This window comes from Coffea arabica, chromosome 5e, assembly GCF_036785885.1.
Source record: "Coffea arabica cultivar ET-39 chromosome 5e, Coffea Arabica ET-39 HiFi, whole genome shotgun sequence".
Taxonomy (NCBI): domain Eukaryota; kingdom Viridiplantae; phylum Streptophyta; class Magnoliopsida; order Gentianales; family Rubiaceae; genus Coffea; species Coffea arabica.
In genome coordinates this window covers 4,482,910-4,554,998 of record NC_092318.1, presented here as the reverse complement: position 1 = coordinate 4,554,998, position 72,089 = coordinate 4,482,910, and the positions used below count along the sequence as shown (strand labels likewise).

The 72,089-nt window shown below is 33.5% G+C and overlaps 3 protein-coding genes and 4 long non-coding RNA genes across 14 annotated transcripts in view; 4 read left to right on the top strand and 3 right to left on the bottom strand.

Moving 5' to 3' along the window:
• The window catches only part of LOC113722734 (RNA pseudouridine synthase 7-like), an 11,425-nt gene extending 5,615 nt beyond the window's left edge, over positions 1-5,810 (bottom strand). The window contains exons 1-9 of one of the 4 annotated variants that reach the window (XM_072048330.1): positions 5,620-5,809; positions 5,430-5,486; positions 4,853-4,946; positions 4,732-4,775; positions 4,555-4,632; positions 4,189-4,289; positions 3,920-4,007; positions 2,402-2,480; positions 2,150-2,232 (exon numbers count right to left, since the gene is read on the bottom strand). In XM_072048330.1, coding sequence (XP_071904431.1) covers positions 2,150-2,232; positions 2,402-2,480; positions 3,920-4,007; positions 4,189-4,289; positions 4,555-4,632; positions 4,732-4,775; positions 4,853-4,937 — 558 coding nt within the window. In that variant the 5' untranslated portion in view covers positions 4,938-4,946; positions 5,430-5,486; positions 5,620-5,809. Of the gene's footprint in view, positions 1-2,149; positions 2,240-2,401; positions 2,481-3,919; positions 4,008-4,188; positions 4,290-4,554; positions 4,633-4,731; positions 4,776-4,852; positions 4,947-5,429; positions 5,487-5,614 lie in introns of all 4 variants that reach the window. The other 3 variants (XM_072048329.1, XM_072048332.1, XM_072048331.1) reach the window with 3 other exon arrangements.
• A 3,162-nt stretch (positions 5,811-8,972) lies between these two features.
• LOC140006836 (zinc finger BED domain-containing protein RICESLEEPER 2-like) lies at positions 8,973-10,811 on the bottom strand. The gene is made up of 4 exons (XM_072049499.1): positions 10,138-10,811; positions 9,846-10,038; positions 9,409-9,727; positions 8,973-9,082 (listed from the first exon to the last, which is right to left on the bottom strand). Exons 1-4 carry the CDS (start codon positions 10,809-10,811, stop codon positions 8,973-8,975), a joined length of 1,296 nt encoding a protein of 431 aa, XP_071905600.1.
• A 10,607-nt stretch (positions 10,812-21,418) lies between these two features.
• LOC140006444 (uncharacterized) lies at positions 21,419-23,973 on the top strand. Its single transcript, XR_011814066.1, has 2 exons — positions 21,419-22,214; positions 23,519-23,973. It is a non-coding gene; the product is annotated as an uncharacterized lncRNA (long non-coding RNA).
• A 6,309-nt stretch (positions 23,974-30,282) lies between these two features.
• Positions 30,283-39,057, bottom strand: LOC140006192 (uncharacterized). The gene is made up of 4 exons (XR_011813827.1): positions 38,692-39,057; positions 36,102-36,164; positions 31,080-31,141; positions 30,283-30,449 (listed from the first exon to the last, which is right to left on the bottom strand). It is a non-coding gene; the product is annotated as an uncharacterized lncRNA (long non-coding RNA).
• A 13,931-nt stretch (positions 39,058-52,988) lies between these two features.
• Positions 52,989-57,074, top strand: LOC140006190 (uncharacterized). Its single transcript, XR_011813826.1, has 4 exons — positions 52,989-53,210; positions 56,369-56,529; positions 56,668-56,748; positions 56,898-57,074. It is a non-coding gene; the product is annotated as an uncharacterized lncRNA (long non-coding RNA).
• Positions 57,075-59,476: 2,402 nt separating this feature from the next.
• LOC140006443 (uncharacterized) lies at positions 59,477-63,283 on the top strand. The gene is made up of 5 exons (XR_011814065.1): positions 59,477-59,954; positions 60,808-60,896; positions 61,006-61,094; positions 61,206-61,517; positions 62,394-63,283. It is a non-coding gene; the product is annotated as an uncharacterized lncRNA (long non-coding RNA).
• A 3,771-nt stretch (positions 63,284-67,054) lies between these two features.
• LOC113722729 (transcriptional adapter ADA2-like) overlaps positions 67,055-72,089 on the top strand; it is an 11,535-nt gene continuing 6,500 nt past the window's right edge. Inside the window, exons 1-6 of one of the 5 annotated variants that reach the window (XM_072048328.1) lie at positions 67,055-67,438; positions 67,903-67,961; positions 69,061-69,236; positions 70,160-70,225; positions 70,324-70,449; positions 70,573-70,648. In XM_072048328.1, the coding sequence (XP_071904429.1) occupies positions 67,386-67,438; positions 67,903-67,961; positions 69,061-69,236; positions 70,160-70,225; positions 70,324-70,449; positions 70,573-70,648 (556 nt within the window). In that variant the 5' untranslated portion in view covers positions 67,055-67,385. Of the gene's footprint in view, positions 67,439-67,571; positions 67,615-67,902; positions 67,962-68,805; positions 68,969-69,060; positions 69,237-70,159; positions 70,226-70,323; positions 70,450-70,572; positions 70,649-72,089 lie in introns of those variants that run through there. The other 4 variants (XM_072048327.1, XM_072048324.1, XM_072048326.1 and 1 more) reach the window with 4 other exon arrangements.

The following is a 72,089-nucleotide window of genomic DNA, read 5'->3' as shown; positions in this document are numbered from 1 at the left end:
TTAGCATTTTACAGATGTTTTGATAATTCCCAGTTCTAGGAATAGCATTTTGGACTTTTAACCAGCTCCATTAGACCAAATTAACGGATGTTATTGTTAGGGGTTCTTTGTTATTTTGCCAAACTACAAGGTTTCTTTAGTAATATGTCCAAACCTCAAGGAAGGGAAATGTAATTAACCCATGATAAAATAAAGAAGCACTTTTCTAAGATAAAGAAGGCTTGGAAAATATTGAAATTTCTCCAATTCCAAACGGGCTAAATTTTTGTCCCTCATTTTCTTCCCAGTATCAGGAAGACAGGATAAGAATTTTGACTTAATTTAAAATTCTAAACAATGCCATTTTGCCCATCAAACAAACATCAAGATAGTCACAGAGAAAGATAAACAAACCAAAAAAAAAAAAATTGTAAAACACACTTCTAGTCCTTTATTCTCATTTTTCTCTCCAAACTCCAAAACCAAACAAAACAAAACAAAAAAAAAAGAGTTCTTTTCTCTTTCCTACGCAAACTACGCTCACAAGTAACGCCATAACTCTATGTGCTTCCAAGTGAAGATAAATAGACTCATGGCAAGAGCCCAAATTGAAATTTCTCACATGCATTTAAGCCTTTCCAATAAGATTACTAATACAACAAGAAAATGAGACTTTCCCAAAGAATTAAAGAGGAAGAAAGTCTTTTACTGGTGATTTATTGATATGTATCCTGTGCCAACATACAATAAATAATCATACTCCCAGAAGAAGGTTGAATTATATTATGTCTCAAGCCATAATTAACAAGCTCAAACAAAACATATTTCAAACCAATGAACACCCAAAGTGAGTACGAGACTGGCAATTTACAAAAGACATCTATGATGCAGAAGCAAACTCCAATAGAGAAGCACCTCAGAACTCTCCAAAGTGATCTTCAACAGCTTTCAATGTACTCTAGCATTATTTTGAACCAAAACATTATTACAACCAGTAAATTCGAGAAAAATGTATATCTTTCCATATTTTAATTATGTAGACACAGTGATTAACTTATAAGACACTTTGACTAGAAAAATATGAGTCCTGACTTGATAACATTGTGGAAATGCAATTAATGCAAAAACCAATTTACAGGAAATTTTGAAAACCGTACAGAAAAAAATTAATCATTCAAGATTGATTTGTGGTTTCTCAAAAAAGAATCAAGAGTACCACCAAAATTAATGCAACCTTCTATAACCAGTGTAAAGGAAAGTTAATCTCTCAAGAAGTTGGCAGCAGCAGTGCTATATAGAATAATAAAAAAAATACAAGAGATAATCATAAGGAAGAATCAACATGTTGCAAAGTTTATTCGGATATGGGAGGTCATGCTGTTGTAATAGATTCTATATGCAATTTCCTGCTATTACAAATTTCCCTCTCTCCTTATATCTGTTCATGCTTTTAGTACTAAAAGAAGACCATAAACCCTTACAATGAAAATGATAAACTCAACAAGCAAAATCATGATTTTTTTTTTCCATAGAATTTACATCATCACAGAAAAAGCATTTCATTTTTTTGATAGCACTTGGCAATGGAAAGCCATGAAATGGACTACCAAGCATAAGGCTGCACGCAAGATCCATGGTTGGAGTTCTTCACCAAAAGGGTAAGCTGAACTGGTTGATCAAGATATTTTTTGTGCTCAGATTTTGAATGTAGACTTGTAGCAGCAATGTTGACCATAGCCATATCAAACATGCTTTAACATAAATTGTCTTGTTTTAGACAGGCAGGTAGATCCATCCAAGAGTAGTGAAGCAATAAACAATCTATACATAAACATTTGTGGACAGTGCAACTATAAGAGACAACTCCTACTAAACAATTGCATGGAAAGTACAGATTCGGATGGAAAATTATAACACAACTAATAACTAATAGGAATTTTCTGTAAAACCAAAAGGGGCCTACCCTACCTTGGTTATCCACTTTCATGCTACCATTGAGTGGAAGTAGAACAAAAAAGCAAATTATGAATGCACCACTTACAGGCAAAACAGAGATGCTCAAATAATACATATTACGCACTGATTTTATACTTAACCGTAGCCTTACACTAAAAGGAAAAGTTTTCATATCACTAGAAAGTGAATCATACAATTAAACACTTCAACCCACCTGTTGCCTAAAAAGGTCAGCCCTAGAAGCACTTCTTGCCAAAATAAGGAGTCCGGAGACCAGGCGATCAAGACGATGAATTGCTGATATCTGAAGTTAAAGAAACACCGTGCAAACAAATCAGTGCCCTGCAAAGCTGCACCGGGATGCAAGGGACATGTTACTTATCACTTAGTTCATAATTGCTAAACCAAGAAAGCTTTGGAGAATCAGCAGCGGGTGCATAAAGCTCCCAAAGAAGAAGTTGGATACGAAATAATGGCGCCAAGCCATGCTCTGCCTGAAGGATTCCAACAACTGTGTTTTTACGATATTGCCCACATGGATGCACCTACATAATTATAGGTAGCTTAAAGGTTAGGTCTAGGCATCTAATGATGCTTCATTGCGCATGCACTTAGATAATACCACTGAATAAAGAATATCCATACAGCAGGTCTTCATGGGATTAATATTCTTCCAAATTCAAGAAATGTTTCCTTTCTCTCTTTTTTTTTCCGAATAATGCCGGATATCCTCCTTTAAGTCATTAAATTATAATTTTAAGAGAAAGCAAAGCCCATCTATAACAAATCATGGTATATATAGCAAATAGGCTGACAATCAAATGTATATGGGCTGATTTTTCCACATATATTAGCCACTGTAAGATATTTTCCTGCATTTATTTCCATGATCTCCCATTAAATGCTTAGGATGTATGTGCTTCCAAACAGCAAAAAGCAGATATCTTCCAGGTGATACTGGACAAACTTTAAACAAAAACAGGTGGCCACCATACTGTTAACTGTACTCATATGTGACCAGATCTTCTTTTGATAAGGGAAAACCAAATAAAGTAAATGCAGTTTGCATGACTTATGCAGCAGAGACCAGAATATAGAAACAAAGAGAAAGGAAACACACAGGTTTAGTGCAACTTAACTCTATTAAAAACCAACATCAGGTATGAACTCATCCTGGTGGGTGAACTTACAAAGTTGAGAACCAGTGCCAAGAAACAAACTAGATATAGTGCCAAAAGTTATAGTTTACCATCTGCAGCATTTATGTGGAAAAAGGTGTGGCACAACATACAGAGAATTGGACAAGGATATCAACAGACTTGTCTGCAAAGATAAAGAATCTTTAAAGCAGAAGCATATTTAAGCTCAGAGACAATCAAAGGATGTGGTTTAAAAAATTCATTTAATGACCAATTCACATCAAACTAATTGAGGACTGAACTGAGATAAACTATTAAGCATGTCACAGGTTGTTAAATGAGCATGTCACACGAATAGAAGATGAGGATACATCTAGGGTTGCAAACGAGTCAAGCCGCTCGCAAGTGCTCGTGAGCCGGCTCGGTCAAAGCTCGACTCGAGCTCGAACTCAAGCACAGAAAACTTAGCTCGTTAGCTCGCGAGCCACTCGATTATATAAATATATTTTTTATTTTATTTTAATAGTGAAATTACATATACATATCTCTAATATTTTATTATTTGTTAAAAAAAAGTTTCTATTTTATTTATTGTTTAAAAATAAAATAATCATTTTTTATTTTTTAAGCTCAAGTAGGCTCGAGCCCGAGCTCGGGCTCGAGTAAAATTGAGTCGAAACTCGACTCGACTCGATTAGACCAAAACTCAACTCGTTTGCAGCCCTAGTTCATACATCAAACTCTCACTCTGCCAACAAAGAAAGTGTGTGAGTGAATAGGTTCATAAAACAAGGGGACTAAATCAGTGGCAGAGAACCAACACATTCGACTCTTAAGTAACTTACAGGAACAGATGCAGGCTTAGAAACAGTTAAAACTTCTGCTTCCTTATGTAGAATCTCTATATCCCACGCCATCACAGGTGGTTCATGCCTACATCCTCCGTGACATAAATTGGTTAAGTTCCAAGAAAAAATTCAATATGCACAAACTCTTATAAACAACAAAAGAATATTTATGCATAATAAGCAAAAAGCCAAACCTTTTTAAAAGCATGACAGAACAGGCAGAAAATTAACCAACAAGCAAGGTGGCAAAGCTAGGCAAAACTTACCTGTGCAAGAAATGGCTTATTTTCTGCGATGGTTGAACCACATAAGAAATAGGCACCATCCGTCCATCAACTTGAATTCGCCCAGCTTTAACAGCAGATACCTATGTTTTTATCAGCCAAAAATCCAAAAAGAAAAAAAAAAGGCTGAATAACAATATGTTTGTAACAAGCACACCATTGTGTACAAAATTGACCATGTCTAACCTACAGTATCAATTCCATGCATTAATACATAAATTACTATGCACCATGTAAAAAACCATCATTCATGGAAATTAGAAACCAAATACTGATGGATACAAACTACATAAGACTTGCAAAAGATGATAGTTGGACAAAAAATAAAAGGACAAAAGGCAATCCTACATAGTAATCACGAGGTCGTCCTTTAAATTCTTCTGTGAACAGATCAACAATGGTCTTGTTTGCCCATCTATTTTTTACCTGCAAACCACACGAATGTTCTCTATAAGACAAAGTTTGTTTGAGGTAAAAAAAGGGGAGATTCTTTTGATATACAAGGTAGAAAGATATAACACTCACATGCGAGATGAACTCAAAATAGTAGGGTCTAACATATCGTATGCCTGCAGAGAAAAAAAATTGAAACCGCTGAACTTGGGAGACAAGTTGCTGAATTTGAATGTCAAATAGAAGCAATTACCATCACGAAGGATGTAGTCATGGCGGTCTGGCGGGTTTGCTGGAGTTTGCCACACAATCTCCATGTCATCCCTCGTCCTTTTCATGCTCTATTTCTAGAATCCATAGTATGTGAAACATTAGCAAAAGTGTTCTTCAGAATGCATAATTATAGGATAACATGTATCAGATACTGTGTTCATATCTAAACAAGATTTAGTATCTACCAGTAGACTTAAACAATTGCTTAGCTATAAAATTTTCTGGCAGAACCAATCAGTTTTCAAAACCTCTCAGAATATAGTAGTCCATAAAGAAAAATGCAAATGGAGCTAAATCACAGAATAGTATGTTATTATCCTTTCGAATAATAAAGCTTTCATCCATCAAAGGAAAATTGTTAAATTCTAGGAAAATCTTTTTGGGGACTAGTCAGCACCAAGAACTCGTGCAGCATTTTGGGTTACATCAAGAGCTCATAAACAGTTCACAAATGAATTTGGCAGCAAATGACAAAACTTGACCACAGAAACTAAATAGCGAGGGGTAGCAAAAAGAAGAACCCTATGTCGACACGGGTACGGGTGCGGAATCCATACCTGATATGGTGAACAATTTTTGGATACGTTGACTGTTGTAAGAAAGATGTGCAAGATCTGATGTTGATGGCAAAGGAGGAGACATGGAGAAGAAGTCCCATGAGATGTGAAGAGAGTGAAAGAGAAAAAAAGAAAGAAAGAAAGAAGAAGAAGGCTGCTAGAGAATTGAAAAGAAAAATACTCACCATACCTACTGTATTTTCGCTTAATAAGTACGGGCTGGCTGTTGATTCTCTTTCTATGGCAAGAGAGGAGGAGATTTTGTAACGATGGCATCTAAGAGGAGCAGGAAGAGTGGCCTTTTTTTTGTTAATAGGAGAAGAGGCGCTCTGTTTCGATTCTGTAGATGGGGTGGGCCGCACCTAATTTTTTTCGACGCGAGAGTGCTACGCTTTTACTCTATATCAGAGAGATCTAAAAAGGTCAAAGGAGAATTGGTGGGCTATCACCATCAATTCAAGTGGTGAAATTTCCAAGATAAGTTGGATATTCAAATACAAGTTTAGAGATTTGATTGCGTGACGAGGAGTATAGGATTTGATAATATGATATTTATTTTGCAATTAAATTCTGGTATTTTGACTTTATTATCTTTTTCAACAAATAACTTAATATCTTTACAATTTTGCACTTTTTTAATATAATTTCAACCCCTCGGCCTATGGTTCTTTTCAACCTAATTGCACATTTGATTCAACTTTTTATTAAAAATAAATACACTTTATACTTGTGTTACACGGACTCGTCATTTGTTCCCAACGCAAATAACAAGGGAGGATACAAAATTTTTGTAAAGTTATGTATTGGTGATCCTTTAGAGGTTACTAGCATATTCATTAGATAAAAAATATGGCTTTTTGCTTTTTTGTTTTAATACATATTGTAAGGTTACCAGAAGCCAGTCACTTATAGGTGACTATAACACTTCACCGTAATCTCTTCCACTTGTATAATAAATTACGTCTTCTAACTAATTCCAATTTCCAGGACCAGCCATTACTTTAATTGTGCTTAAACATAATGCCAGTTTCCAAGATGCACAATTAATTCAGTCTTAACAAGGCTTTGATTGTGCTCAGCCATGAAATAATATGATAATTAATATGTGCTTTTATTTTATTATTCGTTTGATATATTAAATCCAACAATTAGATGTTAACAAGATTTGAAAATATTTTTATATAAAAAATGTCTTTATTTAATGAAAACCAACCGCATTACCATGTATTTTCTCTTTGATCTCACTAACACTGTGAGGACCCGAAAATTTTCTTATTTTCTAGTCATTATTTTATTCCCTTACATACATTTTCTATATTTTTCTTTATTAGACTAAATTCCTAAATATTTTTATGAGTAAGTATAGTTTTTAAATCATTTTCCTAGTACAAGTTAGTTTATGTGACGTTAGTAGTACTTATGGGACATGGAACCCGCTAGTGCGTAAAGTGCGATACATTTGGATGATTATGTGAAGTTTTGCATAAAGGGATATTATTTATAAGGTGTTAAGGGACAATTAGAGATTAGTTAGATAGATTAACCTTTGACAGACAAAAGGATGAGATTAAGCATAGGAAATGACAAGTGTCATGAAATCAATGGACGTTAGACTTTGACCAACTTTCTTCCACCTTTACTAAATACAAATTTGACGAAAAATCATCCTCATTTTCTTGCATCTTGGCCGGCCATTGAGAGAGAAAAAAACCAAGAGAGAGACTTCACTTTGTTCTTCAATTTCTTGTCCAAATCTTGAGTTCCAACCGTTAAAATCTCAAATTACTCCATATAAGTTCCTTGCTAGGAAGGATTAAAGAGGTTGGTGGAGTGGTTTTGGAAGGAAAAGCACTAAGCTACCAATTTTCCTGGGGTTTTAGGGTATCTTGCCAAAAACTTCCTCTTTACTTCAATTAATTATTAATTAGTGGTTTAGAGTTGTGAGTTTTGTAGTTTTATGGAAAAATTTCATGGAGAAAGTGGTGACATGGGAAATTTCAGATTTTTGGTGAATTTTCTGCCTTTATTTGATGCTTAAGCATTTGCCATGGATTGATAGATTTGTTATGTGTAATATTGAGCTTATATGTGCTAGTTTCACTCACCTACGAAAAATTTCAACTTGTGTAGTTAAATTTCAGCTTAGGGTTTTGAATTTAGGGCTTTATTATGGTTGGTTTTAGAGCTCTTAATTGGCTAAGATTGAAGGGTATTGTGACCCTAATTAGGTGTGGCTTATAACTTATGTGTTGTATGTGCAATTGTGGTGGATTTGGGTTCAAGTTGGTGTTTGTTTGTAGGGTGGAAAAGTAAGGAAATCTAAGGGGAAGTGCTGTCCAATTTTTGAGTCTATGTGATTCCTTTGAGTTGGGTTGCTTTTGAGTGGAAATGAGAGACTTTGGGGTTGTCTAAACCTTTGGCACCAATTGTTGCTTAATTTCACTTCCAAGTTCTATTTGGCCTTGCATTAGTAGTTTATTGAATAGGTAAACGATTCGTAATCGAGTCTCAATTGTTTTCTTGGTTGTTCGTAGGACGTGCCGGCGACTCAAGGCGTACCTCGGGAGGAAACGTATAAAGTTAACTTTATTTGAACTGGTGAGTGTATCACTCACATAATTGTTGCTTCCTTGCTTCATGTGTACTTGAAATCTGTGATTTGAATGACTGTAATCTCTATTTGTTCTGGATGAGACGAGGGTGTACTTTATCACGCTCGTTCTCTATTGCTTATTTGACTGTTTACTGTATCACTTGGAATCTCTTGATTGTGCCTGAACTGGTGTCGTTTGGACGTGTATCCAACGACCTTTACTATTAAATTTGAGCTCAACCTCATTGGTAGTCAATTGAATCGAGCCAACAAGGGTTTGGTCGAGAAAAATTGACAAGCCATGGGGACTGTTTCTGGTAGGGGTGGCAATCAGATCTAAATCAGGTTGGACCCGACCCGTCAAAAAATCTATTGACCCGAACCCGACCCGTCAACCCGTGACGGGTCAGGTATGCTGACCTGAACCCGATAGTTTCAGGTTGGCGGGTCAAGCGGGTTGACCCGAAACGACCTGAAATTTACTTCTCATTTACTGATTAATCGGCTGTGATTTTTAATAGAATCAATTCTAAACTAAATTAAGACATCACAAGAGTAAAAATAATGTAATACATCATCTATCCAAATTTAACAGCTCCAACTTCACACAAATCAAACAAATTCAACTAAAACAATCAAAACAAAGGCTGCCAACCAAAATTACAAGTTTAGAGTCAATATAATACAATTCACATGATAAATCATGACAAAAGTAGTGTTTCAAGGCCAACCAATGTTCTGCCCTCATCATCAGCAACAAGCCAACAACAGCATTCATAATTTGCGTCCTCCAAGCAACATTCATAGCATGAGGGCAGAACACAAGTCAAATTTAATAGCTCCAACTTCACACAAGTCAAACAAATTCAACTAGAACAATCTAAACAAAAGGCTGCCAACCAAAGTTACAAGTTTAGAGTCAATATATTACAATTTCACATAATATTAAATCATGACAAAAGTGGTGTTCCAAGGTCAACCAATGTCCTGCCCTCATCTTCAGCAACAACAACATTCATAATTTGCGCCCTCCAAGCAACATTCATAGCAACCACTCCAGCTAGAAGAATCATGATCAACACCAAAGAGAAAGAAAGAATTACTTGGATATTAAACCACGTATTAAATCTTACAAAATATTTTTAATCAAATTTAAAAATTAACTTACCATGCATCAAGTATCATGGATTAGAGATTAACAACATTAGAATTTGAATCCTCAATTATTGTTGTATCAATCTCATCCTTGTTGATATTGAGAGACATGATATTTTGAGTTAAATCATCCAAATTCATATTTAGAGATCCTACATTATAAGAATGAAAAAAAAATATATGAGTAACAATATCAGAACAGTAAAATATGTAAAAAAAATCTGTATTTACCTTCACTTTTATCTCCAAACAACCAGTCCTTAGTGCAAACTAAAGCCTCAACAATTTGGGGTGAAAGTGAACTACGAAATTGATCCAAAATTCTACCACCAAGGCTAAATGCAGATTCAGAAGCAACGGTCGATACTGGAACACATAGAATGTCCCTTGCCAATTTACTCAAATCTGGAAATCGGAATTGTTGAGCTTTCCAATAATCAAGAACAATAATATGTGAGGATCGTTTAGCTCTTGGCTCATCTAAATACAATTCCAATTGGCTTTTTTGTGCACTAGAGACAAATTCAAAAGTGTCAAATTGATCAAATTCCTACATAAGTTACAAACAGAGATATATTAGATACGATAATAAAACAAAATAGTTAAAAATCATCATCACAATAATAATTTTAGAACGCAATAAAGTTACAAAATTTTAATTTTCATACCTTTAAAACATCAAATGATTGGTTGTCTTCTTGGTCCTTGGATCCATGAGAATATACTTCATTGCTGCCTCGAGAGCATGAAGACGATGCACCGGGTATGTTGAAAGTCTTCACATACTCATTATAGACATCAAAAAGTGCATTTCTGATCTTGACTAATTCATTAGACCCCGGGCCATACAACTTATTATAACTAAATTCAATAAATTAAAATTTATACTGAGGATCAAATACCACAGCAATTGCCAACAAGAGATTGAACTCGGACCAATATTTATTAAACTTCACAAACATTTGGGAACCAATCCTCCTCATAAAATCATCTGAACTATTGCACTCCTCAGACAGCTTCAATTGAATTTTAAAAACTTGAGGAAAGTACAAGTTACTAGTTGGATACTTGGACCCTGAAAAAGCATTAGTTGCCTCGTAGAAAACTTGAAGAAAGCCACAAATTTTTTCAACTCTTTCCCATTCTTCAAGAGATGGACAACATCGGAAATTTGAATCACTTAGTTGTAAGTGACCAAATGCAAGGCGATAATAAAGTGCACTGGACAGCATCCTATATGTGGAGTTCCACCTAGTAGGAATATCTTGAACTAAAGCTTTCTTGGAATCAAGAGAAGTCTGTGTTATACATTCGGTGAACCTTAACTTCCTTGTTTGAGAACCCTTGACATATTTGACACATTCTCTTATTAACTCCACAGATTTATCAATTTCTTTCAAACCATCTTGCACAATCAAGTTGAGAATATGTGCACAACAGTGCACATTAAACAACATACCATCACAAACCAAAGAATTTTTCGACTTAAGCTGATTCTTAAGTATTGCAACACAAGAATCATTTGCAGAAGCATTGTCTAATGTGATGGAAAATAATTTCTTTTCAATACCCCAACTACTAGCCAAGCTGTAAATTTTTTCTGCCAAGGCAACACCATTATGAGGAGGAGGCATATAAGAAAAATTCAAATTTTTTTTCTGTAGCAGCCAATTGCTATCAATGAAATGTGCAGTCAAACTTAAATATCCATCAGTAACAATAGATGTCCATGCATCAGAAGTTAAACATATTCGACTAGGACATCCACGCAATTCACTACCAAGTCTATTAATTTCTCTTGCATGCAATTTTTTAATATCCGACTTGGCTGTGTTCCTAGTGATATGTTTAATTTGGGGTTCCAAATATGTAAGAACATTTTTTATACTCCACGAATGAAAATGGCAGTTCATGTCTTACTATAGCATGCACAAATAATTCTCTGAATTTATCTTGACTGAATTGTACATTTCGTGTGCCTAAAGCACCTTTGTCAGAAGTGATTAGGTACTGCCCAATGTCCTTTGTTGTCATTTTCAAACACTTCTTTATATGTCGATACAAATTACCTGTCCCACTTTTACTCTCAGCAGAATATTCATTCCCACATTTCTTGCATTTGCACTTTAACTCTTCATTTGGATCCTTTTTGGGAATAAAGTTGAAATAATCCCAAACTTCTGATGTTAATCTCCTCTTCTTGCCAGGCACATCAATAATAGCTTTTGGAGGTAACTTCTTTTTTCCAATTGCACTAGTCTCCGGGCATTGAGGTTGCTGGTTGGTGTGGCCTGTTTCCTTGATGCTATCACTACTGCTCCCGGTATCACTATTTTCTTCAATAGTGACTGAATTTGGATATGTCATACTTATATCCATCTGTTAATCATCAAGATGAACAAACTGATTAAAAGCTGTTAATCATGCCAAGTAGGTCTGGTCTACTCATTTGGTCATCTATATATTTGCAGCCACCAGGCCATAACCATGTCCGCACAAAATAATTATAAAATTCCAGTAGGAGCTTCAACAAGTATCTATTTACAGAAAACCTAATCTAATTATTTTCTTGAGAATCTAAAATAAACAAATTTATTTAAGAGTTTCAAAAAAATTGAAGGAATAAAAAACAAATAATCTTTTCAACATTAACAACGTGTATACTAGCAAGATTAGAGACATTTTAAGAGCAAAATTATTTCTTTTTTTTAAGAGCCAATAATTTTGTCTTGTATATGGAATATATACTACCAAAAAAATAGTTAAATGTCCTCAATCATATGCTTAAGTTGCACAGTTTTCTATCATTTTTCTTTCTTTCCTACCCAAGAAAGAAAGCTAGAGTCCTTCCTCCTGAAACAATGGAAGTCTCGAGTTTCAAGTTATTACCTTTATTGGGATTGCTAGGTTATGTCATCTACTGGTTTTATGGGATGGTCAAAGTCTATTGGTTGAAGTCAAAGAGGCTTGAGAAAATCCTCAGAGAACAAGGCTTCAAAGGGAATCCCTATAGGCTATTGCGAGGAGACCAGCATGAAAATGATAAATTACTCAAGGAAACTTTGTACAAGCCTATTCAGCTTGGAGATAATATCATAAAACGCATGATGCCTGATGTCTACAAAACTCTCCAAACCCATGGTTTTTTTTTTCTTTTTCTCCCCTAGTGTGTATGTGTGTGAAAATTGACGCATATTAATGGTCTGGAAATATATATGTTTGCAGGAAAAAATTCTTTCATGTGGATTGGACGATATCCGAGGGTGACTCTGACAGATCCAACACTAGTAAAGGAAGTCTTGACTAAATATGTAACATTTCAGAAGAGTTATCATGATCTTGATCCTCTCATCGAAATTAATAAGATAAATTAAATAATCAAACGAAGCAAGGGAGAATCGGACCAACCTGATGAGGGGTTCTGAGGAACACTCGAAGGGACGCCTGGTTTTGCCTTTGCGCTTAGACTTTTTGGAGGAGAAAAGCTGCGTTTAGAATTTTTGAGGAGAATAGCTGAAAAGGGGAAGAAAGATTTAGGGCCGGCGTGATTTTTGTTTCTGCCTGCGTAGTGATAACTGATAACTGATAAGTGATATTTGCCTATTTGGTATATTATATTTAGTTATTTACTATTAAGTTTTTATATACTTTTTTAATATTTATTTATTTATTTTTATTTTAAAATCAGGTTAGTGGATCAACCCGTGTTAACCCGATTTTGACCTGTTTTGTTTTCGGGTCTGGCGGGTCTGACCCGATTCTGATCCGATTTCTCAAAATCTAAACCCAAACCCATTAATTTCGTGTTAGGTTCGTGTCGGGTTTTCAGGTCGTGTCGAAAATTGCCACCCCTAGTTTCTGGGTATCTTTGGGTATTGAGACTTTGGATTCTGGTATACTCGAGTATTATAAATACTGTTCTGTTTGGTATTCGGGCGCGGTAAGGGGTATGTGTGGTGGACGGACTTGAGGTAAAGTGGGGTCTATGGTCATGTTTGTTCTTCAAGTGTTGACGAAGAATCAACGAGTTGGGAATCAAGTACTGCAACGGAGGAAAATGGCTCTTGAGAGCCGTCTGTATCCTTTTACTCCCTGTTTACATGTGGTATTTATTACTCTTTGTTTGGTGGCTATAGTCGGATTGAGTACAATTGTACCTTTGTGATTTTTGAATACGTGTTGCGATGGTACCTCATTGGGCGAAAGCTCACCCCGTTGCCTTTGTTTTCCTTATAGGGAACCATATTTTGGACTATGATGTTTTGAAGAATGAATTGAGTTAGTATAGATATTCTTTTGTATAGCTCCTCTGTAGTTGGAAAACCCTAAATGTAACTTGATCAAATGTTCCCTTTTGGTTTGTAAATTTACCAACGTGTGTATATAAAAGTGTTTAATCATGTCTATGTGGTATATTTGATTGGGAATGTACATTCTCTAGGGTTATATAAAGTTACTTGTACTTGATTGGGATTCGGAACGGTTTGGCCTTCATGTGTGTGACTTAGTAGTCCTGACGAGAGTTAGGCAGGCAGTTCGCTAACCCTTAGGGTACGCCCTAGGGGAAGGTGGGACTGTTACAAACACGAATTGCGAGCTTTTTTTAGTGCTACCGCATGAGTTAATGATATCATTAAAACGTCAGCTGAGTTTTTCAAAAACGATTTAGTGTCTGATCAATTTAAACCAACAACTCAAAAAATGAAAGAAGAAAACACAATTGAAATATCTTAAAGAAGTTTTTTTATTTAATTATATGGCTACTCACTATAATGGATTTTTATGCTTCATAATAAAATATTGACTAAGTTAATTGATTTCAACTAAAGATGATGGCTGGAGTTTCTGAATAAACAAAAAGTAGTCATTGGACTTTTTATAAAGAAAATCACAAAATAACTAGAATATAAACAAACTTTTTATGTTTGATACTGATAAACTAATCAAATTTAAGATATTTATATTAAAAAATGAATTGAATACTAGTCCATATTTTGAATCTTAGTCCAAATGAAAATTAATTAGTAATTAAACAAGTTTTATTTGGTTGTGTATGAAAAGGAATTCAATTATTTATCTTGTTCAAGAAAATTCAGCCTTTCCTTTTTTGGTTAAAATGTTAATGACATTCAAAAAATTTAAAAGTCAATTCTATAAAAAAAAATTTGGAAAGGATTAAATATAAGATAAATTTAGATACCGCATTACATGGACTCGGGTATGAGTACCAGATATAGGTACAATTTTAGGTATCAGGTTCGGATACATATCACTAAAATCCCTTCCAAAATACAACACAGGACAAATATATATTTGAATTATGTAGTATACAATTTACTGTCAAGATTAAAATACATATCAAGAGGTATATCATTAATTAATGCATAACCATTACCGAAATCGCAATATGTAATAATCAATATCACAAGCAATGTATAACTCTATGATCATTGATCACAAAGAATCATTAAACTTGTATATTCTTAAACAACATATAATTCTATTGTCAAGATCATATAGAATCATTCAGCAATTTGTAATTCCATTAAAATGATTAACTCAATTATTAAGAAAAATGTATAATTAATTATATTATTCAAGATCATAATTGATTATACAACTCTTCATGCACATTTATAAGTTTTTTCATGCACATACATATTATGAGTATACAATAATATATTATAGTGAATTATAGAAAAGTGCATAATAAATTAAATTATGTAGTCTCTTAAAATAATCATGATAATTCATGTATTATTAGTAAACTTACATGCATGTGATACCAGTATAAGAGAATACAATAATATATTAACATATTAGGTTAGCATGTGATAATATGATATTCATTTAATATGACTTTACAGTTTACACAGTGCTAAATTCCCAATAAGCACCAGTTTCCAAACTCATTCTGCTACCAATTCAAAGAAACAAAACAAAGATATCTTTTGACATCCTAGCTGTAGTATCACTTTTCAAAATTCAACAATCATCCTCTTCTCTAAACCATTCAATGAAAAGGAACCAAAAGCAGGGCAGGGTGGCAAACAATTATAGTTACAGGAGAAGCAAATGAAATATCAAAAGAAGAATCAAGAATTTACAAACATAGCTTCTAAATGTTCTAGGTAAATCATTGTTTCAAGGCTTTCAAATTATCTTTTCAATTAGTAAACTTCTTCAACCAATAATATTTTTTCCTTTTGTCCCATGCTTGTTTTGTTAGATACAATGTCATCATCATCTATCAAGGGAAAGCAAAAAGTAACTTTTAGACCACAAAAATCACAAAGATTTGATTTTGATGACAAACCTTTGTGGAATCATGTGAAAGTTATAAGTACACCATCTTTGGGGGGGGGGAGGGAATAAAGTATGGTCTTGTCACTATTGCAACAAAAAAGTTACAGGATCATACTCTAAAATGAAGGCACATCTATTAAAACTTCCAAATTATAGTGTTGTAATCTGCAAGTCTATCCCTGATGATGTCGCTCAAATTATCAAAAAGAAACATCAATAGGCCAAAAGAAAGAAGAAAAAGGATGAAATACGAGTGAGGAAACAAGCTGATTACTTGAACTTGCCAAAGGGAAAAAATAAGTCCTATAAAAACTTAAAAAGACTTGTATTTATGATTATAAAGAAACGCCACTGTATGGAATTGTATTTATGCTACTGGAGCCTGTACAAAAGTATGGCTAGTGAAATTAGTTGTAACCCAACAATAAGGTGCAACGATGAAGGTTTAATTGCATTAAACCTTTACATATGCAGCAGAGACACATCAACCTGAATGCATTAGTTTGAACAAGTAAAAAATAATATGGTTTCCTATATGTTATTTCACTTAATGGCCAACAATTCTTCAAAATCATTTTGCCTAGGTAACTAGATAATCTAAGTTAAAACTCAATCTAGAACTACTATCTTGATCTTTCCCTTTCAATATAGAAGAGAAAGGAGAATAGAATTTGAAGACAAAAGAATTTCTAACCATATGATCCTGCTTTATTCCTCATATCTTCAGTAGCAACAACAAAAATGTATTCGTTTGGGAAAGAAGAATTTTTAGGTGAATTAAATTTTTGGTGAGATGTTTGGGCCCTAATGGATACCCAAGTGTTTCCTAAGAATTCCCATCAATTCATGGGTATAAATGAAGTTAGTCTCATTTCAAGTCCAACCTCAATATTAGAATACCCATCCCGCTAATGTCTCTTTGGGCATGGGTAATCCATTAAAACTTGAGACAGATTGCCATCTCTATTTATAGCAAATGCAAGCTCTATACCTTGTTCTAGTAATTGCTTTTGCTTCTTTATTCTAGTTTTCAGGTTGAATCACTTCTCATCCCTATATGTTTTATAACAACAAACCTATTTTCCAAACATTGTTGTGACATATACATCTTGTTTGTTATTACTTTTCTAAATCCCAAATCCAGTTAGTTTGGCATATAAATGTATTTAATTAGATTCTCATTCTCATTTTATTACTTACTCTATTCAGTTTTTGCCCTATGCCAATATTTCCCTTTTCCTCTTTCTCACTTTTTATTTTCTCTCAAATATTACTCACTCAACACATGTTTTTGCCCTATGCCAGTATTTCATTTTTCCTCTTTCTCACTTTTTATTTAATCTCAAATATTACTCACTCAACAAATGTACCTCTATCTCCTGTAGTCAATACTACTTACTTTCATATCCCAGAGGTGAACATTTTATTATCGAATATGTAACTTTTAATTTTCAACATCAATACCAACTTCTGAAACTAGATCTATTCAATCAACTATAACATATAATAAAGGGTTAATTCCACTTTGTCCCCCCAAACTTTGGACGATTACCCACTTCAATCCCTAAACTTCAAAATGGGACACTTAAGTCCCTAAAACTTATAAATTGGGACACTTAAGTCCCTAAACTTATAAAATGGGACACTTAAATCCCTAAACTTATAAAATGGGACACTTCGACCACCAACGGCATTCAGGATTTTGTCAACAATTTTTCTTAATTGGGAGGTATTTATAAGTTTAGGGACTTAAGTGCCCCATTTTGAAGTTTAGAGACTAAAGTGAGTAATCGTCCAAAGTTTGGGGGGACAAAGTGGAATTAACCCTATAATAAAAGCACCCAACAATTAAATATATTTTTAAAGGAAATTCTAGATATTTTAGAATGTGTGACAAGAGATTTGATCTCTTGACATACACTCAAGTAAAGTTTTAAATCTCTCTTGGTGGCCAATTACTCTAGGAGTAGTTGGTTAACAATTAAATAATACTAAGATGTAATTTTTACTCCGTTGTTTCTTCACATTCAAACTGTTGTGTTAGTTTATCTTTTACCATCCCCACCCACCTCAATCACCTCCTTTCTGACAAATCCCTAAATTAGTCGATCATTTTTACTTATTTTACTTTCATTTTACAAATAAATCTTTTGGTTCAGGTATGCCCTTTATCATAACTTTTTTGAATATATGACTATTTGGGTCTAGTATGCGAGTAATCCTTATTATTTTTACTTTTTTTGTTCACCTCTTTTTATGGTATGATATGTCTAAAATTAATTATTTATCGCATTTTCACATATATTGTCACATCTTCATTTTTCGCCTCAATATTGTAGATATAGTGGAACACCTCACTTCAAATGGACCTCTTTAACAATTCAACTAGAAGCTATCGTTACGCATCTAGTTCAATTTCATATTTAATTGTATATTAGTGGTACATTATTTTCAATGATCTGCCACGTGCTTATTTGTTTACAATCCTGTTTAACTTTCCACTTCTTTCTTCAATTTACTAAACATATTACAGAATTATGAGGCATAAACCGCGCCAAAGCCTCTCAACATGCCCAGGCAGTAAATATATATAGTGGTAAAAATATATGTAATTGATTAATTTATGAAATTGCAAGTCTTTTAAAGAATTGAACAACTTGTAATGATTGCACTAGTGCAAATCTAAAAAGTACAAGAAACACGATTAATGATAGGAACACACAATTTGATTTTGATCAAGTACATCAAGAATCTTGCTAGATCATTAAAATTATTTCTCTATGCTCTACTTGTATGCTTTTCACATGCCTTGCTTGTATCATGAAGATCCACCTTTTTCTTCCCAGAAACAAATGATTTTTATTAACAACAGTGAACTTCATAACAAATAAACAAAAGTTCAACTCCACTATGCAAAAACTGCACATTTGACCCTCATGATTTAACCATTTCTCATCATGATGCATGTCTAAAGCATAAGTAACCACTCTTGCATATATTCATTTTTTTTAGAGTACATATATTCATATTATCTTTCAATACCAAATGAAAGAAGCACCAAGTTCAAATAATGTATGTCTTCCAACAAGGTTGACATTCTAATGTCCTTCCCTTCAACACACCGAAAAAAAGACATTCTGATGTCCTTGGTCTTCTTCAATATTAAGGAGACCAATACTTCCATATCACAAGCAGATTCTGCCATTGAAATGAAACATCAAAATATCAAAGAGATGATATAGCAATAATATAATAGCTATTAAGAGTAAAAATTAAAAATTTCAACTTTCAAGCAATCTAATGAAGTTAATTCAAGATCTCAGCAAAGCTAATGTGTCAAATGAACACAAGGTAATATAACAAAAAGGAAAAAATACACAAATCAAAGATAAAACAAAAGCCAAAAAAGTAGAGGATCTAATAACATGAGACAAAATTTGCAACCAAAAAAGCTAAAACTTTCGAAACAATGAATAAAAAATAGTACCTCAAATAATCAAATGAACGTATTCAAATGATCAACTACACAAAAATAAAAAAGTATGGAGTATGAAACACACGATTGAACAAGAGAAGGGAAAGAAAGAAACTTTGAAAGTTGAAAAGATGCATATTGATTCGATAAATCTAGAATAAGAAAAAAAGGTAAAGAAGCAACTCTTGGAATGTACTAGAATCATGTCTATATGACATTGTTAACATATACAACTATTTGTGTATTAAATATGAATGATGCAACTTGAACTTAAAGCATACTACCTTCACTATGAACAAAATAGCTTAGGACTTATACAGGTATTATTTTCTCTCAAACAGAAAATTTCAATTATTTGCTTAGATCCCTATTAAACAAAAAGTTTAAATGTGACTTCAGTTGAAACCCATTAATAGAATTAAGAGAGAGCCGTCAAATATCAATGAAAAGATCTTCTTAAGTCAACACAAGCTCAAAATCCTAAGTCAAATCCAATCCTATATAGGATTGTTAATGGATATACTATCAGCTAGCTCAGGATTACTCAAATTTCCAATTTGTAGACCATCAAAATCTCCAATGAACAAACAGAAAGCAATGAAACCATTCGTGAATGCATAAGTCGAACACAAAAACTTTAATTTCATTACCATCAAAAATTCTAACAAGGCCAATCAAATTTAAGTACTAAAAACAAAATTTTAATCAACATAATTGAATTAACATAGCTCAAAACTTGGATAATACTTCTTATTACCTTCTTATCATCCATGACCTTGAGAACCAATCTTTCATTAAAATGCCTTTATTTCATCACCTATCGCATCTGTATTGCAAGGAGATAAACTTAATAAATTACTAACTGAAAACTTAAACTATAAACAATGAAGACACAGCACATATATAGTAGACACGCAACACTCTATAAATACATAGCATATATCAATAAGAATGCTATCATGCTCTCATCTGCAGAATAAGCATAAAAAACCAGATACAGAACAAAGGCTCATAAATCAGATGCCTTAAAATAGCAGTAAACTTTTTAAGGACAAAGTACTAAACTGCAGCCACAAAACAAAAAGTAGGAGAAAAAACTGAGAAGCCTAATAACCTGTGAAGGCAATTAAAGGCGAGGAATGGTTTTATTGATAGCTGATTTTGTCCCAAAAAAAACACACAAATGACAGTTATGTTATTTGCTCATACAAGTATGTAAAGAAATAATCACTTTTGTGCAAATATAGTGACTCTCAAGTAATAGCAATCACCATATTCGTTTGAACATCATCAGTGTAAAAAAAAAAAAAAAGGCCCAAAAGAACAGTAAGCAAATACCAGATAACTGCAAGCAAATGGACACCCTCTATAATACTTTGAATGCAGCCACTAAAAAAAGAAGAAGCTATAATAGACAATTACAATTATTAATAATAAGTATAGAATGATGGATAGGTTGAAGAGTTGGGGCATACCAGTTTCAATGGAATTCCTAATTCTTGCTTGTGTTAAGGTATATAATGAGTGATACTTACTGGTAGGATGTGTACATTTACTTGAGGATATCTTGTGTGTAAATTCATTGCCAATCTTAATAAAATTTTTACTTTGCTCCAAAAAAAAAGTACAAAAAATTCAGTAACTATGCCAAAAAAATGATTCAAATGTAATAAACCCCGCAAATAAAAAAAGACGCCAAATGATAGGAGAGGGTACTGCAAACTATTTTGCATATGATTTATACTTTACAATAATGACTTACCTCATTAATCATGACTCAAAATTCTCTAATGGATTGATATGGTACTGTGTAATTGCCTTACAAAGTTATATTACAAAAGTATGAATGTTTCCCATTTTTGCAGATAAATAAAAGGAAAAAAAATACCAAAAACAAAGTAAAGCAGCAGTATGAAGATTAAACCAAAAAAAACCTGAAAGAAACAAAAAGAGATAATACTAAGCAATAAATTAACAATGTATTCTCACTCATATGAAAAAGGGAAGAAGGGGCGAAATGAAAATAAATGGAAAAAAAGTTTCACCTTGAAACTCCTCTACCTTCGAAATTGGAATTTGGTTGACTCTACACTACATCAAGAAAATTGTAGAAAAAAATTATTAGAAAGTATAAGAACACAAAAATATATGACAATCTTGTGCGACAAAAAAATTGCAGAGAATAATCAAAGAAGGCCACATTTTTGTATTAGTTAAGAAAAAGATGGAATGTAGAGAAAAGGTAAAATTATTAACTATATAGTATAAGGGGGAACACTCCTTGCCACTTTAGCATGGTCGTCCACTCATGTGGTGCCTAGAGATTGGCTGGTGCTGACATGGAACTGATGCTGACCCCTTTTTCCTTTTTTGTTTAAACAGCATCACATGATTTTCTGGTGTAGTAAACACCACTTCTTCTAACTTTTTTGGGGGAACTAACCCATGGGGTGGGTTCGAGGCAACTAACCCATCAAGTCTTATCTGAAACCTTTTCTTCCATTCTATCTTATCCCTTCTCAAAAATTATTCCCAAACTACTAATTCCTCTATATCTCTTCAATGAATCACTTTCCATTATTCTCTCCTCTCTCTCTGAAAGATAAACTAGATTTTCACCATCTATAGACACCAAATTTTGTCACATTTTTTTTCTAATATTTGACATTTGCTTGAATTTTGTCTATTTAGAGGGTCATTTATTTTTATGCATTTATTTGCCCATTTTTCTTGTTTTGTAGATTTTCTTTTGTTATAAAAAAAAAGAGGAGAGGAGAAGAAAAGATTTTACATGCTCTAATCATTTTTTCCTATCAAAACCACTATTAACTCATTTTTACACTCAATTCCCATTTATCTTTCTATTTATTTTGGTAAAAATCCATCATGTTATTCCATGGATCTTTCTTGTCATTTGGTAAAGAAGTCCATCATTTTGACCAACCTAATTCCCTAACTTCTCCCTGACACTCTCTCGGTTCACTTTGCACACACAAGCACACCAAGCACAAAAAACTCCCTCAATCTCACATTCCAATTTTCCCAAAAGTCTCCAACTCACACTCGGCCCCTCTCAATTTTTCCACACTCACACACAACAAAACTCTCTCGGCTCTCTCTTTCTTCCCTCTCTCAATTTCACCATAATAACAACACACCCACACACAAATCAAACACAAAAGAGAGCAAACGAAACATGGTCAAGGCTTCAAATTGCATCAAAAACTTCAACCAAGGAATTGCCACCTACACTGAGGTAATTTTCTAGTTTTGTTTAGCACATTATATCCATGTTTCAGTGTTTAATCTTCTCTTGCTTTCGATTTTTTCTTTTGTTGTTGGGTTGCTAAACTTTTGAGATAGGTTATGAACAAAATTATAAGGAAAAGAATAGGATTTTGGTATGCATGCTTCGTATTCGAAAAAATGTCCAAGTGAAATCGAATTAGAAGATTAATTTTGGTGTCTATATTTTGCTAAAATAAATGGGCATAGCTAGTATAGGGTTTGGAAAGGTTGCTTAATTAAATTCTTCCGAATTTTTTAGTTTAAAAGGCAATGAAAAATGCATTTTTTTGTAGGGGTTGTTTGTCTTTAATTTATCCTTTTGTTGTTGTTTTTTTTTGACAAACTAAGATCATAGTTGTATTGTAGAAGTTATAAGGAGTGTTATAGTATAAGTTTTATGATTTTTGGTGAAGGTTTGAGTGTTTTGAAGAAAAAAAAGGCTATTTTTTGGCCATTTCGCCACTTTTGGTTCATTTTTTGTAAAAACTAAACCCAAAAATAGATTTTATGTGAAAAATCGAGTTGAGGTGTATTTTAGTGATTTTTCGTGACCGGAGAGGTTGCCGGCGACCACGTTTCACCGGAAGAAGAAGAAGAAAAAGGGAGGAAGAAGAAAAGAAAAGAAAAAAAAAAGAAGAAAGGAAAAGGGAAAGAAAATAAAGAGAATAAAAATTGGACTAGTTTTTTTTTTTTATCTGGCGGGCTTGTTTCTTTAATTTCAGTTGGGCTAGAGGTTTTTTTTGGCGCACTTTCGTTTGGACTTTGGGGCAATTTTCCACTTGGACTTGTTTTTATTTTCATGAAAACAGCCCGCATTTTTCTTTGGAGCAGAGCAGTCCAGCCCAACCAAAAATAAAGGGCACAATTTCGTTTAGTAGAAAATGAATTTTGCACTTTAGCTCTTGATCTTTGGAGTAGTTTTACTGTGGCTCAGAAAATTTTAGATTTCTTTCAATTAGGTCCTTAATTTAATTATAATTTGGTCCCTAAATTTAATTTTGACCTCTAAACTCTTAAAAATTTATTTTTGCCTCCAAAATTTTCTAATTTTTGCAATTTAGTCCCTTCTGACTTGTTGACACTCTCTATTATGATTGTTTCTTTTCTTTAATAGGTAATTATATTACTATTAAATGTATTCAACTTGTAATTTTTTAGATATCTTTAAGTTTCTTTATGTCTGACATATTAATATAAATTTAGTACTTTTATTATTATTATTTTCAATTAAATTGGTGCCATGATTCTTTTGTTTATTTTGATTATAACTAGGGAAATTTGACTCCATTTAGTCAATACTTCAAAAGGGAGGTACCCCTATTATTATTTCAATGTCAATTATGTGCTCTTTTGTGCCCCTACGTGCTTCTATGTGTTTATATATTTTCACATGCTTTGTTATTTACTTGATTCAAATGTTCATTTAAATTTTCTTATGTTTGTTTAGTTAATTTTTATAATTATTTGGGATGTATTTAAATATTTCAAGATGTAATAGATAGGTAATATTTTTGCAAAAAATTGCAATTAGATAGACCAATATAATAGATAGGATAAATAGGTTTATTTTATCATATTTTTCCCACTTTAGATTGTAATTAGGTCCTCTATTGTATAGATAGAATAGATAGGTTTATTTTCTTACATTTTCCATTTTAGATTGTAATTAGATTCCCCGTTGTAATAGATAAGTTTTGTGTGTTTATGTGGGTTATGTGTTTATATGATTTATCCGCTTTCTTTAGAATTTTTGCATTTAGATAATATGTTTATGTGTTACGTGTTATGTGTTCTTACATGTTTATTTATTCTAATTTATGCCTTATTTGTTTTACTATGTATTATGAATGCATGACGTTACCACATTAGTTCAATGCTAGTTATGGCTTCTCCTTCCGCTTACTTGCTAGTCCAACGCTAGTAAAGTTTTTTAGAAATGGGTTAGTCCAACGCTAGACCCTTAAATCGTTCATGCATTAGATTCATTTTTTGTGTGACATTCATTACATTTTCATGCTTTTTTAATTTTAGAATCTTTTCTCAATTGCATGATATTTCCTATTATCTTATCCCCTACCCTCTATATATGTTAATCATATAATTTAGGATTACATCTCATTTAAGAAATTGTAAAGTGAGTTAGTTCATTTGCTTGTCTAGATTAGGAGAATTACTTTTCAAACATGAAAAATGAGCGATTATAATTCTTTGGTTTAAATACCCCGTTAATCCCTGTATAAGAAAAATTATATCACGAGTTTTGCCTCTCGTACCCACTATGTTGCAACCTTTTTTCCTTAATCACTTATATCTATATATAATTTAATTCTCTTTTCTTCAAATTTCATTTTTGCATACTCGTGACTCCATTCAAGCAATTATTTTGGCCTTTGCAATTAATGCGATTGATATCAATTAGATCCTTGAATGGATATTTTGTCTCTTTCGATATTTTCTATAAATTTAGATATACATTCATGTAGAAAACTTCAAAACGTGATAAACTTAAGGGTTAGATTAGAAAAATTTTGATTAAATCTTGCAACTAGTTTAGACTAGATTGAAAGGGTGTCTTAGGTTCGAGTCGATCGAACCTTTGCCTTCCCTTTCTTCAATCGTGACTTCCAAACTCATTTTTCTCTCGTTTTTCAAATCCTGGAGTTGTCGAAAAGGTTTTTATTTCATTTTACTTACGTTTTATTTTAATTTTGTTAAAAAAAAATTTTTGGGTGACTTGGTACACCTAAACTCAATACCAAGTGTAAAATCCTTTTTGACTAAATTTTGGGCCCAAATTGTCGCATTTTTTAAAGTCTCATTTTAGGCCCTTTTTCATTTTATTCTTTTAAATGAAAAGCACATCTTTTGGAAATACGATTTTCATTGCAAAAAAGGGGGCGCGACAACTTAATTTTTTAGATGTCCTTTTCACTTATTTTTAAATAAAAATAACATCTTTTGTAAACATTCTTTTTCAATCGCGAAAAAATGGGGCGCGACACCATCTTTATCTTCTTCTCTTCATTCCATCTTTTTTTTTTTTCTACTGTAAGAAATGAGACAAGAAAAAAAAGAAAGTCACGTGGAAACAAGAAGCAACAAGGGAAAAAAATGGACAAAATTTTACTTGATCGATTTGTGGAGAAAATTTTTTTTGATCTTCACAACATCTTTTTACTTGCATGACTTTCTTCTTCCAAATTTCTTTTTTTCTCATTAGATTTTCTTTTTTTTTTTGGGCCTTTACTGCAAGAAGAAGCATTCTTTATTTGTCATTGAGGAATAATCAAATGTGAAGATAGCTTTAAATATATATTTGTTCATCTTTTATTGTTGTTTTCCCTACATGCTTTTACCTCTCTTTTAGACTACTGAGTAAACCTGAAGGTCTTGGCATTGTTTTTTTTTTTTTCCTTTTTTGGTTTTAATGATAGTTTAAGTTGTGACTATATTGAGTTTCCGGTTAATTTATAGGTGAGAATATCTTAAACTAGGTGACATAGTTGAACATATCTTGTGCACGTCCATATTTTGAACTCCATAGCATGTTAGGTTCCTTGTTTGGCTCTCTACATAGACTATTCTATAGTGTGAAGTGTTATCTTCTCTTTAAAGTATTTATATGTTCCCTTATTATTTGCCTATACTGATGCCCTTTTGAAATCGAAAATTCTATGAGTAAAAAAGAAATTACAACCTCATATCCTATCAAGTCTTATCTGGTAGTATGTGTTTTTCTATTCGATTGTTTGGTGATTGCCTTTCTAGTTCTAAAGGATTTAAATTTTACAGCATGAATTCCATTCAATTTTGATTAATTGGTTAAAGTAGGTCATTTGCATTCATAATGGGTATTATTGTTGCTTGATAGAATATCTGGCCTTAAACATAAGCCCTTTCTCATTGTCTTGCTCAATGGAATGTGAAAAAATATTATTTTCAACAAGATTTAATTATGCAATTTTGTTGGAAGTTTTGCATTTTTTTTATCATATGGAAGAAATTTTTATTATAGCTATAGCACATGATTTGCTTTAGGCAAGCAAATTTTTGCCTAGACATAAAAAAAAATCATATGATTTTCTTTGGTATCCTTATTCAATATGCATCTATGTTCTATAATTGAATTTTGGTGATTTTAATATTTCAGATTACGATTCTAGGTACTAAATTTATAGTTTTCATTACTTGTTAAATAAAATCACCCAAAATAAAAGAAGAGTATAAACATATTGCAATTTATTGTATATTGAATTTGATGGGTTTTGTTTTGATAAAAATTTAAATTTTTTTCTTTTACTTTTTTTTCAGTCATTTTTCCTTGTGTTTTGTGGAGAGGCTAAAATTATATTAAATTATTAGTTCAACTTGACTATTTTTATGGCTTTGGTTCTTGATTAGTTTACTTGATTTTAAATGCTAGGCTAAGGTAGTCGTGTATGACACGTCTATTTTACTGCATGCTTGCATATCTTTTACTAATTATATATAATTTACATGTTCTCTTTAGAAATCAGGAACTCATGTGTGTGGTTGATCATAGGCCAAAATAAGTTACAAAGGTATCTTATGATGCTACTTTTTTCATGGTTATTTGTTAACAGTTATCGTTAATAGTATAGAAAATTTCAAGGCTATTTATATTGTGAATCTCATTAAGAGTAAAGAACTTTTATCAAATTTTATCAGTTGCAATTGCAAATCTAGATGAGTGAAGTGCTTTCTAATGTTTATTTTCCCTTTATTTTCGTTCACTAACACTATTTTCGTAATTGAAAGCTGCAATTATGAAGAAAAATTACTTAGGAAATGCAGAATAACTACTCAATTGCTTAGAGTTTCATCTATACTACTAATTCAAAAAATTCATATTTTATGAAGCAGCGACATGGCATTGATGTAAAGAAGGATCCTCCTATTGATGGAAAATGATCTTTACATATTTTGTCAGTGGAAACTCCACTGCACTAGTTATCATTTTAATTTGTGATTGCCAAAAGAAGGAAATTGATGGCTTGAATTAGTATAATCTATTGATTGTTTGTTCTCTTTAAGTTAATATAAATAGTAGAACCAACGATTTGGATGGAATATTAGAAATTACACAACTTATTAATATCCTCCATATGGTCAATATGTTTATTTCTACTGAGACTTTAAATGATGACTAATTGGATGCACAAAAGTTTTCTTTAATAATTAAGATTGATTGTTTTGTCTCCTGAATAACAGGATTATTAGGTGAGATTGACTTTGACTGTCCTTTTTTTTTTCTCTTGAAAAATTGAGGAACATGGTTGTTTTGGATCTTTGAGTTTTAGATACATGTTTTAGCAAACCATTAGCATTACCAAAATTGAAAATACTTGTTATATCTAATATGGTTCAGACCAAATTGAGTTAATAGATATGATATTATGAGTGTCTGATTGGATTTCTTAAAAATGTATTGATAGAAAGTATTTCACAGATTTCTTCATTCTCTAACTTTCTCTAAAATTCTATCAACTTGATAATTGTCAATGCTTTGTGTCGCGCCCCATTTTTCGCGATGAAAAAAAGTATTTACAAAAGATGTGATTTTATTTAAAAATAAGTGAAAAGGACTTAAAATGGGACTTTAAAAAATACGATAGTTTGGGTCCAAAATTGAGTCTAAAAGGGTTTTTAAGAAAAAAAAGAGTCGCTACTTGGTATTGAGTTTGGGTGTACCAAGTCACCCGAAAATATTTTTAACAATAATAAAATAAAATAAAACCTTTTCGACAACTCCAGGTCTTTGAAAATAAGAGAAAATGAGTTCGGGAGTCACGATTGAAGAAAGGGAAGGCAAAGGTTCGATCGACTCAAACCTAAGGCACCCTTTCAACCTAGTCTCAATTAGTTGCGAGATTTAGTCAAACATTTTCCTAATCTAACCCTTAAATTTATCACGTTTGGATGTTTCCTACATAGGTGCAAACCTAAATTTATAGAAAATATCGAAAGGGATAAAATGTTCATTCAAGGGTTTAATTGATTACAATCGCATGAATTGCAAAGGTCAAAATAATCCATTGAAAAGATTACGAGTATGCAAAAATGAAATTCAAAAGAAAGAAAATTAGATTATATATATAAATATAAGTGATCGAGGAAAAAGGGATGCAATATAGTGGGTACGGGAGGAAAAAACTCGTGACATAATTTATATAGGAATTAATGGGACATTTAAACTAAAATGTTATAATCACTCATTTTCCATATTCAAAGAGTAATTCTCCTAATCTAATCAAGCAAATGAACTAACTTATTTTGCAATTTTTTAAATGAGATACAATTCTAAATGATATGATTAACACATATAGAGGGTAGAGGGTAGAGGATAATATAATAGAAAATAACATGCAAATGAGAAAAAATTCTAAAAAATATGCATGATAATGTAATGAATGTCACGCAAGAGATGAATTTAACGCACGAATGATCTAAAGGTTTAGTGTTGGACTAACCAATTTCTAAAAGTTTTTACTAGCATTGAACTAGCAAGTAGGCGGAGGGAGAAGCCACAACTAGCGTTGGATTAGTGTGGTGACGTCATGCATTAATAATACATAGTAAAACAAATAAGACATAAATTAAAACAAATAAACACATAAGAGCACGTAGCACGTAACACGCAAGCATAATATCTAGATGCAAAAATCTTAAGAAAAGCGGATAAAACATATAACATGTGAGTCACATAAACACACAAAACCTACCTTTAACAATGGGAAATCTAACTACAATCTAAAATGGGGAAATATATATAAAAAATAAACCTATGTATTCTATCTATTACAATAGAGGACCTAATTACAATCTAAAGTGGGAAAAATATGATAAAATAAACTTATTTATCTTATCTATTATATTGGTCTATCTAATTACAATTTTTTGCAAAAATATTACCTATCTATTACATCTTTAGGTATTTAGACACCTCTCAAATAATTATAAAATTAACTAAACAAATATAAGAAAATTTGAATGAACATTTGAATCAAATAAATAACAAAGCATATAAAATATATATAAACACATAGGAGCACGTAGGAGCACATAAGAACACGTAATTGACATTTAAATAATAATAGGGGTACCTCCCTTTTGAAGTGATGACTAAATGGAGTCAAATTTACCTATTTATACTCAAAATGAACAAAAGATCATGGCACCAATTTAATTAAAAATAATAATAATAATAAAAATACTAAATTCACATTAATATATCTAACATAAAGAAATTTAAGAACATCTAAAAATTACAAGTTGAATGCATTCAAAAGTAATATAATTAGCTATTAAAGAAAAGAAACAATTATAATAAAGAGAGTCAAAATTCACTAGGGACTAAATTGCAAAAATTAGAAAATTTTTTGGGGTCAAAAATATAAATTAAGTAAATTTTAGGGACCAAAATCAATTAAATTAAGGACTAAAGTGAAAAAAATTTAAAATTTCTGGGCCATAGTAAAATTACTCCAAAGATCAGGGGATAAAGTAAAAATTTCGAATTCTGATTTGGGCAAGAAGAAAGACTTGGGTCATTTATTTTAGTTGTTTGAGCTGGACACCTTTGGCCCAAAAGAAAAAATACAAGCTATCCTCATTAAAAGAGAAACAAGCCCAAATGAAAAAATTACCCCAAAGGCTAGACGAAAACCCAGAAAAAAGAAATCTCTTGCCCAACTAAAAATAAAGAAATTGGCCCACTAGAAAATAAAATATTAGCCCATTCATTTTCCTTCTTTTTCTTTTCTTTTCTTTCTTTTGATTTCTGTTTTCCTTCTTTCCTTTTCTTCTCTCAGGTGAAGCTAAAGCTTCCTTCCTGGCCACCGGCGGCGATCTGGTGGTAGCTGGCAAATTTTTCAGTCACAAAATTTCACCAAAATACACCCTGTGACGACTCCACCTCCCCCTACGGCGTACCAAAGGGTTTGGCGGATCGCCTGCCCAACTCTCGCCAGAACTCCCTCACTAATGTTCTTGAAATAACCGTTTAAGTCTCCAAATTAACATAAAAGTTCCATTTCCAACTAACGATTCAAACTCAATTTACAATCCAAGAATAAAGCATAGGATTACATTTCCAAAGAGTCCAAATATGTCTCATCTACAAAAGTACAATTACAAGAGATCATATACACTAGTTCTTGCCTACTTGCTCCAGCTTTCACTCCTGTAAGGAAAACAAACTAACGGAATGAACTAAAAGTTCAGTGAGATTCCCAAACAAGCAATCAGGTAGAGAAACCATGGAAGTATGGCATTCAACAGTTGGAGCACTTTGCACAATAATAAACAATCATTCAAGAAATAAACATTCATTCATTGGAAGGATTCGTGCTCACTTGGAGCCATTCATTCAGTCATTCAGTCACCGACCATTTCCCTTATTCCTCCGTCATTAGAAAATATTTAACAGTAAAAACTACTTCAGTGTTCATTGTCATTCATTCATTGACTTCATTGCATTGAATTTACTGGCCAGTTCTGCACCAAATTTCGTGGTAATACTCGAGTATACCAAACATTATTCCAGGATAACCAGCCACCCGACCGATTCCACTTTTGGCTCGAGTCGAGTGGCAACGAAGGGCAAGGGTCCAGTTCGGCCAAAAGACTTACATTCATGCACAAGTAGCATTCAATCATTGAAAATTCACTTTTGCATGGGTCGAGTATGATAAAGTATACACTCGTCCATCGAAAATCCATTTAACAATCATTGGAAAACATTTAACATTTAGACAGTATTCACAACAATCCACATAGTCATTTAAAGTATTCATATGCAAGAAACACTCACCTTTTAAAGTACACCAAAGCTAAACTTTCCACTCTGGGTTGTGCTCGTTCCCACCGTTAAACCTTAAAAGTAGCAAGACAATATGTTACGGTCCGATCATTCAAACCTTAGGTTAATAAGGTGCTCACTTGAGCCTTAATCATGAGCCATACGCCTATCTAAAATCGACCCCTTAAAACGCAAAACTCAAAGACAAACTTGAAAATCTATCGAAAAATGTCCAAGTGCATTCCTAGAACTATGAAGTACACTTGTTTAAAACCACAAAACTATCCAAAATCATACCAATTAAAGTTTAAGAGTTAGAAAAGTTTTCTCAAAATTTTCCAAGTTCCACTCAATTAATTTGACAAAATTTTCAGTTTTGGCAACATTCTTTGAAAAAGTATAACTTGAGTTTCGTAGATCAAAAAATCACAAAACTTACACTATTAAAAAATAGACTCGAAGTACTAATAAACTTTAGAAAACATCTTCATGATATTCAACCCATAAGCTAGTCAAATTTTCAGTTCAAAATCATTACTGTCTCATGTACAAAACAAAACAGTCATGATTTTTCAAGCAACTTTGTAAATTTGCTGGTATTTATAGGAGTTGAACCAATTTCTAATTTTTATATGGTTAAAAGATCTATGAGTTCAGTTTCAAATGCAACAAACGGAACACAATTTGGATTTTTCTACACCATGATATAACAGTTTTTCCAAAACTACTCAAAGTCTCCTACTAAAAAATTTCAGCAGCACTTCCTTTGTATTTACCAATTTTTTCAGCTATTTCAAGGCTATATTTTCTTTTCAAATCAGCCCACTTAACACCACAAGATAGCCACAAATCATGTTCACAAGGTATAGGAAATATAGAATACTTATTTTAGCCACAAAACTAGCTATAATGAACATATACTTAAACTGAAAATCTTCTACCAAGGCTGAAATTTCACATCTAAAGCTGAAAAATCCTATTTTGAAGTTATAATTTCATACCAAAGCTAGAGTTCTTCATATCTCAACTTTCATATCCAAATCAAAGCTAGAAACTCCTAATTCATGGCTAAAAAGTAAAAATTCCAACAACATCACAAATCCATGAAACCAATCACAAAATTTTCATATTCAAGTCATATGCTCACTTGAATGCAAGATTAAAGGGAAAAGGTAGTTCCTTACCAATATTACCTTCAATTCCTAAGGAGAGTAGCAAATCACAATTTTCTTCCCTCAAAATCAGGATGAATTTAGGGTTTAAGGTTGATTCCCCACAAAATCAAGCTAGGAATCAAGATGGAACTAGGAGAAATTTTCTCTCCTCTCTAATTTCGGTCATGACAAGAAAAAATGAGAGAAAGTTTGGTCAAAAGAAAGATAAGAAGGGAAGAAAGCTTTCTTAGTCAACATGTCATGGATCGTCGACACTTGGCGAGCCAAGATTTTTCCTCTTTTTCTTTTTTTTTTCTTTCCTTCTCTTGGTCAATAATTTCGGCTAGCTTAGGGTTAATTTTGAGAAAGATTAAATAAAATAAAAACAAGGATATTAAGGAAAAAAAGTATTGGTCAAGTGGTGTACTCAACCGGTAACAAATGGCGCACGTCGGTTGAAGCCTATTTCCTTAACTCTTTTGTACTTTTGTTTTAACTTATGAGTCACTAACTTACTCTTAGCACTTTTAATCACATACATCCTCTTACTTAATACCCATTCTTATCCATCAATTGTAGCACACACACCTCACTGATTGATCACACTACCAAAATGCACCAAAACCCTAACTACTCTAACTTTAAAGTAAAAGTCAAACTCTTAACTCAACTAATGAAATCACCATGAAATTTAGCACTAGTAAATAATTAAATAGCCAAGTAAAGAAATATAGAAGAAAATATAAATTAATTGTTCAAAATTGAGAGGAAATTTTAAAGGAATTTTTTGGTCCTCACACTCTCTCCCTTAATAAAATTTCGTTCTCGAAATTTTTACCTTCCATTGCCTCAGATGATTCCGGAGCTTGTTGCTTGTCCAAAACATATACCCATGCTGGTACTTTTGGTCGGTTCTCTCTTTCATTAACTTGTCTAGATTTGGTTCTATCTACTTGTTGAGCATTATTCTCTCATGGCTGGTTTTTCGGGCAGTTGCTAATTTGATGGTCGGTACCCCCACAAATTAAGTACTTTCGCCCCTTCCTCCAACAATCATCTTCAGTGTGATTTGTTTTTTCACAGTATCCACAAGTCAAACGAGAAGTCACCTTTTGGCCTTCTCCAGGAATTCCCTGTTGTTGCTCTTTTTCCACTTCACTTCCCCTTGTAGAACCTTCTTCTAGCATTCCTATTGTCCATGTTGGATAGGGTAAATGGTTTGTTCTTTTTACTTTGGAAGGTGTTGCATTTTCTCTAAAGTCTCCATGTATACTATTAGGTGCACTCCTTTTGTGTGCGTGAAAAGCTTGTACCTGTGCTTTTGCATTCTCAATCCTTTGAACCTTCTCAAGAGTTTCAGTAAAAGTTTAATTTGAGCAGCTGCTAAAGCTTTTTGGATTTCCAGATTCAACCCTTGTATAAGCCGTCTCACCCTCCTTTGCTCCATAACCACTAGTTCAGGAGTAAACTTAGATAATTTAGGGAATTGGGTTTCATATTCGGCTACGCTTAAGGTTCCCTGACGTAATCTAATAAAATCATCCTCTCTCTTCTCTTGGACCAGAGGTGAAAAATATTTCTCATTAAACTCTCTCATAAATTTTACCCAAATCCACGCCGTATGTTCTCTCTTCCATTTTGCCCTAATAACATTCCACCACACCCAAGCGGGTCCTTCAAACTAAAAGACAGCAAATGCTACTTGTCTTTCCTCCGTATAATTCAAGGCCGTAAAAATATTAATCATAGCCTCCAACCAATGCTCAGCCGTCTCTGAATCAGACCCTCCAAGGAATTTAGGAGGAACAAACTTTTGAAAACGCTCTAGAGCCCTGTCCTCTTCATTTTCAGGGTTCTTAGGCTGATTCACTGGAATTCGGCCTTGTTGCTCTACCAATTGCGCTAAGACATTAGCCATTTGTTGTATTGCCGTTGCTACTTGATCTCCTATTTCGGCCCTTGGTTCTTGTTGCTGCTCCGCCGCCGTGTCTCTTGTTTCTCTTGGTTCTTGTACTTGCCTACCTTCACGTCCACGGCTTACCCCATGTCTCCGACTAGCCTCTCGTCCTTGATTTCGCCTACCCTCCATACCATTTTCTTTCTTTTCTTTTTTTTTTTTCAAAAGATTTTGTAGCATATAAACAAAATAAATTGACTATAACAGAAAAAGAAAGATATTTTTAAATCACACAGTCAAAAATAAGAAAATGCACTTTGTACACTTATAGCATTCCAAACTCATTCATCAGGTTGCAAAGATACTTTACATATTATTTGATCAAAACCAAGTGCATAAAACAAAGCAAATACTATACACATTAGTATTGACACGTCACTAGCAGCATATATACAGTGGTAGAACAAGAAATGACTTGTCATCCCAGTTACCTACACCCACGTCCTGCATTCTTGAATCTCTAACCTAGGTCTTTATCAAACTAACTAATTCTACTTCTCCTTTGGCTGCAGGTTGCCCTACCTTAGACTCAAGATTAAATTCATTAGAGCCTGCATACCCTTGACCTCCCTTGGCTACGTTCACTTCTACTATTTCAACCACAAGCATCTTAAACTAGTCAAAGTACAAACAGCTTCAATTGCAGGTACAAATTCAAATACATCATTAGAAATGTCATTCTAAGGTAATAACCTATTCTTTCGATCCATAAACAATTCATATGAGTATGACCCAATCACATCTTTCAGACTTACCTCAATTTCATTCGTAACCGTCATAAAAGTATCAACTCTTTAGTATTTGGGTACAAGAATCCAAAAATAGGATAATTTACAACTCGAGCCGGCCGGTCCCAAGAGTAAATCACTTATATTAGAGATTTTTATCTGACGTACATATCTATCTTCTTGAAATATCATGATAAGGATTTTACGCCTATAACATTCATGATTCATAACTTATACTCCAGAAGAGTACTTAATCCTTTACTCATTCACATAATAGGGCCCATAACACCACTTGGCCCAAATTCACCCCGCGTAAAGACCACGCAAAGTGATTCTGATACCACCTGTGACGATCCCACCTCCCCCTAGGGCGTACCCAAGGGTTTGGTGGACCACCTGCCGAACTCTCGCCAGGACTCCCTCACTAACGTTCTTGAAAATTTACAATTTAAGAGTAAAGCATAGGATTACATTTTCAAAGAGTTCAAATATGTCTTATCTACAAAAGTACAAGTATAAGACATCATATACACTAGTTCATGCCTACTTACTCCGGCCTTCACTCCTGTAAGGAAAAAAAACTAACAGAATGAAATAAAATCTCAGTGAGGTTCCCAAACAAGCAATCAGGTAGAGAAACCATGGAAGTATGGCATTTAACAGTTGGAGCACTTTGCACAATAATAAACAGTCATTCAAGAAATAAACATTCATTCATTGAAAGGATACGTGCTCACTTGAAACCATTCATTTAGTCATTAAGTCGCCAATCATTTCCCTTATTCCTCTGTCATTAGAAAATATTTAACAGTGAAAACTCCTTCAATGTTCATTGTCATTCATTCATTGATTTCATTGCATTAAATTCACTGGTCAATTCTCGACCAGATTTCGTGGTTGTATTCGAATATACCAAACATTGTTCCAGAGTCACCAGCCGCCCGACCGAGTCCGCTTCTAGCTCGAGTTGACTGGCAACGAAGGTAAAGGGCTCAATTCAGCCAAAAGGCTTACATTCATGCACAAATAGCATTCAATCATTGAAAATTTATTTTTGCGTGGGTCGAGTGCAATAAAGTACACACTCGCCCATCAAAAATCCATTTAACAATCATTGAAAAGCATTTAACATTTAGACAATATTCACAATATTTCACATAATCATTTAAAGCATCCACATGCAAGAAACGCTCACCTTTTAAAATAGACCAAAGTTACATGTTCGACTCTGGGTCGTGCTCGTTTCCACCGTTAAACCCTAAAAGTAACCAAGACAAGATGTCAATGTTCGAGCATTCAAAACTTAGGTTAATAAGGTGCTCACTTAAATTTTAATCATGAGCCATACGCCTATCTAAAATCGGCCGTTCAAAACCCAAAAGTTAAAGACAAACTTGAAAATTAATCGAAAAATGTCCAAGTGCATTCCTAGGACTATGAAATATACTTGTTTAAGGCTACAAAACCATCCAAAATCACACCAATTAAAGTTTAAGAGCTAGAAAAATTTTCTCCAAATTTTTCAAGTTCCACTCAATTCATTTGACAAAATTTTCAGCTTTGGCGACATTTTTTGAAAAAGTATAACTTGAGTTCCGTAGATCCAAAAATCACAAAACTTGCACTATTATAAAATAGACTTGAAGTACTAATAAACTTTAGATGATATCTTCATGATATTCAACTCATAAGTTAGTCAAATTTTCAGTTCAAAATCACTACTGTCTCATGTACAAAACAGAACAGTCATGAGTTTTCAAGCAATTTTGTAAATTTGCTGGTATTTATAGGAGTTGAACCAACCCCCGATTTTTACACGGTTAAAAGATCTATGAGTCCAGTTTCAAATACAACAAACGAAACTCAATTTAGATTTTTCTACACCAATATATAACAGTTTTCGTAAAACTACTCAAAGTCTCCTGTTAAAAAATTTCAACAGCACTTCCTTTGTGTTTGCCAATCTTTTCAGCCATTTCAAGGCTACATTTTCTTCTCAAATCAGCCCACTCAACACCACAAGACAGCCACAAATCAAGTTCACAAGATATAGGATATATAGAATACTTATTTTAGCCACAAAATTAGCTATAATCAACATATACTTAAGCTGAAAATCCTCTAGCAAGGCTGAAATTTCACATCTAAAGCTGGAAAATCCTATTTTGAAGCTAAAGTTTTATACCAAAGCTAGAGTTCTTCATATCTCAACTTTCATATCCAAATCAAAGCTAGAAACTCCTAATTCATGACTGAAAAATATAAATAAAAGCTGAAAAATTCCAACAACATCACAAATCCATGAAACCAACCACAAAATTTCCATATTCAAGTCATATGCTCACTTGAATGCAAGATTAAAGGAAAAAGGTAGTTCCTTACCAATATTACCTTCAATTCCTAAGGAGAGTAGCAAATCATAGCTTTCTTCCCTCAAAATCACACCATACCAAGGTTCTTCCTTCCTTGTTGCAACCTTTTATGGATGAATTTAGGGTTTAAGGTTGATTTCCCCACAAAATCAAGTTAGGAATCAAGATGGAACTTGGAGAAATTTTCTCTCATCTCTAATTTCGGTCATGACAAGAAAAAATGAGAGAAAGTTTGGCCAAAAGAAAGATAAGAAGGGAAGAAAGCTTTCTTAGTTAACATGTTATGGATCGTCGACACTTGGCGAGTCAAGATTTTTCCTCTTTTTTTTTTCTTTTCTTTCCTTCTCTTGGTCAATAATTTCAGCTAGCTTAGGGTTAATTTTGGGAAAGATTAAATAAAATAAAAATAAGGATATTAAGGAAAGAAAGTATCGGTCAAGTGGTGTACTCAACCGGTAACAAATGGCGCACGTCGGTTCAAGTCTATTTTCTTAACTCTTTTGTACTTTTGTTTTAACTTATGCGTCACTAATTTACTCTTAGCACTTTTAATCACATACATCCTCTTACTTAATACCCATTCTTATCCATCAATTGTAGCACACACACCTCACTGATTGATCACACTACCAAAATGTACCAAAACCCTAACTACTCTAACTTTAAAGTAAAAGTAAAACTCTTGACTTAACTAATGAAATCACTACGAAATTTAAGCCTAGTAAATAGTTAAATAGCCAAGTAAAGAAATATAGAGGGCAATATAAATTAATGGTTCAAAAATGGGATGAAATTCTAAAGGAATTTTCGGGTCCTCACACACTCCCACTCGATTTTTCGCGTAGAATCCGTTTTTGGGCTTAATTTTTTCAAAAAATGAACCAAAAGTGGCAAAAATAGAAAAAAGACAGCCTAGTTTTTTATTTTTTTAAAAACACTCAAACCTTCACCAAAACTATAAAATTTATACTACAACACTCGTTACAACTTCTACATTACAACTACACTCTTTGTTTGACAAGAAAACAACAACAAAATGATACATTAAGTAAAAATAGCCCACAAATGAAAAAAAATATTCCAATGCTTTTAATGCTCAAAACTCCAAAATATTTAGACAATCCAACATTTTCGAACCTCGTGCCAACTACAATAATCTATTTTGACGAAAAATAAGTACAAAAGATTCACTAATTTGATTTGTTTTTTTATTTTAGCATTTTATCAAACATGTAGCATGCATACACAAAAGCTATTTTCTTTTGCCTAATCTTGCTTGTAGCTGAACCCCAAATCTTCCACAACATAACAATAACAAAACCAGTGAAATAAAGCAACAAACAAGCAGCTAAACATGTATTTAATCTAATTAATTAAGAAAAAGAAAAGCTGGAAAAAAGAAAAAAGAAGTACCTAAATGAAAGTTGTATTCCCTTGGGTGAAGTTTTTTTATGCAATTTCAAGCTTCAATTCAACCGGCTGCTGTCCCTTTTTTTTTATGTTGTGTGTGAGTATGTTGGGAGAAGAAAAAAAAGATGGCCGACAGTGAGTGAGATTGAGGGAGACAGTAGAGTCTCTTTTTTTTTTGTTGTGTGGCTTTTGAAGAAAAGAAGAAGATATGCCGAGAGCTAGGGGTTTTCTTTTTTTTTTTCTCTGTTTGTGTTGTGGCCATTTGCCAATGAGCTGAGAGAGTGTCAAAGAAAAGATGAATGGAATTTTTGTTGATCAAATGATGAGTTCCTCACCAAATAAAAAGAAAGATGCATGGAGATATTGAGTGCAAAAATGGATCAATAGTGTATTTGGTGAAAGAGAAATAATTAGGGGGAGATTTTATCTTTTCTTTTTCTTTTTTTTTTGTTTCTTTTTTTTTCCTAGAACAAACCTGCAAAATGAGAAAAACACACATTAAAATGCAAGAAAATAAATAACTCATTAAATAGAAAAAATTCAAGAAAACATAAAAAATTGACAAAAATTTGGTGTATACATTTCGTAAATTTCTTTTGTGTCTCTTCCTATTTCTCCTAAAGTTCATTATGCCATTTACTTATATAGTTGTGTTTTGACTTGTAGTTTTACTGTTCAATATTGACTGCTTAACTTTAATGAAAATTCAAGCTACTTGGTAGCTTTATGGTCTACTTTGCATCAATTTGTTTGGAACGGTAAAATATGATGTTATATGTTCTCTTTTTGCTAATAAAGAAATAATAAGATACCGACTTATTTAAATTTGAGAAATTCTGGCTAGTTTTGAGACTGTAAATATTGGTCAACATGTAGTATACAAGAAAATTATTTCATATCCTATTTTTGTTTTTGAGTTACTTATGAGGTTATAATTTGCTCTAGACAGATCTTTTCTTTTCTTTTCTTTTTCAATTTTTCCTCCCCTTCTACTTCATTCTTTCTTCTATTGCTATCTTCTTCTCTTTCTTCCTCCTCTGAATGCCAATCATATTTTCTTTCCTTCCTCTCCCTTTCATGAAAAGTTTCTTTTATATTTTATTTTTGTGTATTGTTCTGATTTTTTGTTATCCTTTGGTTAAAAGTATCAAAGTTAAGTTGAAATTTTTCAGAAACTTTCTTTTATCCTATTTTCTTGAGAAATTTTCTTGATTTTTTTATTCTCCTATATAGAAAACGTGCCAAGTTGGATTTTGCAACACATGTTTGTACTTAAATTTTATTAGTTTTTAGTTGTACATAATGTCAAAACTGAAAGTAAATTTTGTTTGAAAACCATTGATGAGTTTTTTGCATGTGTCAAACCTCTTATTTTCATTTAGCAGTTTAGCTTGTATCTTTTAAAACAATTAAATAGTTGTTGCATGGTGGTCATGGAGCAACTCCAAATGATAGGTGTGAGATTGGCTTGCATGATGTGAAGGATATGTTGTCAGTCATCTATGCCCTTACTATTGCAAGGGTACATGTAAATCCACTTGATTGATCTTTTTCTTGCATTGACTAACAAATTCCTTCCTTTCCTTAGTTGTTCTAACTAAAGTAGTAGGAGCAATTTTAGTAAAAAGTTTAGGTATTAAAACTCACTAGATTACAATCTTCTTATTCAGATCCAAAAGTTAAAGCAAAGAAGTTGGGACTGCTAGCTAAATCATATTTGGAGGGAATGCATTCAATATGCAAATTGATTGGGCAAATCCAACATCTATTGTCCATCAGGGTTACAAGTTCTTGATGACATCCCAGTAGAGATGTAAGATTTGTTGAGAGCGGATGTGTTAGGAGTTGCATATCCTCATTTTGTTTCTATTTAAGAGGTTATGACCTCTTCCAATGTACCCAAAAAAAAAAGAAAGAAAGAAAGAGGTACCTTTATGATGTATATCCTTGGTATTTCTTAGAGAATTTTATTTTTCTTTTGATTGGCCTTATCGCATAATGCTGTAAAACCTCTCTTGCAGCAAAACTGTGCAAAAATTGTGAGGTTGCTTTCCTAAAAAACTCAAAAGATAAGAATATGTTGAGAATGAGTTTTGAATTAGGATTAATCTTTTATACAGTGACAGTGTATACACTATCACCATTTGATACATGACAACTCATTTGAATTTAAATTTAAAATCCAAATTTTACTTGTGTCATGCATCCAATCGTGATAGTGTACACACTGTCAGTGTATATAAAATTTATTCTTTGAATTATGTTAAGCAATGCAAATAAGTTAATGTAGATGCTTTTTAAGAATGAGATTTTCATAAATATTGAGGACACCACAACATAATTTGTATGTTGGACCAATGGCTAGGTGTATACATCCTAATCATATTTTTCTTATACCCTATTACATATTTTAAAGGCATTGTATCATAATTTTCATCTCTTGAATTTCATATTTTTACAATTTTGAACTAATTATATACTTTCTAAGACGACAACTCTAAATATTTTATTTATTATTCACATCCACTACCGTTATAATTATTTGTAAATTAAGTGGGTAAAATTAGACATTTATCCACCGCGCATTTATGCAGTGAACCCCTCCTAATCTTTAAATCATTATCTATGTCTTCTTTAATTGTGTACAGCCACATATTTTTGGGGGATTCATATACAGACTAATTCTAAGGAAAAGAATGAGAGAAAACATAAAACCAATTCTAAGGAAAAAAAATGAGAGAAAAGATAAGTTAGAAAAGTAAGAAAAGTTGGAAGATGAATATATTTATAGATCCTTAGGTATGATCCTCTTGTGGTTTTAAAATCAAATCCGAAAATGCTTCCATCAGATCATCCCACAAGATTCCATCACTGGCTGTTCATACAAAGTTAAGAGCGAACTATTAGCAATAGTCGTAGTAAAGCCATTGAGAGAATGTTCTAGGAAAAATATGCTCCCAGTTAGGCTATAGTTTTATCCTTTAAGGTTAATTTTCGAGAGAGCAATGAAAGAAGAAGAAAGAGAAAGAATGGCGCATCTAACCATAGAAAATTAAAAAAAAGAGGCAGATAAAAGTGTGGCAGAGTTCATACCACTTGTTCAAGACACAAGCATAGCGCACATAACGACATCGAATTACCTTTGATATGTTGACAAAGTAAAACGACGTCATACCAAAAATTCAGCACACATGCACAAACGCACGTGATGACGATAAAGACGAAACTTGAGCTAAGAGCCCTTTGGCTCTTATACTATTTATGTTGAAAATTCTTAAAATTATTACTAGGCATAACACTGCCTTTAACACCCCATTCAACCTCAGTTCCCCTGCCTAAGAAATGTCGCCATTATAGTATTGCAAGTTAATTTAAAATACTGCTACTTTAATTTTTAAAGACGCATTGTAGACAACTTCTTATAATTAATATTGAAGTCAAATCATTCAAAATTGACTTTAAAACATGTTGCCACTTAAGAAAATCAAATTCAACTTAGAAAGGCAACTTTAGCAAATTTGCTATCACAAAATTTGTTCTAAAGTCTACGATTTACTAAAAATTTACTTGAATTTTCTAGAATCTCATATAAATCAACACTAGTTTTATAAAATTCAATATGCAACCTTGATATATTTTTTAAATTACTCATGAAAATCAATGTAATTATTGGCATTTTGAAATTAAAATAGTACGTTGGAAAATACTTGAATACGAAGTTAGTAACGGGTGTTTAGTAACAATTCCTAGAATCAATATGAAAATCAATTTTTTCTTTGCACATTATTGTTTCTTTACTAGATTTAGCCTCGATAATTGTCAAAAACCATAAGACATTCTCTGAAAAATAAGAACCACTATCTACAAAGTAATATTTTATAATGTTTGATGTACATAATGCCTTGTAAATCTAATGTAACTGTAATATACTTTCGAGTATGAATAACTCATATTTAACATTCGCAAGTTGATCGAAAAATGACCAACAATTGGTGGTTTGAATTTTCATAGTTGCTATGGTCGATAAGATTACAGGAAACAAAGATGTATATTGTCCTTAACTTTTTTTCACTATAATCAAATTGATTTTTAAATTTTTGCTAAATGTGTCCTCAAACTATTTTCTAGTAGTTAATTTGATCATATGTGGTTGAGTCATACAAGAATTAAATTTTCTCCATCAGAGACTAATCTATTCAAGGAAAGCAATAAAAAACTGCTATTTGAGGAAATAGCAAAGAAATTAAATTAAAAATGAAGAAATGTTTTGACGCAAAGCTTACCTAAATTTGGATCCACCATTATCTACAAATCAACTAATAAAAATAGTCAACAATTGGAGTTTGAAATTTCGTGGTTAGTATGTTTGAGAAAATCATGACAAACCAAAATGGTTGTTGTCAGTTTGACAAGATAACATGAATAACAACTTGATGAAAAGATTCAAATTAACTTAGCAAGAAAATTTCATCAATGCTACAAAATGTGTTTTATTTGAATTTATTGAAAAGAATTGGTAATTCACTATTATGTTTTTCCCGCGGGTTTAACTGGTTTTGGAGATTAATCTGTCACTTATGGATAAATCATATAATTTTTAAGTTTAATATTTTATTAGATTTTATGGTTAGAAAACATGCACAGATACATTGGGATGAAGTTATTCATTTTGGATACAAGATAATTTTAAAGTTTCAATGCTTTTTTTATGTTGATTGATTTTGCTGTTTTGGATGATTTTCAAATTTGTATGTATCTATATTAAGTTTAATGTACTCTAGATATTGCAACTAGAACTTTATGTTATATTTACATATCTATGACGTACGTATCTATGTTTAGTATACTTTAGATATTGCAATGAATCGGCTATCTATTTGAGAACTTAATTAGTTAAAAATAATAAGTTGAGGGTCCAAAAAATAGGAAGAGTGTTTGGATAGATAATTTTTGGATTTTTTCAAAAAAATATGTAAAATAGGTATTTGAATAACAAACAAGTAGTTCCAAATAATCACAATGTACATTCTTACAAAAAAAAAAACTCCTAAGTGGCTATTCTTTAGAAACCAAACATCTGATACTTCACATGTAACCCACGTGGACATGAATAAGCAAACCCATTCCCACTTCTTGACCGTGAAAGCAACACTGCAGTTTCCTATAATTGCGTGAGACTACACTAACTATAGTTTCATTTTTGTATCGTTACACAATTATCGTCTTGGTAAAGCAAATCTAAAACTGCTTCTATCTTCGATAATTTTATTTCACCTTTCCTCTTGCACTTTCAATAACTTCGTTTTCTCCAATCAACAACTGCAAAAGCTGTTCGACAATTGCAACCTGAGGCTGCTACTATCAACATCTGCCGAAGGAATTGATTTTTCTGCCACAAAGTGATAGCGTATTGATTTCCTGTGTGAGTAGCGATTTGTCGCTAAGTACTATAAAGGTGTGACGTTGGATTTAGATTTGGAAATACACAAGAAATAGTCAACAAAAAGGATGACTGATCGGAACTGATTCAAACTTTCATCGCTTATGACCGGTCTCTGATTTGTTGGGCCACTGTAAGGAAGGGAGCTAGTCATAAACAGATATTCCTCTATTCGTTTGCCTTGAACTTGAACAATTTGGTGTGCAGCGGTTAGTAATTACCCTTATCCAAGTTTTATTGCCCTTACAATTTGCTCAATTTGATTGCAGTAGTGTTTTTTAGAACAAAATCAACTGTAATTGTTAGGGTTTGGTTTGGAAATTCTCCCTGTTGTATGTATATATTTTTGAATTCGATCTCAGGGATCTATATTCATTTTAGTCTATTTGTTTTTTTTTTCACTTTCTTATTCACCATCTTCTTTCACGGGTCCAATTGCCTGGATAAGTGGTTTTCGTGTTCCTGTAAGGCATGTTGATTTTTGATGACAATTTGACTATGAAATTATCTATAATTGATAATTAGTTGGGATAATTGCTCATTTATTCTGCCAAAGTGAGAAGTTAATTCATCTATTCTTTTCTTAATCCTATCAAAACGGTCAGAAGTCACATTAGCTAATTTTTCTAAAGCTAACTCCCAAGATGGTTTAAAATCATTAGCTACTTTTTCTATTGCTAACTCCCAAGATGGTTTTGATTCATATTAGACACATTCCGGTTGGTAATCGTAAAAATATGAAGAATTACTATAAATACATTGATTATTCCAACCATAAGCAGAAGAATTGCTCAAATTAGCATTATATCGATCAAAGCAAGGATTGTAATGCTCTAATTCATCATAATAATCCACATTTTGTACTTGCATACATGTATTAGTAGCATGATAACCTCCACACAAGTCACAAATCACATGATAAGAATTAAAATCATTAACATTCCTCCCTTGCTCAATTTCATGCATAATTGTGTCCATTTGAACTTGTAACATCATAACATCAAATTTTGCCTTTAAGCACTTTAAACCATCTTCAAAAGACATACAATCAGTAAATTCTTGGTTACCTCTGTTGAAGGAGCTTTGCACTTGGTAACCATCCATTGCCAATCTTCCACTTCTCAAGCATTGTCCTCCAAATTGACCTACCCTCCTCATTACCTAAAATTGCTTTTAAACAACTTAAGAGCAAAATTAGTAAGAAGACTAGGTGATAAAACACATACACATATAAAATACTAAAATAACAGAAAATAACATTCACACAACAACTAATAAAATGTCTAAACTAATAAAGTTGCTCTTCACACAGATATTGCCAAATCTTCCCCGGCAACGGCGCCAAAAACTTGACGAGTATTTTACATACGTGCAAGTTAAAAAATACCGAATTACACCCGTTCACTTTCAAGTATACAGATCAACTAGTAGTTTAGGGTATATATCGGGTCGATCCCACAGGGAAGAGTGAACAATTACCGGTATTACTAAAGCTTCTCTATTATTTAGACTATCAATGAATTATAACAAATTTATCCTACTGAAATTATACAAAATAACAAATAAATGCTCTTTAGGTTGTGGTATCCCTAACTACTCATGCAAGTGCTATATTTGGATCATTGAATACTACATCTAGGCTAATTATGGTGTAATTTCCTTATGCATTTGAATCCTACTTTCGTAGTGAATCAATTATACTTATAACTAATCCATACCTATTCTCATGGTTATGAAATTAGCTACAAGTTCATTTTTTCAGTGAAATTACATGAAATGAATCACTAAAAATCACATAGGTGCACCTCTACTTTCGTGAGTGTACTCCCTAGGTTTAGCACTTCTTGAACTAGTGTTAAATCTCAATTTTCATTGCAGAAACAACACCTTAGATAATCACAATTAATGGTACCAGATTAATCATGATTTAAAGAGTCAAAGTGCTAAATAACTTGCTCAAATCATAGCAATCAAATAACCAAATAATAAACACTAACAATTATAGAAAGTTGAACCAAACCCAAGGCATAAACTTTAGAAACACATAATAGACATAAATTCCAGAACTTGCATATTAACTAAATTTGGAATCAAGTACAAAAGATAAAGAGTTGGAAAGGAATGTAACCCATGTCACTTGAGCTCATCACCTTGCCTTCTTCATTTCCATCTTAATCCTAGTCTAGCAATATACAAGAATGGATGAACTACACTAGCTAAACTATCCTACACAAAGGAAATGGAAGAACTACATTTCTGCACTTCCAGCTCTCTTCCCCGTATGATTTGAATGTCTGGTTGTTCTCTATATAAAACTGATATGAGGCTCCTTTCCACCAGTCCAAATTTGCTGCTATGATTCTTCAAATCTCCTTTTGTTAAGATAGTCAAAAATCATTGTTTTTGACTTGAAAATAAGCCACCTTGTCTGCCCTTTTGTCTTCTGAAGCATGTGCACCGAATTCTCTTGCAGATTGTAGCTGGAAAGTAGTTTGAACATAAGAGAATTGACTGAGCAAATTGCAGAATTGCGGCCAGAAAACGCGCCTACACAAAACGCGGTTACAAGTCACGTTTTGTGTACTCGCGTATTCACTTTATCCTTACTTCAACTGCGATTTTCTCTATCATAAAGGCTGAACTGGCTTTTGTGCAAAACACCAAAGTTGTAGCCCTTTGAATTAGCTTTCCAATGCTCTAAAAATCATCCAGATCGGAGCTTTGTAGCCTGAGATATGACCAAAATACTAAAGACTGGTCAGAACTCTGTTTTCCACTTTGGACAACTGAGTTGAATTTCGGTATTTCAACTTTTGGACTATGAAAACGGCTGAATTGGACTTTAATGTCTTCATACCAAATGTAGATCTCTTTCTTAGCTTTAAATTGGTGTAAAGATCACCTCAAACCGATCAGTGTAGATCCAGATATAGTCAAAATACCAAAACATGTCAGAGTTGTCAAACCTGACTTTTCTTGATTCAAATTGCATTTTTCCTTTTACACTTCATATTTTATTTTCACCACTTTAATCCATCTTCAATCATCCAAATATCTTCTCAATGCACTTCATTTGATGATTGAATCATTAAACCTACAAAATATGAAGTTTTTACCATAAAAATCCATAAAATACAATGTTTAGCCACTTTAACATGAAATGTAGTTTTTTACCAAAACCTTAGTTATTTTAGTTATAAAACTAAATAATCAAACCAAAATTAACTAATAAAATATACTAAAAAATACGTAAAATATATTCTTATCACTTATTATTAGGACGGTATGACAAACCTGCAAATCACCTATTTGAACAGCTTCTTTTATGGGACTTTAAACTTCGTTGACTTGGTGAGGCAATGAGAATATTTGTAACTTATAAGGCTTCCGATGAACAACATAGGATATTTTTCCTGTCAAACAACATTGGATATGTTTTTGTTATTTTTTTCAAACAACATAGATCTTAAAATAGCAGCCATTGACATATAGGTTGATCAATTTAATTGGTGTTCTATTCTATTATATGTTTTGCGAAGTGATTATGTAGTTAGATAACCACTTCGCAAATTGCTAGGTAAGAGTTTCGTTTGACTCCCAACTTCTGTAAATTTACTTGTGTTAGGATATAGAGGCCAAGCTTACAGGACCGATTTTTTTCTTTCTTGACATTTAATCATTTCGCTTTCATGAACTTCTTATGCTCATCCTCTACTCCTTAATTTCGTCTAATTTTTTTTTATAATCCAAACTGTGAAGTTGTAAGTCTGAACAAATAGAAGTGTTCATGCCTACGAGAAAAAGGAAGAAATAAAGTTCAAATGTTGGTAAGACATCTCATTATCCCGAAAATAGTTCTAATACATTCTGCTGGTTAAATTCATGCAATAATTAAAACATTGGCAATAATTTGCATTATTGTGCAGAATCCCCTTCCAACCCTGCTTCTTCTGTTAGTGCCAATTGCTTGTGCGACTTTAATGACTTTCACGTCAACTTACTAAGCTACTTTGAGGTGAGATTTTAAAAAGGATTTGTTTAAGAACTTGGTGATTGTGCATACAATATTTTGTTATTATTTCAAGTACTTATTTGTTCGTCCATAGATATCTGACAAAAAATATTGATTAGATGAGAAGAAGACCTCTATATGCACACCTACATAGAGTGGCAGAAAAATTGAAAATGGGAGTCAATTCATAGCATGTTGGCAAATTTTCATATGTTAGCCAATTACTTGACCAAGATTGTGACATCAGTTGCACTGAAAGTCAATGCCAACTCAAGTACTATTGAATGGTGGAAAAATGGAGGTTGTTTACTCATCTTCAAGGAGATTCTTCCAAACCAGAGACTGGGATAGGGTGGGATGCTGAGCATAAATGCTTTTAGCATGAGCAGATCACTAAATTTATTTATACTAGGTACATGACTCTTTACACTACATATGCACCTTTACGTTGACTGTAGTTATTGTAGGACTTAGATAGCATTATTGTATAATTAGAATTTCATTTTGTGATTGTTTGTATGCAATTGACATATGCCATAAGCTAAAAAAGGAACAACACATGTTCTGCATTTTGTTTTAGTCATTCAATCGTTACAAATGCCTAATATAGGAGATAGAAGGTATCTCGTTTTGTTGGTATTAAACTCCCTATTGTATGCAACTTTTATTTTCCTATTATAATCTAGTTGTGGGGAAGTAAACCACATGTTGTCATAGTCCCAATCCTTTTTACTAGTTTTATGGTTGCATATATATGCAAACTATTTGCATTTATTGGTTAGGAGTGCTATAGAATCTTTAATTTTCGTTGTTGAGGTTAAAAAAAAAGACTACTACTTGTTGAGGTTGCTGATGGGCGTTGAGCTTGTAATAGTATGAAACTGCAATTAATTTTCTAATTATTTTTTTTCAATTTATTTTACATAGTACCTGTTATATTTGCATCTCCATTATATTGTTAATTTTCTTATACTCAACCTCGTATACTATATTTAGATCCACGGTGGTAAGCACTTTTGCTAATCATTGTAGGACTTTGATTGCTACTTGCTTTCATATCACAATTTATTGGATTACATATAGAGTATGAACCTCATAACTTTTTCTGCCAATTAGATAAACAAGCACTATCTTGACTTTCAACATCCAAATAGCGTTGATTTGGTGATGCAATGGAATGAGGTGATGGACGACAAATATACTACTAACAGTCGAATTCAGTTTTTGGTCCAACCACCACCCCAATATGTGCCTCCCTCATTACGGAGACGTAGGGGAGAATGTACTGGCAGAGGGAAAGACGTGACATTAAGCTCTGTTATTGTCGCTTCTCACCACTTTCTTTCATTTGGCGATGATGGTAGTCTTGTTCTAAGAAATTCGGGCAAGTGTCCAATGTCCAGTGGTGCCTACAGTTCAGAGAAGGAGGGATTCAAAGGTTCAAAATTTCGAAGGTCCGGTTCAGATAACTACCCAGAGCTACTTAGCAATTTCAACAGATTCTTCTCCATTGTTTTAAGCAAAAGAAAGGCAAAGGAGAAATATTCAATAGAAATAGCCAAGAAAGTTGTGGAGAGTTTGAATTTGGAGAAGCGGCTACACATGTTTCTATTGCAAGAGTTGATAGATGAAGAGTTTCGAGCTTTGTTCCTTAGCTTCAATGACAGTGAGTAGGAGACATGGATTGAAATGTTCATCATCCTGAAGATGGAGGGGAAATGAGGTAATTTAAAACTCTTAACTTGTACAATTGGATTACTGTTATAATTCAAGACTTTTATAATTTATGTTTATCAGTTTGTATTAATGTTATGGCCATTCCTGATACTCGAGATCCAAATTTTGTTTTGATTTGCCATGATTAAATTAGCAAATGTACGAGGCAACTGTAGTAGATGCCCCCATTTTTAGCTAGTTTTATTCATTATTTAAGTTTATTAGCAGTGTTGGTTTTTTTTTTTTTTGTCATTGTTTTCAAACATGACACGTTAGACCCTTCAACGTTTATTGATGTGCAGTTACTAATTTTATATCAACACCAATTTGGGTGTTTGATGCAGTGACACACCTATCATTTATCGGTCATTTTTGTCTGAGAATCATCATGTTTCGAAATTATACTACTGAGGTTGTGGAAATAAGAGTAAAAGCATTAGTAAGGCTAAGGTTATATGCAAACTCTTGAAGTTTTTGGACATATTCAATATCTTGGATGACGAAAATTGGACAACCAATTTTGCTGTGAGGTGAATAGTAAAATCATGACCATTTCACTAATAGTTAAACAAAAAAGGCCAAACTAAATAAATAGACCGAGGCATTTGTATATTTTAAATAGTTTCGCTGCTTGCTAGACATTAGAATTGATTGGTCTTGTCAATAAAACGTGTACATTAAATTAGGAACTGTCATTACATGATAAAAGTTACTGTTTCCTTTGTCTTTTACATAGGTAATATACATGCATTTTAACTATTGTTCACCAAACTTTGATATAATATGTCCACTTGGGTGTAACATTTTAAGTAATTTTGAGGTAATGCAAGAAAGGCAAGGTGGGCCATTGCATAGCCATATATCAACGACACTGCATTTCAATAATATAGGCAAACGATGACATTTCACTGATTTGGTGTTCCACTTGCTTCTGTTTTCCTCTACATGAGTACAACGGTTTGAGAATCTCCCATCTACGAATAACTCTAATGGCTATCTTGTTAACTTTAACACATCAAAAATTGAGTTTTTTTTTCTACAAAAAACTTGCACCTTCCCTTTAAAATGTAGGAGAGTAGAGTCGAGTTATGCATTTAAGTTTCACTCGAGGTCCTAAACGTAGCAGTAATTAGTCCACTTGATAGTTGTTGCATTATAGGTGATTTTATTTGTTAGCTATTGTGAACTTTTTTCTAGGTTTCACATGGCCAACTTTATCCCAAATTATAGTTCATCTTGTAGTTCAAATTCTAAAAATAACGATGAGGCAATTCCAAATGCTGCAACAATGCTGTTATTTGCACCAGAAGTAGAACAATACGATGGATCTCTTATCAAAATGCCTTGCCGTACCAGAGATATGCCAGGTTAGAAGTGGGTGTAGGAGTTAATAACATGCCACTTTCTACACATATTGGAGAATTATCGATTAACAGTTGACAATTTCATGAGACTTTGTGAAATTCTTATGCAAAATAACTACGTTCTGCAAAATCCCCACAAACATGTGTCAATTGAAGAGTCATTGGCCATGACTCTAGTTATGTTGAGTCATACCATGCGCACTCGAGTTGTGGTTGAGAGATTTCAACATTCGATAGAAATTATCTATAGAAATGTAGTGGCAGTTCTCTTAGGGTTATGTAAATTTACACAAAAGATTATTCGATAAATACAAACAAATGGTGAGTATCCACGTATAAGATATAGCACCAAATATTATCCTTGGTTCAAGGTTAGAAATAGTCAAAATTTCTTCTAGATTTTATCATGAAATTTTTTTTATCTAATTAGTTATTGTGAAGCTAATTTCGCTGTAGTAGTTGCTATCTTCTAATATTCAAAATATATATAAAACTCTGACCCCCTTAATGAGGAGTAGGAACTTAGCAATTTGTAAAAAGGACTAATTAAATCTATTACTGTAATAAAATCTGCAAAATACCTACATCTTTGAAGTCTTTTAAATTTTGTTTGACTAACTATCAAATATTATATAAAATGCAGGATGCCATTGGTGCTATAAATGGCACTCATATCCCTGCTTTGATTCCTATAACTGAGCAAATGGCTTACATTAATAGGCATGGGATACAATCACAAATTATTTTAATTGTATGTAACTATGATATGCGATTTACTTATGTGTATGCCGGATGGAATGGTAGCACACACGATACCCGAGTGTTAGAAATTACACTGAGAATGGACACTGACTTCCCAATTCCGCCCCCAGGTTCGATCCATGAGTATTATTTCAAGTACTTAACATCAACATGTGCATATTTTTGTATTTTGAAGAGCATAGAGCTAAAAAGGTCATCATATTTCTTATAATTTATGTATGTATATAAGTACTATCTTGTAGACGCGGCATATAAGATAATGCCAAGATTCTTAGCACTATTCAAAAGAAGACGTGATATACGAGTTGGACAAAGATGTGGGTAAAGCTAAGATCTAAATCAATACCCATCACTCTCAGTTTCGTAATGTAGTTGAACGCACTTTCAATGTCTTGAATCAGCGATTTGCCTATTTGAAGGGGTCAGTTCCATATTCATATATGCAAAAGCAGATCAACGTAGTGATTACGTGCTGTGCATTACACAATTTATTAAGAAAAAATCAACATTCGGATGATCATTTCATGTAGTATGAAAAAGAGGACATACAAGTTCAAGGCGAAGGTGGCACTGGTCCATACCCATGGATACAATCGTTGGCTGTGTCCCTGCAGGCAATGTTTTCAGAACCGAATTGGACCGACTGATTCAATCAATTGGACTATGAGCCGGACATGTCATCAGTCTGGTCTAGTGTCAAACCCAGAAGTTAATGAAAAACTGCTAGAAACCTGTCGAATCGCTAGAAACCGTACAAACCATAAACCAGTGGTTTTTAAATTTTCAAACGTTGCACCCCAAATTCAAAACATTGTTAAGAATGAAACTGCTAGGATTCGAACCCAAGTCTCCATGGCCACTATAAGGCATTCTTACCACTAAACCACAGCCACAAGACAAGTTCATTTTGTCTAGAATTCTACTTAACTTGACTAAAAAACTAAAAATCAGATTAAAAAAAAGAAACCCTAGCATTAAGAAAAGACACAGTAGATGGCACATTTCAGTTTTCTTGCTTCACTTCCTCAGCTTCAATTCCTCGGCTTCTCCTCTTGATTTGTTTTCAATTTTTTCTTCATAACCCTTCCATATCCAAATATCCACGACAAGATCTTTTTCAAACCTTCACCATGATCATCAGACTATTATCTTTAGTATATTTATAGATAAATTGAAAATTTTAACTTTCATAAGATATCCAAGACTCGAGAGCTTTTCCATCATCTTGGTAAGTTTAATTTTTCCTTTTTCAAGGATTTTTGTTTTCTATACTATCTTTAGCCGATTTTTTCATATTTTCTTCCTTTTTCCCCCAATTTTTATCTGTTTCCCCCAATTGTTGTTTTATTTTTGTTTGATTAGTTAAGGAAGAAATTATGAATAATGAATTATTTTGCAGTCATATTTGGAGAAGCTATTTTTTGGATGTAGTACCAAATTAATAAAATTAGACATGTTTGGTTTTTTAATTTTGTATTTTTTAGGAATTAATCTTTGGTTGAATTTTGTCTGTTCCATTCTTTTTGATGGCATCTTTCCGGAAAGCAATGATGCATTGAAAGATTCAATTTGACTAGACTCAGTTTGTATAAATGATTGTTCTGCTTTTTCTATGTTGTTGTATTGTGATTTTATTGCTTTTTTAGTTTTATTATATATCATTGTTTCGTCTTCAATAGAGAAATCTGGAATGTCCTTTTTTTGTTCCTTTGATGTTGTTTGTTTGTGTGATAACCAATAGGTGAGCCTACGGATTGTGGAGCATTTTGTATTTAATAAGATCAAATGCAAGTTTTCATTTATGTCATCTATGTGAGCAAACCATCTTAATTTACTTCAAAAGTCCGTTTGTCAAAATTTGACTCAATAACTTTCTTAATATTTGTAGATAATGCAAAGCACTTTCCCTTTGGACATTATCATAAGAGAACTAACGAAGTGCAATGCAAAATAGTAGTACCAATAAATTTGTTTACTGTTACAATTAGAAAAGACAACTTTTCTAATATTCTTGATACATGAACATGAGTTTGGCAGTCCATAAAATCCGTCTACTATGAAAATTATATCTTAATTTTTTTTTGTAAATGAAAAAAGCAAATGTTAACAGTTGAGCTATTGATGTGACTAATTGATCTTCTTATATTACTGAAAATTTGTTAATTTTATTTTCTTATTGGTACACTATATTTTAGCAATGAATTAATTATATCTAAATTAACTATGTGAAAGATAATGGATACTGGTACTGGTAGTATTTCACAATCTTCGACGGCTGCAGTTGTCATCAGCAAGTCAAAATCATAGACAAAAGTCCGATATAGCATGGAATCATTGTTCGGAAGATGTGAATAAGCAACGAAGAAGAACTTTGACATGTGGATATTGTTTTAAAGTAATTGCTGGTGGTAACATTCACCAAATGAAGCAGCATTTAGCATGAGAAGAAGGTAGCATTGTTCCATGTTCAAGGGTTGACCCAGCAGTTAGACATGCTATTTTAGCATCTATGACAGAGAAGGAGTAGAAATCTAAAGAAAATGGGTGATTTTGGGGTGAAAAATCTATTCGGCCACACTACTTATGCATTTGATGGCGATGAAGTTCAAGAGATTCCTTCTCATTTAGCAAATGAGATAGGTTCATCTAGTAAAGGAAAGAGAAAGGTCAACTTCAAAAAGCATACGTGCTTTTTTTAAAGATAGGCGTGATACTTCTCAACCAACCATTAAAACTTGTTTACAAAATAAGAAAAAATGAAAAAATACGGACATGGCTATTACTTTTTGGTTTATGATGCTTGCATTCTCATAAATGCTGTTAACTCTCCATATTTTCAAAAAACTATTGATTAAATAGCATCAATGGATCATGGTTACAAAGGTCCATCCTATCATTCTTTGAGAGTTAACTTATTGTGAAATGCCAAGAGAGAAGTGAAATTAGTTGTTGATTCTTTTAGAAGTACTTGGACAGAAACTGGTTGCACTATAATAGGTGATGGATAGAAAGACACTAGACAAAGACCATTGATTAATTTTTTGGTTTATTGCTCTAACGGTATTTCTTTCATTAAATCTGTGGATGCATATGATATTGTAACAAGTGCAGAAAATTTGTGTAATTTATTTGCTGAAGTTGTTGAGATGGTTGGTTCAGATAATGTGGTGTATTTAGTTACTGATAATGTTAGCAATTATAAAACTGTTGAGTCTTTGTTAAGTGAAAGATATCTAAACATTTGTTGGTCACCGTGTGCTGCACATTGCATCAATTTCATTTTGAAAGACATTGGTGAAATGAATGATATAAAAGCTCTAGTATCTCTTGCTTCAACGGTGACCCTTTTTTATCTACAATCATAAGTTCACTTTGAATTGGTTAAGAAAGACTATCGGATGGAAAGAAATTATTTGTCCAGGTGAAACTTGATTTGCAACTACCTTTATTGCATTAAAAAGTTTGTATGATCATAAGAATAGTTTGCAATCTTTGGTTATTAGTGGGGATTACAAAAAATTTTTGAGAATAGAAAAAGGAAAAAATGTGAAGCAAATTATTTTGGATGAAATGTTTTGAAATAACTGTTTGATTATGGTGAAAATAATGGGCCCTATCATTCGTTTATTGCATATTTGTGACACTGATGAAAGGCTTTCATTAGGTTATATTTATGAAGGCGTGTTTGGAGCAATAAATGGCATCAAAAGGCTGTTTAGAAATAAAGAGAGATTGTACAAGCCTTATATTGACATCATCAATGACAAGTGGGATAAAATGTTGAGAAAAAGTCTACATGTTGCTGCTTATTATTTGAATCCTGCCTTTTAATATGAGAGTGCCACATTTTTGTACAAATCTAGAGGTTATAAATGGCTTGCTTGTTTACATTGAAACAAAAGTGAATTGGTGTAACCTTAAAAAATTATTGCAAGAAGTTGGAATGTATCAAGAAAGGCAAGGGAGTTTTGGGCACAAACTTGCTATTCTTACTAGCAAATAGCAAATTTGATCAGCCAGGTTATTCATATTTTTTTAATATCTAAAAATTGTGAATTTATTCTTTATTTTGGTTTGATATTTCAATATGATTATGGCAGAAAATTGATGGAAGTTAATATGGTTGTGATGCTTCAAATTTGCAAAACTTGCAATTAGAATTTTGAGTCAAACAGCTTCTTTTTCTGGGTGTGAACGTAATTGAAGCGTTTTTGAACGCATTCACACTAAAAAAAGGAATAGGTTGGAGCACCAAAGACTTAATGATCTTGTTTATATGCACTACAATTTGCGCTTGCAACATAGGTATAATTGATTTTTACTTTATTTTTTACATTTTAGTTTTTAAAGTAATGTTAGATTTATAACTAATGTATTTTATTGTAGGTTTGATTACCGAAAGAGATCTTATGATCCCATTGATTATGAATCTATTGATAAAATGAAATTTTGGATCATAGAAGAAGAACAAGATGGTGAGCTTAATTGTGATGAATTGGAGGAAGAACTCGAAGAACTTTCTAAGAATGATTCTCAACTAGTTGAAGGTTGGTTCTAATATTAAAATAAATATATTTTTATCTTGTAATATGAGGTGCTAAAAGTGCGCTTTTTGGTTTGAATTTTACTATAAATATGGATAAATCCTTAATTGTTACTTTATTTATTTATTTGGATCATGAAAGTGAAGTTGAGGAAGACAATGATATTGACTTGGAAGCATTTCAGCAAAGGCGCCTTTTGGATGGTGATGAAGATAATGATTGGTAATATAACATATTAATTAGTGATGTTTAGTAGCAATTAATTTTTTATGTGTTTAGTTGTATCTTTGTTTTCAAAATTTTTTGGCTTTTTTTTTTTAGTTTGAGCAATTAGATTTATATTTTTGTAATAAACTTTTAACTTTTTTCAGATTAAATTGATCAAATTGTGAAGATGGTGTTGTTGACTTATGATGCCAATGATGGAAGTTTGTTCTTCAAATTGTTTGTCTTAAATATGAGTTGGACTCTTTTATGGATTTTTTTTAAGATTGTAAAAGATTGTCAACATTTATTTTATTTATTTTTGTGTTTTTGTTTGTGATGATTGGTGAACATTTGGACTATATCTATTTATGTTTGTAATGAATTTATGAAAACTTACGATGAATTATGATATTTTAGTTATGTTTATCATTCCTGATTTTATGTATAACTTTTAAGAAATTTATTATTATCTCAACTTAAATTTAGTTTTAAGTAATGTTAGTGAATGCATTTTAGGGACTTAAGTTATCAATAACCATGTTAGATTGTACATTAGCTGTCAAGTTTAAGTGTAGAGTGAAGACTTGTGAAATACTTAGCACTAAAGTTGCAAAAATAAAAATAAAAATAGAGAACCGGTGAACTAGCCGGTCAAACGGTGAACCTGCCCCTTCTTCGGTTCGCTGGCCGGTCTGAGTTTAAAAACATTGCCCGCAGGTGATAGAAGCTTAGAAGCATTGTTATTAAACCCGATCCGACCCAACCCGGCGGTTCAACTAGTCAACCCGATGAACCAGCAATTGAGTCAGGTCGGGTTGTCAATTAGATCATTTTTATGTATTGAAACTGTTGACTTTTCAACGGACTGACAGTTCAACCAATTAACCCAATGAAGTGGCCGGTTTTATAAGGAATTGGGTCTATATGTTGTCAAGGGAAAAATGTTGTGAATATGCTAGAATGGAGATTCGAACACGGAACCTCATGCACAGAAGTAGAATACAATCACCGCCGGACAAACCACCCATTTGTTGGTTATTTTGTCCTTCTTATATTATATATTGAATTTTTATTCTTCTTTTATTTTTTCAAAACAAAATTTATTTGAAATCTTTTAATAACATTTTATTATTCCCCAAACTCTATAAATTATGAAATTGACTTAAAAAATAACATATTACACAATTCATTTTAAGGGTAAATATCATTCTTAATAAACTTTTGCACTTAAAATTCATAAATAAACTAGATAATTACATTTAGATAAAATTTGATACTTGAAATTTGGTGGATTACTAATTAAATTTAGATTGTTAATTTTTAAAAGAATTAATGATTCGATAATAAATTAACCGAATATTTATTATGGCATAAAAATTATGAGACATAATATTTAAATATATTTAGTGACCCACCGGTTGGACCACTCACCCACCGGTTGAACCAGTAACCCATTAACCCACCTCTTTCATTGGGATCCTCTTCGGACCGGGTTTAATAACTATGCTTAGAAGGCAATGAGAGAAGAATTTGCTAATCAAATGCATGCCGCATCACGTAGGCGGGGATAGTAAACTAAATATTGACTTTAATGCCATTATAGTATCAAGTAATGACTATGGTAGTTATGCATCTTTTACATTGAAAGAGGAAGACACGGACGACATTTTTAGTGGATTTAATAACTTCTCTTCTTTGTTGACTTATTCCAAGGGGTAGTTTAGTAGTAGGAAATCTTTAATGTCAGAACAAACAGAGATGCAATTTACTTCTCACAATGCACCAAATTTTGAGCATTAAGACATTGGCTTTAGTGTACGGGGATCTTGTATGGTACACTTTTAAGGGGAAGTAACTGTTGTATTGATGGTATAGCACCAAATGTAATAGACGGTTGGAAGGAATTCTGTACATTTATAGACTGGTATTAAGGTGTAGAACAACTTCTCTACTATGGTGGATCATAGACTCCACCCATGCAAGTTTGTTGATACAATAAAAGAATTATTTGGCTGCCAAGGCCACCCCTATAATCAACTACGTTGGTTTAAAATAGGTTCTAACCACGGCTTGTCAATAACAACCGACGTCAGTTGCAGTTTTTTTCCCAAACTAATCGGATGATGACATAATTTGAACTAATGAAGTACTTTCTCCTTCGTGCATAGGATGTTGTGGTAACCATTGATCTTCCACCAACTAAAGCTGCCACGTCAAGGTCTAGTACCCGCAATTATGTGACTTTTTAGATTTGTCTAGTGAAAACTTGCCGTGACTTCGAATAATAAACATAGAACACATGAATCAAAAGGTTGATGAAATACTGCATGAGACGATTGGAAAAAGCTAATAGAAATAAGTTAAGAATGAATCCAGCTAACGCACCCACGTGGAAGAGCTCACGCGGAAATAGGTGGTCTTGAGGGCAATCTTTTATTTGCAATTCAAACCAGTTTTTTGTTATTTGAAATATAGGTTGATTTGGTAAATATTATGTGAAATAATGAGCTTGTTTGGATAGGCCATTATTTTGATTTTTTCAAATAATGCTAAAAATAAGTGTTTGGACAACACATCAAATAACCCAAATAATTGAATCTCTCTCCCAAAACTGTTAATCACACGTGGAGTCGGCTTTTCAAGGTGGAAATAAAAAATGCATCCACGTGGAAATTCCAGCGGTCCCACGCATGTTTTCATCTGTATGTGTAAGACATCAATTAGCAGAAAACTGTGCAATATTTTACCATTGGTGCTATTGAAGGAGAAGAGTAAAGGTAAAGCGGCGACGATAGCTTCCAAACCTACACAGAATTTATTCTCCTAAGCCGTGCTTCTCCTCTTGATTCCTGACTGTTTTCTCCCATCCAATAGTGCAAAAGCTAGGCCTTTATCTTCTCCCAAGGGCAGATAGCTAGCAAATTCAGTCCTTGGATTCGATTCGCATGCTCAAAATCCAGCTAAAAGTAAACAAGAAACCCACTGACTGAAGAAAGAGGAAGCTATTTAATTCAATACAATAGCTCTCCCTTGGGTTTTTGCCCACAAAAACTGAACTGCAGCTATTTAATTTGGACGTGGTTGGGATTCTGAAGTTGGGAGTTGCAAATCGCCTCTGCCTGGCTTGTATGTTCTTGTCATCTGCGGCGTTCAAGCATGAATGCTTAGTTTCAACAAAGTGATGAAGCTACATGAACAGAAGTTGTGTGAAATTAAATTCGGTAAGCAATTAACTTTCTTTGCCAGCTGCAATTTATATAAGAGATGGCTCAATTTGATTTTTCCCACCTTTAGTACAAGTACTATGCAAAAATTTGGGGTACGAAACTGACTTCTGATGCTAGAAATTGTTCCGTGTTAGGGTTTTTGGGATTTGTTCATTTATGCATTACTTTCAAATTAATATGTGGAGGCATATTTTGGGACATCAGTAAATGATTGCTACCACCGCTATTCGTTTGTCTTGTTCACTATCCAACTAAAACGACAATCACTGGCAACTGAATTTGATTCATACTTTCGGTTGATAATTTGGAATATCATTTTGAATGAGCTTGCTTGGTACCTTCACATTGTGCCTCTGTTATTCATTGTATCTCCAAATGGTGTTTTCAATTAAGCCGTTGGTACTTTTGTGTGCTCTTATCTGCTATGACTGAGGGTCAAATACTTAAGTTTTCCTTTTGAATTTCACTGACTTAAAGCTTATGAGTTTATGGTATAGGAACTCCAAATTGCATGCTTGCTCGTAGGCTTCCAATACTTTGCTTTTTATTGCCAAAATTTGATATGTTTATTGTGTGTAATCTGATACTTGAAGATGGTTCTTAGCGGCCTTTCCACACTTCTCGCTTTATTTTTTCTAGACTTGACAGAATATTTCATCCCCTATCCTTTCTAAAGCACATTCAGTGATATTCCGTAGTTCAACACCAGAATCCCAACTCTGATTTTGAAATGTCCCTTTCGTTCAGTGATTCTGCACTTGTTCTGTTCCTGTTTGAACATCTTCACGTGTTTTTGTCGGGCCGATTACTTATTATTTTTTGAATTGTTTTTGTCACATTTTTTCAGAGCTGAAACTACAAAGGTAGTGGAAAAACAGATCAAACGTTGACATGTTAATGCCCACTGCAAAAAGGAAAAATTAAGTTCAAATCCAGGTAAGGCATTGCTTTGTGACTTAACCATGTTTCCGTTGAAATATCTTCCGTTTACAAATGCTATGAAGTTAATCAACCTCAATGCTTACCATGTTCTTTATTTCTTCAGAATCCCCCTCAAATTTGACTACTTCGGTCAGTGCAAAGTCTTTGTGTGACTCAAACGACTTTGAAGAAAGTCTGATAAACTACTTTGAGGTGGGTTTTAAATTTGTGCTGCCTGGAATACTCAAAATAACTGGAAATTTTGCTGTTTCCTCTTGATTTTGCGTCTTGTGACTGAGTTTCCTTTTCTGTCCTCATCCGTAGATGTCTGAAAAGAAGCACTGGCAAGACTGGGGGTACATCCGCACCTATGTTGAATGGCAGAAAAATGGAAAGTGGGAGGCAACTCGGAGCACCTTGGCAAACCACACTGTAATGGCTGCCTACTTGATTCAAGAATGCCGGGTAACTTGCACTGGAACTCAATCCTAATCCAAGTACTATCGTGTGGTCGATAAGTGGAGACTGTTCACACATCTCCAAGGTGATTGTGTCAAGCCAGAGACGGGGATAGGAAAGGATGAGAAACACAGATGCTTCTTAGCCGGAAAAGAGCAATGGGGATATTTGTGGCAGGTATGTTGTTCGTTGACGCCAAGAATGTTTACTTTCTGATCGCCCTACAGTATTCGTCTACATTTTCCATACATTTGAGTTCTGATCTTCGAATTATTTGCAATTTAATTTGTTTTTTTGTGCTTGAAATATTTAATATGTGAGCACACATTTGCTGACAGATTAGTTGAAGTGTGTGTTTGTGCATTAAGTATTTATCAGATTCAGTTTGGTGAGTGTGTTTTTATTGCCATTTTTTACGTTTTAGTGCAGTATGTGTTTGTGCTTGGAAATAGTACTCCATTAAACATACTTTGTTCTTAACCAAAGAGTGATATTTTTAATGTATTCAATCCAGTGACTTTTTCAATAAACAACACTTTGTAATTTATTGTGGAGACTGTTTTTAATGATTTGCCTTATTCAGATAACAAAATATACTTCTATACTTACCACTATCATGTTTGCTGCAAAATAAACACTTGGTTGGAGGTTACACAAGTTTTATTTATTAGAAAATTGCATTTGCTACTTTAATCTTTTGGTCAATTTGTACATTTTCACCAACTGGCTAGGATTGCAACCCTTTAGTTCAATAACACCTAAGTCTGTACCTACGAGAGCATTGCTACGTGAGATACCCCCGCACTGACCACTGTTTTGGTGCTACTACAGATTTGATATTCAGAAATTTGTCTTTGTGACCTCCGTGCTACTTCCCATTTGTTTGCTAATTAATGGTTTGTGACACCATTTCAGTTCTCTCGTTTGTATTTGTAAACAGCAATTGAAAACTGTTGAAAAGTATTAAATTCCTTGGCCATTATTTGCTGGATTTTGATCTATTAAGAATGCTTTGTTTCTAATAAACTATCTTATACGATGTTTGCCTAATAGCTGGATCATCAGTATATGGACTTCCAACACTCATATAGTGCTGATTTGATGATCCTATGGGATGATGTGATGGACAGCAAACATGCCACAGGCAATCATGCTCAATCTTCGGCCCGACACCCACCCCAATTCATGCCTCCTCGTGTCCGTAGACGTAGGGGTGATTTGAACCTCAAAGGCAAAGGAGTGGCTTCAAGTTCTGTCATCAACCCAGCAGATTCGAAGGGAACATCGGATGGCGATGGAAGCCCAATTATGAGAAATCCCGGCAAGCGACCAATGGGTAGTGCTCCCTACAGTTTTGAGAATGAAGGCTCAAGAGAAACCAAGTCCTGAAGGTCGAATTCGGATAACTACCAAGAGGCACTGAGCAATTTCAACAGATTTTCCTCCATAGTTTCTACCGATAGAGCAACAAAGGAGAAGTATTCAATTGAAGTAACCAAAAAAGTTGTTCAGGGGCTGAAGTTAGAGAGAAGTCTACAAATGTATCTCTTGAAAGAATTGTTGGATGAGGAGTTTCGTGCTTTATTTCATAGCTTCAGTGAGAGTGAGCAGATGACATGGATTGAGTTGTTCATCGTGCCAAAGATCGTCGAGAAGTAGGGAACCTCACGGGCCTAACTTTGTGAATTTAAATTTCCTGTTTCTATTATTGCTATGATCAGATAGCTTGTTTCCCTGTTTTTATTGATTATATGTTGTTGTATTTGGTGGAATTTTATTGTTAGTTTGACCACCTGATTGTATCAGTGAATGAATTTACCTATTTTCTGATGTTTCTTAGCTGTTATGAACATTAAGTTTGGAGTCGGATATTTATTATATAAGAGATGGCAGATTACTTTTCTGTTGTCCCATGTTAGCAGCTTATAAGATGACATTTTTTATTTTGAGTGAGCTATTTTGGACACCATAGCCTTAATGGATTGCACCCAATTGCTCATAGTTGGTTATCCAATGCTTTCTCGTGGATTTATGCAAAGTGTTTGTGAGCACCATAAAATGCTGCTATGTGAGCTTCAGTCGAACTGATTTTGGACTGTTTGCTCCAAAGCTAGTTTTTAACTTGCTGCTCCAAAGTGAATCACTTTGGAGTATATTTAATCAACCAGGGGAAGTTTTGACAGGCAGGCTGAAATTATTTTGGGAGGTGTAGTAGGACACCAAGTTTTGCACTTCCCCACAAAATTTCCTTAAACAGGTTGACTTTGAACTGTTTTCTAACACATAAATTTCAAGTCCAATGTGAAAATGGATATTTCAGTGACTTATGCAATGGAAAGAGAGTCACTAAACTTGCAGGTGCTTAGTTTGGAGTCTTCTTTTCCATTTCCTGAGTTTATGTTTTTTTTCACTTGATTCTTATCTATAATGCCCTTCCCAGTCAGAGTGAGTACCAACGATGATCATTTTTTGTGCACTTTTAATCAATTGTGACCTGATCACAACCTCTAACGACCACGTAAAAGCTGATATGATTGATTTGCTCAATTTGATTTCTATGATTTAGCAAAGGAAAATAAATTGCTCAAGAAGAAATTAAGGAAAGTGCCAAAGGCTGAGTGTTTTGCTTCATGCAGCAACATAGATCATCAAGGAAGAAAAGTCTGGTGTCCTACTACACCTCCTACTACATCTCTAACAAAAAGCTATGACTTTGGGTACTTGAGTACTTTTGTAAATGTCAGACCTGTCCAATTGAAGTGCATCCAGTGAGATTGGCATATGTTTGTTTCTCATTCAAAAATTGGATGATTTATCTCATGCATTGTATATGCAATAATAGAGAGCATCTTGTCTCAATTCACCGACAGTGGCCAGAAACCCACTAACATGCCTCAAATGCGCTTTTCACGTAAGGAAATAACTAGAGCAAATAAACAGGGGCCACCAAAGAAGGCACATGAATGAATAGATTGATTAGGCATCTCTTTTTCTATTCAACATACTGCACTCCTACAACTTTACAGTGGATGACAAAAGCTATGCAGGCCTCCATCACATCCATGTCCTTGAATCTGCCCACTATATATATAACAAAACATCAAAACTAATTCACGCCACCTTTTGTTCTCTATACACTAAAACGTTAGGATTTCTTATTTCTTACTTGCCTCAAAAGAAGTGCATCATCGGTCCTCCACCTTTACTTTCCCGTAAGGAATTGACACTTTAGCTATAGTCTTCCCGAGCAATTAAATGACTACTGCTATAACATCTATTTAAGGTCCTATCCTGTATTAACGCTCCCCCTCCCATCGTCCTCATTAGTTTTTCTTTCAGTCATAGCAACGAGGTGAAGTCCTGAGATTTTTAGATTTCAACTTGCCATTTAATTAACAACTACCTGTTTTCATCCATTGCAGGCTTATAGCTATTTTCCATACATGACCAACTTTAATCCGTACTTCGCTTCCTCCTCTTCCGGCTCACGCTCTGAAGAAGATGAAGAGGCAATTCTCAACAGCAGCTATGCTACTTTTTTCACTGGAAGCGGAACGTTATGATGGGTCTCTTATCAAAATACCTTGCCGCAATTCTAACATGCCTGGTTGGAAGTGAGTTCAAGAGCTAATAACAGAACACCCATTACGTATTTTAGAGAATTGCTGAATCACTGTCAACAATTTTATGCGATTTTGTGATGTTCTAGTAGGCAATAACTACGTCCCTCAAAATCCACACAAGTATGTGTCAATCGAGAAAGCGCTAGCCATGACTTTAATTATGTTAAGTTATAGCACGCGAACTCGAGTAGTAGCTGAAAGATTCCAACATTCAACGGAAACCATCCATAGAAATGTGGCGGAAGCGCTGTTGGGGTTATGTCGATTTGCATAAAGAATTATTCGTCCAAAACAAAGTGAGGAAGTGCATCCAAAAATAAGATATAGCGCCAAATATTATCTTTGGTTCAAGGTAAAACATGTCTACTTTGCTTTTTTTCGATATTTTTATTTTTGGATAGAATATTGGATAACATATAGTGAAATTTAATATATTTGGCCAAAATTTGAGGTCAATTTGTGGATACCCCGAATTTCTCCATGACATAGAAATTGGGGTAAAGCTATGACTATACATGAATCATTCTTCGGTCCTCCTTTTTTCAATCGCACATCAAATGCTATGTTGAAAAAAGCATCTTCTTAATAGTGTGCCAACCTGTTTTTGTCTAAATTAATACTATGGTCCTTTGAGAAGTATTTTTATAACTGACTTTTATGCATATGTCAAATAAATGCAGGACTGTTTAGGTGCTTTGGACGGCACACATATCCCAGCTACAGTTCCCGCAGTTGAGCAGATGGCCTACACAAATAGGCATGGGACTCAAAGCCAAAACGTATTAACTATATGTAACCATGATATGCGGTTCATTTATGTCTATACCAGATGGGAAAGTAGCGCACACGATGCATGGGTGCTAGAAAGTGTAATGAGAATGCACACCGATTTCCCATTTCCCCCCCTCCAAGGTTATTAAATTTGGCTATTATTTATATGCCCCCGAAATTTCACATATATATTCAAATTATGAATACTAGGTTGGTATACAATTTTTCCCCCATAAATGAATTTCCCTGGTGTCCTAAACTTCTTTTCTTGGATGTAGGCAAGTTCTACCTCGTTGATGCGGCTTATAAGATGGTGCCAGGTTTTTTAGCACCGTTCAAGGGAGGACGTAACGTAAGAGTTGGACAAAAATGTGGTCGAGGCCAATGGCCGAAAGAGCTATTTAATACTCGTCACTCTCAACTTTGTCATATAATTAAACGCTCCTTCGGTGTCTTGAAGCAACGATTTGCCTATTTAAGGGGTCCGATTCCATATTCATATATGCAAACGCAAATCAATGGCGTTCTTGCATGTTATGCACTACACAATTTTCTTAGGGAAAATCAGCTTTCGGATGATCACTTCATGATGTATGAGCAAGAAGGCATGCAATTCGAAGGCGAATGTGGAGCTCCTCCATATCCATAGATACAACCGTTGACGTCCTCGCAAGAAATAGAAGAATGGAAGAGAATGAGAGAAGAAATGGTTAATCAAATACATGTCGCGTCAAGAAGGCGGAGACAGTAGGTGAATGAGAATTACTGACTAACACCCACAGGTGTATTAGACGAAGTGAGGTTGCAACCAAAAACTGGGTGAGGGGTACGGTGGAAATAAGCTATTGAATGCATGCTATTTTTAACTCTTTGTAATCAAATGGTGGTTCTTAGTACAAGTACTATGTAAATTTTCGTATAGTAGGAGAAGCTTCTGTTTGAAATAAATTGTGCTCCTTCTCTTGTGTCCGATGACTTGGATTTGTCTGAACTTAAATTGGTATGTGCATATAAATTCCATATTTCCTGGGCAATTCTATAGAGTGTTGAGTATGTATATCAAGAGAATTTGAATTATTACCCAGTGTTCCCACGTTGGTGCTTAGTACTAGTCAAAGGACTAGTGGGCTCATAAACCATTTGAGGCATACAGCCTTAAATGTGCTAAACTATTACCCACAACTTTTTGCACCTAAGAAGCAGCTGAAAGTTTGAATGACCACATGCATCCGATTTGGCTCCTTCAACCGTCAACTTCTGTCCTCATCAGCAAACTTCTATTACACCCACGGTGAATAAGATTGTTTGAGGATCCAAACATTATTTTGGTTATGTCTATTAATTTGAGGGAAAGCCCAATATTATTGCAAATAGTACCTATCCAAACAAGGCCAATATTCCAAATTTTTGATATCCAAACACTACCGGGTTTTATGAGAAAAAGTTGAAGGACTAATAAGGTTTTTGTAAATGAGTTGAGGACTATTCCAGTAATTTACTGAAATCTATTATTCGTTCTTCTCTCTGTCGTTTCCAACCGCCAGTGATTTGGTAACTGAAACTCTCAAATTCGATTCCCAGAAGCAAAATTGAAGCCCAAGTTCACAGCTTCAGGAGCTCTTGATTCTCAATCCCCCATTGCAAAACCCAAATGGGTCGTTCTCGCGCTGTTCCTCACTCCGCCGATGAAGATCTCAGCCAAAGGTAACTTTTCTTTTTCAAATTTTGAGCCCAAGAAGAAATAAAGGGGTGAACTTTATGTAAACCCTATCCTAAAATTCTGTGTTTCTACAACTCTGTATTACTTTTTTTTTTGTGGTCAAAATTGGGGAAAAAGATTGCAGCATCTTTGAGGATTAAAGATGGAATGAAGTTTTTCGGTAAAATTCCTCTTTCCTTTCTTTGTCGTACTGAGAAAACTTTGAAATGCAGAAAAAAGTGTCAAAAATACGGAACCAAATTAGTATTTTTGGAAGAATTAGCCTATAGTAGTTATTCTTTTCACCATTGTTTAAGCATTCCCAGTTATTTACTTAGGTTTAGTAAAAAGTGAGGGTTCTTTTTTAAGCATTGCTTACCTGTTATTCTTTTAAAACTTTTTGTGGGCATTTTTTGACATCCCTTTTTTTTTTTCCTTTTCTTTTTGGCCCTGCTGCTATACTCTTCAGTAGGTCAAAGAGGAAAAGGACTGCTTCGAATGTGGAAAATTCGGAAATTGCTACTGCAGGTATTGATCATTTATTGACATGTATCGGTTCTGCTTCTACTTGTGTAGTTATTGATTTTGAAAGCATAAACGAGATGAGCCCCAATTTAGATTTGTTTTTTCATGTTTATATTAGTTTTGATATTGTCTTAAAAGGTTGGGATAGTACTGAAAGTCTTAAACCACAGGATGTACTTGACTTTGTTTCTATTATACACATTGATTTGGCTTGTGTGCTTACATAGGCATACTCAGTTTTTAACTGATGACAATCCTTTGTTTCGTTTATAATTCCCCTCCATTTCTCTGTAAGAATCACTTTTATAACTTGAAAACATGGTAATGGTCATATTGGAGCAAATGCACTTTTTTTCCTTATCAGATTTGTATAACTAATTTTCTTCTTGTGTTCCCTGTTTGAGAAGAAAATAAAAAAAGAATGCCATGTGCAAAACTTATGCAGAATAAAAATGTATTTTTTTTAAAAAACAAATAGAATGGACTACTATACTCATGTTCTAAGTGTATATTGCCTTCCATCTCAAAAAGGGAAAAAGCTCCTGCTGAAAGGGATTAACATTGTATTTGGAAGTTAAAAGCAAATGTTTGTTCATTCTTACAATTTATCAACTATCTTGCTATTTGAAAACATCCTCGACTGTAGAACAGGTTCTCCAGAGAATAACATGTTAGTTGGACCTACCAGCTATTGTAATAACTGTTTGATGTGGCAAGGATTACCAAAATGGTCTTGTTATGCTATATATTTTTACTCTTGCACAATGTTTTATGAAGACTTGCTGATCTTTTTATCTCTTAAAACACTTGGGAAATGTGGAAGGGAAGGCATATCTGTTTGTGTAATTGATGTTCTTTCACACAGTCGATCTGCTTGGCCTCCTGTGTTGCTTTAGCCTACATGAGGAGAATTTATTAAGGTTCACAATGGGCTTATGATATGGATATCGCCAAAGGACTGAAAATAAAATTGTAGCCCGATAATGTTGCCATGGTAAATTCAGTTGAAGGCATGTTTATATCTTTTTATCTATCAAAATTTTGATGCATGCTCCCAAAATGTTCTCTCTAATTTGAGCATGACTGTTTTCTTACTTTGAAGGTCAAGGGAAGGCTGAAGGGAAGGCATTATACCACTGTAATTATTGCAGTAAAGATATATCAGGAAAAATACGCATTAAATGTGCAATATGTTCTAATTTTGACCTGTGTGTGGAGTGCTTTTCGGTTGGGGCTGAGGTCCATCCACACAAGAGCAATCATCCCTACAGAGTCATGGTCAGTACTAACTTAATATGTATATGTTTGTGTACTATAATAAATTTATATGAACCAATACACCGGTTTTATATGTGCTTGTAGACAGCTGACACAGACAATTTTGCATCGTCGTCTCTGCAATTGTTGTGTAAAAGCCACAACACTGTTCACCAGTACCTTGAATTTTTGTCTTCTTTATACAAATAGTTTTTTGAACCTAGTAATCTGAATTTGACTTCCCTAGAACTACAGACAAGTATATTTGGAAGTGCAATAATTTCTTTGTGGATAAAGGAAAGAGATTTAGTAACTGATTAAAGGATTAGAATTAACCATTGAGAAAGGACAAGTACAAGAAGCAGGTTTCTTTCCCTCCGGATTACGGGTCAAGATAATAGGCACAATGGTTGTTAAATTCATTTAGAAAAGAGGAATAACCTTCATCAGACCTATGTCCAAGGCTGAACGGGATTGCAAAAGTTGTGAATGTATCTCTTTTAAAATCATCCAGATGACTGGGGAACCCAAGCACAGTCTTTTAGGCCTTTTCAGCTTCCTTGTCTATCTTTCCTAATCCAATTCATTTTTAATCCTAATTTTGGTACATTTTGGTGAGATTGAAAAGTTTGAAAGGCAGAGTCTTATATGTGCAGGAACTATAACCAATTTGTCTGAAATCTTTCGTATCGTGTTTGGTTTTGTGTAGAGGTTCTAGATAATGTATGGTTCCAATACTGCTGGTGATTAACATGACAGTTAGCATGTGAATCCAGCTCAAGTTTGTATAACAGATATCCCATATTACTTAAAACTACAGTTGTTTCCCTACTTTATTTGCAGACCAGCTGTTTTGTGACCTCCGCTCATCTAGATTAATGTAAGTTCAAAATCTTTTGAGCTGCCAGTAGTCATTCTTTTCACTTTGAGCTCTCTACCTGCAGGATAATCTTTCCTTTCCCCTAATATGTCCTGAATGGAATGCAGATGAGGAGATACTTCTTCTGGAGGTACTTCTGTACCTTAGTAATCTGCAATTTCTCATATTGATATTTTGAAGATGACAGTATGTAATTCTGATTTATTGATTTGTCCTTTTTCTTTCAAGGGAACTGAAATGTATGGACTGGGAAATTGGACTGAAGTTGCAGAACATGTTGGAACAAAAAGCAAGTTGCAGTGCATTGATCATTATAATGTTATATACATGAATTCTCCATGCTTTCCTCTTCCGGTATGGTATTGTGATTTTGTTTTATCTCTACTCATTAGAGGCTCATATGATGTGTAATGTTCATTCAGCAAAGTTTTCATTAGACATATTAAGCATCAATTAATGCATTCTGAAATATTCTAGGACATGTCTCATGTTATGGGAAAGAATAGAGAGGAACTCCTTGCTATGGCCAGAGAGCATGGCGAAATAAAAAAGGGTTAGTTTCTCGTGCTCTACCTCTCATTTAAAACCCCCCTGCGGGCCCCAAATAAAAAAGGAACTCCATCTTTTTTAATTGTTTGCCTTGTGATTCTTAGTTAATCTTGCTTCAACTTACAAGAGGTGGGATACTTTGGGCTCATTTTCTCCTTTTATTCCTCGAGGACTTGAAGCTTATATAACTCCCAGCCTCCTCTCAATATTCCTTCTACGGCAGTAGGATCTTTGGAAGCAAACTTTTGAAGCCATAGCTTTGGTTTCGCATTTCCACCTCTGCCCCAAGCTTTGATATGCTTTCTTTTCATTGAAGGAAAAACTTTTCGCCCCCTACGTTCGCTGGGTGGACCAATGTGGTCCAAAAAGTTCTAGAGAAAACCCATTTAGTCCCTCAACTTTCAGTCTTCACCCAATTTGAGACAATTAATGATAAATCAGCCAATTTGGATGGAAAATGATCACATGATGAGCACGGGCTGTTACTGCAATTACCTGGGGGTGAGAAAAATATCTCATAAAGCAAAGTCAACCTTTGCTTCCCATGTGCCCTAAGTGGAGTTCCAGGCAACCCTACTCCCATTTACATTAAGAAAATAAATTCTAACTGAAATTAATTTCTTAGATATTGAGTACACTTCAACATATTAAAAAGTCAGAACGCACTTGATCTCCTGGGAATTGAGTCCTTAACCACTTAAAAATAACATTGAAATGAATTTCCTGGAAATTCATTCAGTTCAACATTTAAAAGCAAAAAATCTAAATGTACTTGATATGCAGGATTTCTAGTTTAGTTCAACATTTTATAAAGAAATTCTAAGTGAACTAGAGTACAATTTTTTGTAAATGTTTAAGTGAACTCAAGTTTTTTTTTTTTTTTTTTTTTTTAAATTTAAAATGTTGATCTGAACTCAAACTCTTAAGAATCAGTACAATTAGAATTTTGTTTTTTTCAAATGCTGGGCGGAACTTGATTTCCAAGAAATCGAGTTTACTTAATGTTCAATTGGACCTTTTTCCTCAAAATTGAGTTGGATTTTATTTTTTTTCCAGATTTTTAAGTGGACTTGATATTCTAAAATCACATGTATTTTGATTTTTCTTTTAAAATGTGTATGTTAACTTGATATTTCGGAAACTCATTGAACTTAGAATTTATTTATTTTTTAATTCTAAGTAAACTCAATTGCCTAGAACTCAACTAAAGGCTATTGGGAAAAGGGCAACTTTATTTTTCTTCTGATTAATTCCCCCCACCTCCGGGGAATTTGAAGTCACCGGCCATGCACATCATATGATCATTTTCTGTCCAAATTGATTAATTTTTAATTGTCCTAAATTGGTCAAAAATTGAAACTTCAGGGACTAAACGTGTTTGCTCTGAAACTGATAGGACCAAACCCATGCATCCCCAAAACACTGGGTTCTAAAAGTGCATTTTA

Bases quoted from the DNA above. Each gene is read 5' to 3' on its own strand.
- LOC140006836 (XM_072049499.1), bottom strand. From the start codon at position 10,811: ATGCCTCCTCCTCATAATGGTGTTGCCTTGGCAGAAAAAATTTACAGC. The intron at 9,728-9,845 runs GTATGAAAATTA...TAACTTATGTAG, and splicing joins AATCATTTGATGTTTTAAAG to GAATTTGATCAATTTGACAC. The intron at 9,083-9,408 runs GTAAATACAGAT...TGATTCTTCTAG, and splicing joins GTTTGGAGATAAAAGTGAAG to CTGGAGTGGTTGCTATGAAT.